The sequence below is a fragment of the Uloborus diversus genome, chromosome 1, assembly GCF_026930045.1.
Source record: "Uloborus diversus isolate 005 chromosome 1, Udiv.v.3.1, whole genome shotgun sequence".
Classification (NCBI taxonomy): Eukaryota; Metazoa; Arthropoda; class Arachnida; order Araneae; family Uloboridae; genus Uloborus; species Uloborus diversus.
Genome location: NC_072731.1, coordinates 22382456 through 22454544, shown reverse-complemented (window position 1 = coordinate 22454544; position 72089 = coordinate 22382456). Strand labels below are relative to the sequence as shown.

Here is a 72089-nt window from a genome sequence, read left to right as displayed (position 1 = left end):
ACCACACACAAACACTCATACACACAACTACCCACACACTCATACCTGCACACAGACACACATGCCTACACACACATACACATACCCCTGCACACAAACACACATACCCCCACACACATAAACACACATGCCTACATACACACACACACTCGTGATTGCGAAAAACATAACTTCAATTCAAGAGGTCAAAATTCAAACTAACTTTTTTTTTCTAGTTAAAATAAAGAGTACGAAAGAACAATGGTAAAGCGGAAGCTGAACCGGTCTTTTGCTGCAAGCCAACCACGCCGGAGTGCTCAACGACGTCACATCAGAGGGCCATATTGTTTTGTTGTGTTTTCTCGCTAAATTTTTAGAGTTTAAACATTAGACTTTAAACATTAATAACCTTTCTCATAGAACTCGTGTTTCACTGAGAACATGTATTGTTGTTCTTCGTGTGTTTTACTGCTCTACATTATGGAACTAAAAAACAAAAAATTTACAAACAGCTTATTCTCTATTTATTTCTTTGTTCTAAGTTTTTTTTTTTTTTGCAATTTAAGTTATTGTGATACCTTTCCTTTAATATTTTAAATATTTATTCGATTAGTTTGACTGTCATGTATTTGTTTACGATGAACTTTTAGGGAATTATATTAAGAATGTAAAAACATATTTAATTTTTTCGTAGCTCGGGTCCACTCTTTTGTCACAGTAGAACTAGACAAAACAGTGAAAGTCAGTTTCTTTTTTAGGTAGAGATTCATCCCAGTCTACTTGTAATTTCCATAAGCGCTGAAGAATAATTTTAGATTTTGTTACTATGGGGCTAAGCAACCCCAATGGATCAAATATCCGCGCAATTTTAGATAAGACAGTTTTTTTTTTTTTTTTGTAAATTTAGGTTGATCTCCACAGAATAAATTAAAAGCAAAAACATCATTCTGTGATTTCCATAACAGTCCTAAAGTTTTCTTGTCACTCAGCTTATCAAAATCGTAGCAATCTGTATCTGATGATGTATCAGTCAACTCTGGATGATTGCCGCACCACTTGTGAAGATGCATTCCACAACTTCCTAACAGTTCCATAATTTCCCCTTTAAGATCCATCGCAGTCTCTAAATCCGCCGCTCCGGTCAGAACATCGTCCGTATAGAAGTTTGACTTCACAATGGTTGAAGCTTTTGGATACTGCTTTTCCCCATGTACACTTAACTGCTTGAGACATCTCATAGCGAGGTATGGTGCACTAGTTATACCATATGTTACGGTACATAATCTATAAGTCTTGACATCCTTATTTTTAGAATTTTTCCATATAATTCTTTGCAAATCACGCTGATTTTTATCCACATTAATCATTCCGTACATCATTCGAACATCTGCACCTGCAGTTAATGCATAACGATAAGTACGGAACCTTAAATTATAAAAAACAAATCTTCTTGCTTAACTCCGCCATTCATTTGTAAGGAATTTAACGATTCACCTGTACAAGTTATCTGCGAGTCATTAAACATTATTCTAAGCTTTGTAGAGTTTTTCTCTGACCTATAGAAACCGTGATGAGATAAATAATAATAAAAGTAGGGTCTTTACTTTTCATTTTAGTACTCTTTCCATGTGACCCAAACGTTCGTACTCAGTCATAAATTTACAATACAACTCTGCGAGCATTGGATTTTTGTTTAATCGATTCCATAAAGAATTTAACCTTTTTATGGCGATTTGTTTCGAATCTCCTAATAACAGCGGGTTCTGTTTAAAGCCTTGGTTTCCTAGAAGCGAATCGCCGATCTTCGACGTCGCTCATCGACGTAACGCTGAAATCAAAGTCAAGTGGATTCCGACGTGACCACTCAGAACGCTGAATTGGCTCGGGCGCGCATGAGCAGAAGAATCAAGTTTTCGCCTCGGCGAGGAACGACGCCGACGCTAAGCGTGTTCGCTTCTAGGAAACCAATGCTTTACCCGTTCGCACTCAGCGTCACGCGGACGCTACGCAACGATTACTCTCTTATCAGCTCAGCGGCACTTCCCTGCTACGCGCTCTGATCGACGCTGACGTCCCAGCGTCACATATATACTTTCTCGAAATGGAACGATTCAATAGAATATTTAAACGATAATAGATGGCGCTAAATGGCTATAACTTTGATCATATTCGAGTCACATGGTATTTGACCTTCATTTACAGGCTTTAGTTTCTTATTTGGGTCTCTCAATGGGATAGATTTTTTAATGTAAACAACAGTGAATCACTGCTCTGCGCGTATGATTTATGAGGTCTCAATTGCTCTTGTTTATATCTTTGCTTCTCTTTTTTTTGTTACGAGTAATTGAAAGAGATATACATCTAACTGAATAAATTATGGGGGAGGGGAGGAAGGTTAAAATATTTTTGAGTATGTGTTCCAGACTTTTGGGATTCCCCGTTCAATGAGAGTACAGGAATGATTTCAAGCGGCACTGAAGTTAATGATTATTTTTGAATCCTTTCTGATATTGTTCTTTTTTATTTATTCTTTTTCATTTGGAGACTGGAAAAGTGCAATAAAAATGGTTAGCGAAGTGAGTGAAAGGGGATATTTTCGACTGAATTATGAAGCAATTTTGAGACTTGTGGCGTGGGAGTTTAACTAGTTTAAACGTTGACCTAAGTTGTTTTAATTAAAATTACTTAAGGAACATATTTTTTTGCTACATTTCTTTTTCTTTGATGGCACACTCACGATGTCTTACTCTAACTTTGTTTTTCTGCACATATCATTTAACTTTGTGCACATAGTTAAAGTTTTAGTATTCTACTTATTTCACTCCCTTCGAATAATGTAATAATCTTTAGATTAATAATTAGTAATCATTAGTACATTGTTTAAGCAAATTTAAAATTTCAAGTCATTATTTTTAGATGCTGATTTTATATGAATATTTTTGTTCACTTAGGCTTAACTGCTGTAAATGCTCGGGCCGATGGCGGCGTTCCATATCGGAACGTTCGGTCCCGTAGCTGCGCTTCGTTTTCCGTGCGTTGGTCTTCAAGGGGTTTTAAAAGGCATTTGAACTACAAATCTCCCAGATTGATCTCCCCCCGTTTGTGAGTTTAAGAAATGCTCATTGCACTCAATTTCTTCGGAACTTTTAAATTGATCTGTTTCGTCAATATTTTCAATTTCCCAGAATTTTTAATTTCCCTAGTTAATTTTGCCTCATTAATGAACCCGCAATGCAAGCCCTTAGGCTGGGAATAATCTTTAGTACTACCACCCACTATAAAGCCGAACACGGTATTTTGTAGTACTAAATTAGAATTAGCTATATGCAATTGACCAAATCGTAATAATTCTAAGAACACTTCTGCTCCTAGTAGTAATTCAATTTTCCCTGGCTTGTTAAACTCAGAATTAGCTAAGTTAACATTCTCAAATACTCCCATCTCCGAGATAGTTACATGACTAACAGGAGTAATTTGAGTTATTTTCGGAACAATTCAAAAATCCAATACCCGAAAATAACCTCCACCCTTGTTAAGAATCACAGCTGACGTTTTAAATTTAACATTCATTGACATTCTAGTCAATCAAGATACGGAAACATTTGCTTTTACTTTCCTCAGTTCTAATTTATCCGCTGATTCGCAACTCATAAATTTGCTCTGTGAGCCACAATCTAACAAACACTTAGTAGGAAAGAAATTTCCAACCCTACTTTTGATATAAACAATAGCTGTACTTAATAAAACTCTCTTCGATTGAAAAGATTTGTTGGAATACCCAGCAAGACTCTGCTTGTCACTAATCGGTTCAAACGGACTCGCATCTACGTTCAAATGATTTATGTTTGATTCTAATACGACCCCCTGGGAAATCGCGTAAGTATTTACTTCCACTGCGTTCAACTGACCTAGCGAACCAGTAAGCAAATTAAATTTTTTCCCGGAATCAAAACATAAAAGAGTATTATGCTTTTTATTGCAAGTATTACACATAGATTTTGAAACGCAATTTCTTGACGCATGATTTCTATCAAAACACAGAAAACATAAATTGTGCTTCTTAATAACTTTTACTCTATCTCTTACGCTTAATTTAAGAAATTAATAGCAAGAGAAAATTTTATGATTTCCTTTACCACAAATCATGCACTTTTGCAAAACTTTATCTACTACACCGGAAACCATTGCGGCCATTTTTATCTGGTTTTGCGTAACATTTTCATTTGTTTTTGAAGCATTTAACGTAGGCACATGATCTTTCAAAAAGTCAAATAGTTCCGATACCTCCGGTAAATTATCTTTTTTTTTAGATTCCTTTCCCACCATAGCTTAGTGTTTGCATCTAACTACTGACTTAAAATAAAAGTTAGAATTACAGACGAAAAACCCTCTACCTTTTGATCTAACATTTCTAAAGACCTCACACACACTGGGTGCTTATATCTGTCAAATTTAATATTGCTGCGGCAGATTCATTTTGAATTGCAGGAATCTTAAAAAAGCTTTTTAAATGAACATAAACTTGTTCCCGAGAATTTGAATAATGTTCCTCTAGCAGAGACCAAGCTACGGCAAAGTTACTATCTTTAATTGAAATCTTTTGAACAGTCCGAAAAGCATCGCCTTTTAACGATGATTTTAAATACTGTAATTTCATCGCATCAGAGAAATTCTTGTGCTGATGAATGCTTGCAAGAAATATATCTTTAAAGGAATGCCATTCGTGAAAATTTCCTGAAAACGACGGTAAGTTCATTTTAGGCAACTAAACATTTGTCTCGGCATTAGAGTTCGATTCAACCTTCGAATTTACCTTCAAGTCACTTTTCGCTTTTGAATGCTTTCGATGTAATTTATGTGCCAATTCATCTAAAACATCGTTAATTTCTTCTTGTTCCTTTTCAAAAGATTCAGTAGCCTCCTCATTACATACAACATATATATATTTAAAACACGCTTTTAATTCCAATTCTAAATCTTTATGCTTAGGTTCTATAGTTCAAAGTAACTAATTTCAAACTGTGTTACAGAGACCTCTTGTTTAAATTTTGTAAGTTGTATTTTGAGAACTCCCTTTCTCGATAATAGTTCTTTGAGAGTTACAGATATGGTACAATCGTATATACGTCCACTTACCTTATAACGATGTAAGCTTAATGCTTTCTCAACTAAGTGGACTGTATAACACTGAAATTTCACTAATTCTTAGGAGCGTATATCCACAACTCCTGTGAGCCGGACCATATTATGTTGGCCAAAATCACCAACTTCGATAGCTCTAAGGCGCAAAAAGCACTTAAACACCTTGTGGAAAAAAACGCCTTTATTAGCGACACTCTGGCGCTGCAAAACAAACACATACTACACACTCAATAAACAGAACGCTTTCAGTTATAAACTTAGGCCGCGTTGCGACGGTTACAGCACTATATGATAATTTGCATAAACAACCATTTTTGGAAAATGTCTGTTTGTCTGTGTGTGTGTCCGTATGTCTGTGACCAGTTTTTGTAGCCGCTCTACAGAAAAAACTACCGCATGAAATCGAACGAAATTTTGTACACATATGTGCCCCTGTGTTAACTTGTGCCCATTGTTTTTTGGCGCGAATTCATCGAGGGGGGATGGAACAATGGGGCGCTTCTTGAGTTATGCGTGCCTGCTATTTCCCAGGAAGCAACAAGCGGAATCAAACAAAATTTGGTAAATTTGTTGTCCCTAACAAGTACAGCTGCTGATTAAATTTTGGTGTCAATACCTCAAACGGGGGTTGAGCTATAGAACGTTTTTGTCGTCAATTGTGACTGCAAGAAATAATGAACGGAATCAAACAAAAAATTATCGGCCAGTAGACCTTAGAGGGTATAAGAGCTGATTTTATTTTGGTCTTAATAGCTAAAAAGGGGGGGGGCGCAATCGAACGTTTTTTTTTCCATTGTGAAGACCACACTGTAAAAAATATCCGTGAAACATCGAACCAAAATCAGGAGAACATTTGCTGGCTCCTCTGTTTGGGGAAAGAATGAACCATAAAGCGGCGTCGTTTTCTTCCCGCACGAATGGTGAAAGCTGAAACCTAGAATGAGTCTCGCTCGCGCAAAAGACTAGTGCGAGGTTGAACCATAATATTGATCGGTTGAGCGCGGGTGGATAGCATATGGTAAAACAATGAAATGGTTTTATTTAATGCGAAGGTTTAGAGCGTGATCGAACTGTACTTTGGCCCAACTTTAATAGTAGAAGCAGTGCGTAGTTTAACATACTACGCACTGCTTTATTTTTTATTAAATACATATTATTTTTTTTTAAAGTATTTCTAAGAAATCGAAAAAAAAAATCAATGTTATTAAAATCTAAATGAGTTAAAAAATAAAAAATCTGGTTCTATTGCATTCTTTCATTTAATCAACTACGCCGATTTTCGATTTCATTATTAATTTTATTACTATTGAATCCAGTAATAGTTATAATGTAAAACAAGAACTTATTTTTTCTTTTTACTTTTTAGGCATAAAGATAGTTTTTCAACTCATATAATATTTCGTTTAACTAATACAGATTTTCAGAGATTTTTTATTTTTGTTATTATTATTATTATTATTATTTTTTTTTTTTTTTTTTTTTTTGAGGAAAAATATGAGCAGATTTAAAAAAGCTAAATTTGTGCTTTTGCCTTTGTGATGAAAAGTAAAACAAAACGTAAATAATTCAACGTTAATGTACAAATTTGCAGGACACTGCACACGTGTTTTGGGGGTTAACCTCTTTCAAATGGGGAAGAATTAAGCTCATGATATAAATATTATATATGTTACGGCCAAAGCCCGAAGTTCGGCCAGTTCGCGAATTGGCTGGCCAATTCGCGAACTGGCCAAGAGGTTTGGCCAAAGCCCGAAATGCTTGCAATTAATATTGCGTTTTCTACTTTGGCTGGCCATTTCGCGAAGTGGCCAGGAATCCTTGGCCAAAGCCCGAAATGATTACGGTAAATTTTAGGTTGACAGGTAGATGACATATCTGTCGCTTACAAAGGTACGGCGGGACATGCAAGTGATAGAAACTAGGAAAGAGGTTGATCCAGGGCCGCCGAGAGCCAAATCGAGCCCCTTGTCATTATCGTCACCTGCCCCCCCCCCCTCTCCTCACAATACCAGGAAAATTTATACTACTTTGATTCCGAGTTGGGCCCCTAGTTTTGGATTAGGCTGACATGATGGCATCTCGTCGGGCTCGGAGGATGCTACCACGTCCCTGAGAAGATCCTGCCAATGGTTATTAAAAACTTCGATCGCGTTTTACTTGCCGTTAGTTCTTCGACGGAGCTATGAGTGTGTATTTCTCGCATTTGCACTTCTAAATGTGAATACTTTCAGTTGAAATCATATTCGATAGCTAATAAGGGGTCATTCAAGTATTGTCTAAGCAACTTTTGGTCATTTTGCACCCCCTTCCCCCCTCCCACTTTGTGAGAAAAAATAAATATACGCTATACTCCCTTCCCTTTTTGCTTACATGAGATTTTATGACATTTTGTACGTCACAGGATGCTCTTTCCCTACGTTTTTTGTTGTTGCACTGTAACTGCTTCGTTATTTAATGCTTACCTTAGAATTTTTGTGGCCCCTCACCTCTTGTCAGAGAAAATAAGTAGCCCTCGGGATCCTCTCTTTCTGCTTACATAATACTTGACCGACACAGCTAAAATTAAACATAAGGCCGTGTTTCTCAACCTTTCAGTGTTTACGACACAAATTTTAAATAGTATAATTTTCATTCCGAAACCAAACCTAATGACAGGTAAGGAATTTGTTGCGTGCTCCCCTCCTCAGAATTCTATTTGAAATCAATTTTATTAAAGATCCCTCTACCACCCTTACTCCTAATAAGGGTAGATGTCTGATCATTAGCTTCTTTTACTCTAGAAACTTCAAAAAATCTTTGCAAAACCATATCTCAGAGAAAATCTCCAAGTCAAAATCAATCATGACTAAAACAAAATAGCCATAAAATAGTGATAAGAAGCCAAATATTCGGGTAATTGTCGGCAGCACAAGTTTTGTAAGTGACTTATTGCATGAATAATATAGACTTGTTTCCATTTAGAAATTAATTAAATATCCATGTCTGATTTTTTTTTTTCTTGAAATATATTCTTTGTTGGAAATAAAAAGTTTGAGACATGGAAAGCTACAATTTTTTTTTCTGCTTTCAATAGCGTAGAATTGACAATTTAAAAACGAGATAGTGAAGAGGAGAAATTTAGCCTGTTTTGCGCCCAGTCCGTGCAATTAGTCTGTACCCACGGGCTATTCACAGCGTTGCGTTGGTGCGATAAGCCATTTCGAAAATTATGAGAGTACTTTTAATTATTACAGGCAATATCCGCATGACGACTCCCATGCTAAGAATTTAAAGGAAGTTACTTGAATAAATGAAAATCTACCCCACCATATCTCTCTGATGCAAAATAATTATTTCCTTATATGAAAATGCATACACTTTTAAGAGAATCTAAAAAAAAATAATAATATATATCTGCAATTTAAAATATTTCACTAAATAAAAAGCAATTAAATTATATAAACAGTTGCTTTGAAATGTAAAATAATGAAAAAATTCCGTTGTTTTTTTCTCCAAACTCGCCAAATAACAACGCAACCGTAACCCTGTCGATTAGCGAGCGAACCAAACTCGCATGGATTAATGATACCTTTCGTACGAAAACGTTTAAACGATAATCCCGCTCTTCCACCTTCCTCGCAGGAAAAAAGAAGGTAACTAAAAACACGTTGTATCTAGAACAAAAGGAAAATCTTGCTCCTTCATCCCAGTTAGGAAAAAAGAATTTTGCTCAAATACGCAACACAATTTCTGTAAATGATCATTCCGCATCCTCTAGAAGAAAAAGTTTTAAATTAAAATCCGCATTGCAAGTACAGCAAGACGAAAAGAAATTCAGTTAAAATACGCACAATCAGATTAACATAAAATAAATGCAGTAAAACGTGAGTAAAAACGTTTGAAAAAAAAAAAAGGAAGAATTAAAATAAATACTATGACAGTAAGAACAACCTTTCCTTAATGTAAAAAGAAAAAAATAAGAAAAATATGCTAAGTTTTCCAGATTGCATTCCCATCTGAAATATTGGTTCATAAAAATACGAACTGTTTTAAAAAGGGAAAAAAACAATACTAAGTGTAAATTAAAATGAACATAATGACATTTATGTATAAAATATTAATAAGGACATGTAGGGGAATTTCAACAAAACGCGGCATTAAAGTAATGTCTTTAAAATAATATTAACAAGAAAGCTATTTTTTCTTTATGTTTGTCTTATTGAACCCTTAGTATTGAGGCTTTGCAAAATACTTTAAAATCTTTTGAAACAATATTTCTTGGTACAATATGATCTAGAATCTTTAAAATTAGGTCTATGGAGCATAAAAAGACTGTCGATCGTCCTTAATTCAATAGAGGCAGTGAGAAGCAAACGGATGTATGTGACAAAATTAAAAATTTGGAGATAACGCATACAAATGGTAGGTGAGCCCCTCCTTTGTCTTGGGGCAAGAGATAGTAATAGCAGCCCTGGTAGATACTGCTGTACAGCATTATTTAGAAAAAAAAATAAATGAAAGCCTACCTAGGACGTTATCTTTATAGTCGTTTTGCTCAAAACTTGAAAATGTCCACTTTCATCCCTTGCTTCTCACTCACTGCCTCAATTTACCTTTGTATTCGCACACTTAACACAACTCATTTATTTAAGATGTAATTCGTTCATATGAAGGGCGCAAATCCAATCATCTTTACGCAATCACGTTGTTACATCATTTACTGTCACTGAATAATATCTATTATGGCTTTAATATAGAAACAGAATGACACGAGATCATATTTTTATGTGTTATAAGTTCATTTTTAACACAGAGGTATCCCTTATATTTGAACTCGTTTGTGAAACAAATGAACTTCAAGGAAAAAAAAACTGTGCACAAAAGTACTTATTTTAAAATGCTACATTTTTAACAGTGAAGCACAATCTGGTCTTGGTTTATCTCTTCGTACTTTGGCCGATCGTCCATAGCCACTTCGCGAATTGGCCGGCCAAAGCCCGAAATGAAGAAAATTTCGGGCTTTGGCCGGTACGTTTTTGATAATGTTGGCCAGTTCGCGAAATGGCCAGCCAATTCGCGAACTGGCCGATTTCGGGCTTTGGCCGTAACATATATATTGTTTCAAATGTGCTTGAACTTTTATTTCGTTTCTGTGTGAAGAAAAATGTATTCCAAGTAATTAAACGGATAAACAATAAAATTCGTTTTTTTTTTCGTTTATGCATCGAATTTCTCTTCAACTATTTTTGCACACAAGTAAACATTTCATTTTTTAAATAATGTATGATTGATTCAAAAATTAATGTAGAAGGGGGAGGGGTGAAAAAAGGACATCACCCTCCCCCCCCTAGGACAGGCAGGGCAATCTTTTTCGTTGAATTAAAACTAAAATCAATAACTCGAACTAAAATTAATTTACTCGAATTAATTGCATAAACTAATTGACAATCAAAATTAATAAAATTGACAGGTAAGAGTATTTCTGCAAAAGAAAAAGCAAATTACAATTCTATACAACTTGAGTAAAAAACATAATTCAAAGATTGTTAGGAAGTAATCAAGCTGACTTTGTAATCAATAGGTGTTCTTTTAGAAAGAAAACTAAATAAATAAATGCAGGTAGTGTTTTAATATAAAGTATGTTTAAAAAAACACAACAGATAGTAAGTTTTGGTTTGGATTTGTTTAGCATTTAAATTGTGTATTGTTACTATACATAAAAAAGTGGATTTTGAGATCTTTAATAAAAATCATGTTTTTTGCAATCACAAATTGCGATAGGACTTGACACGTTGGGTTTCCTGTTTCTACTAATGGCTTTTATTGCAACTTTTTTTGAATTCAAGACGTCAAAATTCAAATGAATGCCATGGGCTGGGTGTTAGATGTTATGTGCTGTATACCGATTTTGCGTAAAAATGATTGTGTCAACTCAAGGTGGTTGTTTGTAAATTCAGTAGACACCACCTAATGTGATAACATTTGAGCGAAAGTGATTTGATATCTAACCGGCTGATTATAAAAACAGAGAAAAGTTGAATGTACATATGCACAACCAAACAAGGCTCAGCTGATCGACAATTGTGTTACACAAACATTAAATGTGATCACATAAAGCGGCGTCCACTGTAATTTGATTATAAGGCCCAGAACGCCACATTATGAGTATAGAAAAATAAAATCAAAAGACAAATCAACTGCTGTCAAGTGAAAACAGTAAGCAATCGTGATTGCTCAACACAACCCTCCCTCTATTTAATAATCTATACATAACACAGGGATGATTATACCCCCCAAAATCAGGGGAGCACCTCTCTAAATGCCACAAACTCTCCCCCCTCCAAAAGAGAAAAATACCCCTCAAAGCAGCCCCTTCCATTAAATTTCAATGCCGCAATGTGCGCCACGATCCCCCGCCCCAGGTGGCACCCCTACATAACACCATGAAAAATTAGGTTATAGTGGAGATTAGTTCAAGAACATTGAACTCTTATTTTTCTATTTGATATAAATAAAACATTTAAAAAAAATACAAAAAATTCACCAAATTTTGTAGCATGTGCAAGTTTCAAGTGGCAAACAAACCTAATGCACATTATTTTTATGGGTTATCCAGTGGACACCTCTTACATGAATCCCCTTTGTTCTACACAGTTTTGATTCTGTAAAGTGGCTGATTCAATAAAGTGACAAATTCATAAAACCTGGATTTTGTTCTGTTTTTGAAGATTTGATTCAATAACACATTTGATTGAATTTACTTCGGATTCAATTAACCAGCGTCCACTGTATTTTTAAACATCCAAGTTTTTTCTAAGCAACACATTCATTTATTTCGACATAGCAACACATTAATAATAGTCAATTAAAGTAAGAAAAAGTGTTGTTTGCGTGTTATGGATATGTTATATAAACAGAGCAGTGGCAGCAGTTGGGGGTACGGGGCATGCTGTCTCCAAAAATTGTTTTTTTGTTGTAAAAATATTGCAAATACTGTGTTAACTGATTTCACACCATCTTTTCTTTTTTGAGTTCCCCAAAATATTTTTTCCAACAACATACTTGAAAATTATGGAAAAATCAGTAAATGAACACAAAATATAAATTAAATAATATCTTTATTCACAAATGTACATAAAAAGTTTTAAAATATTCAATTTTAAATATGTTTATGTTATTTCTCATAACCAAAAGGAGATACAATATAAAAATTCTATAAATGTAAAAAATACTTACATGGGTGATTTTTCGAGTACATTAACTTTTTCAGTAAATTACCGCCCATTAGCCAGGGCTAAAGCAGAAATACACCGCCAGCTCAGTCATTTCCAGCCGAGGACTGCAGTTTCGTGCTTATTAGCACTCATCAGCCCGGCATAGGAAAGTGACTGAGATGGAGATGGAAAACCTCGTAAGGAAGCCAAGAGTGCGAAACAAACTGGTAGCAAATATAAAATTAGCAGACCAGACGAGTGACCGAAACAATGGTTCGGTTCAACTCGAAGATTGAACGCGAGGGCAGTCCTCGGCTGGAAATGACTGAGCTGGAGGTGTATTTCACATTAACTTTTGCCTATGGTAAGTTGAAACATTCATCTCATACATTAACCCATTGGGTTTTATTTCTTATATGAAAACCATGCAATGGTCGAAAAAATATCTAAATGTAGTAACTAATATGTGATCCAAGTCGTTTGAATTAATGAAAGTGGATTAAACAAATTAACCTACAAATTCAGCCAAGGTGCATAAACAAACTACTGTACACAGTAAAATGTTGAACTCAAGACAATGAAATATAAAACTGCGCAAGAGAAAAATATAAAAATACGAAATACAGCCAACAAAAAAACATTATTGCTCTAAATGGCCTTTCATTTATACAGCATGTACACATAAATGACTGTTCAGATTAAGCAAAGACAGGTTTAATTGGGTCTGGATTAATGAGGGTTTACTGTCCAAAATTAGCAATGATTTTAAATTCAACTTTCATGCAAAAAATTAACTACTATCCTAACTTGAATGCTTCACAAACTCAGGAAAAGATTAATTTTTTTTTTCAAGTAATTAAAATTGAAAAATTAGACAAAAGACTATTTAAGGAATGTTGATTCAAATTTCAATAGTATGTTCACGATGGCACATTTCTTATGTTGCTACACATAATCTCGCTTTCAGGAATGTTTCCTTAATTTTATGCTTTTGGCCTCACAAATACATTTTTTTTACACTAGTATATTCCCCCCTTGACTTTCTCTCATTTATGTAGCATATCTTGAGTTAAGAAACTGAAATAAGTAGACAACTGGATCAGACTACATAAAAAATGCTTTTTTGCAATTCGTATCCAAATTTCTATTTATTAGAAGTTAAAACAAAAAATGTGTAAGTGTATACTGAAAATATTTGAAAACAAAAACTAATTAGAAAACAGTTTATTGTATTAATGTAATATGAAAGCACTACTCAGTTAATAAACAATTATGCAAATGCGTGATAGTATTCAAATTTTACGAAGGATAAAAGGAGAATAGCAAACTTCAATTAAATTGCTAAGAGGGACCAAAAAAAAAATTTTTACTTTTAAAAAACATTTTTTTAACGTCTGTTTTATTCTACATATTCTAAAAATTAAAACTATTTTAATAAGACAAAATATTCTGAACTAATTAAACAAGATTTAAACAGGACATTTAAAATTTAATTAACAATAGGAATTACAAGGGATCTCACTAGAACTAATTAACCGCTAAATGTTTATTTTTATTAAAATTTAACTATAGTTCACATTCAAAATTTACATTTTGAATTACATTCAAAACAATATTATGAATGGCTTACTTAAGATTGAAAAAAGGGGGAGGGGGGAATTCAAGTGGCTAACTAACACCGTTATATGTATATTAAGATCTATTATTCTTTTCTTTTGTACTAATAGCAGTATCTATGGACACATATACAAAATGTGGAATGATTTTAGGAGTATCGATTTGACACATTTAATAAGATTTATGCTATTTTACGTATAATACTTGTATGTATACATTTTTAACACAGCATCATTGTACAGTAAACTTGCTGGAAAATCGATAGAATGCATGTTGTGGACAAGGTACAGAAATGACATTTTACCTGCATTTTATTTTTTAACACAAATTTTAAAAACGAAATGAGAGTGATAAATATTTTTATTACTCGTTGTGAGTATTTTAAGTAAAATATACCAGTATGTATTTTTTTTTGAATGCTTAAGAAAACTGATCTAAAAAAAAAAAAGAAAACTAGATTCTATTCATTCCTTAGATTAGTGGGCAGATAGGTGATGTTTAATGTCAAAAAAAAAAAAAGAATTTCAGTCTTTTTACATTATCTGCTTTAAGTGGACCCTTTGTGTAAATATTAGAAGTCTGAACAGAATATAAATGGTGGTACTACACTCATCATTCATGGTTTAATAGATATTTTATCTTCATTAAGCCATGAAAATAGTAACAATAATGACTTAGTAAATAAAGATGAGTTAAAAAAGAAAACAAAACGAAAATGAATGTACAATAAATAAACAAATGAATAAAGCAATATAAAATAAATAAACATTAAATAAGGGCAATTCCATGGTGTTGGACGTAAAAAATGAAAAAAAATTTCTGTTTTAATTCCACTTACCAAATATAAACTGTTCTAAAATGATCAAATTTATTTACAAGATACTTACTACATTCCACGGAATAAAAAATCATGTTAGTTTTTCACAATCGATCCCTAAAGTATAACTTAAAAAAATGTAAAGAGTTGGTGTCGGACGTAAACACACAAATAGTAAAATTGATGGTTCACTTAAAAATTATTAAAAGTCTGTGAATTGGCTTACATTTTATTTTTAAAAACAGCATATTTATAAAGAAAACTTATTATTGAAGCATATTTCAGTTTTCAAATATTATAAGGAATAAAATTATTTTAAAAATATTTTTAGCTTGGTGTCGGACGTAAATTTTCGGTGTCGGACATAAATTGTTCATATTGGACGTAAACTATTGCTCTAAAATGTAAATACATAACAATGATTACAGTTAAAAATATATAATATAGGTTACATATACTGAAACAAAATTTATGAAGTAAATTCAAAAATAGGGTTGATTGGGGAAGTGGGACACTGGGGTAAGTGGGTCACCCCCCTAAAACTGAAATATGCATACAGTTTTTATATTTTTTTACATTGATCATGTCATGGTTCATCACAGTGATTAGTTTTGAATATAATTGGGTTACGTGGAATTTTTTTTCTAGGTCAGTTGACTTAGTCAAAAAAAAAAATTTGAAAATTTTTTTTTGGCGAGTTTAAGCAGAATTTTTCAAAGTGTTTCCCGGTTAGCATATATTTTTTATGATCATTAAACATCATGCACAGTTTAACTTAGAGTGCATACTGCAATCAGAATTTTTGAATAAAATATTGTTCAAAACTGTTTTAGAGGAGGAGCCCCACTTACCCCGTAAAATTTCACTAGAAGAGGTCCCAACACTATGGGGTAAGTGGTTCCCCCCATAACAGTGAGGATATGAAAATCAAAAGCAACTCTCTGACGTAATATTTGTATTAGTGAAATACAAGACAACTATGATGACTTAGTAGGAATTGATAGTTCAGCTACAAAAGCTGGTGATTAGTTATTTGTGAAACTTAACTGATAGAAAACCATCAAGATTTATATGGATTGAATGTTGATAATGGTTCTTCCTTAGCCAACTTTACATAGACGTAGTCATTTAGTGTTTCCAATTGCTATTTCCAATCATAACTTAGGCAAATTTGCCAAAATTGAACTTAATCAACTGTATTACATTCATCCAACACACCTTTTCTCAAAAGGGGTCCTACTTACCCCTAGCAACCCTAAATGTTATACAGTAAGTTCACTAAGTTGTTTCTAATGCATGTTTCACTTTAACTTTGAAATCAAAGGCAAAAAAAGGAGAAACACAGTTGAAAACATATGGTGTTTAAAGGATTGTAACAGTGTCGGACGTAAAAAAATTTTTATGTCCGACGCTTAGATTTTAGTAAAAAATATTCACTTGTTACAAAATAAAAATAGGTTACGTCAATGAGATTGAAAATCTTACTTTGTACCCAAAAATACATGTATGTAGCTTTAAAATTATTGGCTCAGCATAATTAACTGCACATTTTGGTTTTGGACGTAAAACACTTAACGTACCCCACAGGAATTCTTTTACAAATCAAAATGAATTACATTTTTGCCACATTACCAGCAACACATTGTATCTTTAAATGGTTATTCATCTCAATTTATAATATTAGTATGTATTTTTTGGGAAAAACAGAATTTCTTTGAGAGTCACCAAATATGGTTTAAAAATACTTTAACCTCCTGTAACTTATTTATAACTGAAGTGATCAGATTTTAGACAGGCATTTCAAAATATACAACTCTTTACCTTCAAAATGACACTCTATTTGTTTAGAAATCTGAATTTTAAAATTTGATCATCTGGTTGACCTTATCAACTGGTTGACCTTGCCCATAAGTACATCTCCTGCACAGGATGCTATCTTTTTGAGACAGCAGACCACAAAGTCGGGATCCTGTCGAGGGCCACTTTGAGTAAGGTTCTGTGAAAAGCATAAAAGTGTACAACATATTTAGAGCAGCATTTGGACATAAAATGTATCTTAAAATGGAGTAGCTAATTAAATCACTTAACTCAGATAAAGATAATGAAAAAAAAAAGAAATATTAATGCAAAAAAGGGCTAGGTTGGAAAGCAACAGGTATGACTAAGGTGACCATATGTTCCACTTAAACATGACTCCCATGGTCCCTGGACATGCTCAAATGCATCGTTCTTCAAAGTGACGATACGGAAATCTGAATGCTTCAACTGAAGGTCATTCATACAGCAATTTAAGCCTTTTCAAGGCGATAATTTAATCATGAATAATAATTGAATTTATTTTAAGGTTCCTCGGCCCTCATACACTTGTGCACGCAGGTTGAAATTTAGCTTTGTGGAAAAGGGTATCTATACGATTTTTTCTTTTTTTTCTTGAACATAACTATTATTTTAGACATCAAATTGTTTTAACCCATTTCTTAACTTCCTATTATCGAATTTAAACATAGAGAACTGAAATTTTACTGTATTTAAATTAATGCTCTGTTATTGAATAAAAATACGGTTAGAATGCACAAAATCAATGGGAGAGACGGGCATAAAATTAGACAATACATATAGTATGTAGCAATAATAAAATGCAGTACTACAATAGTACTGTACAGTAGACACAGTAATTATATTCGACGCACTTTTTAGTTGTTCAAGCATATCGACATTTTTTTAATTTCTTCAGTTGTCGGAAACTTTCTATTTTTACTTCCATTTTAAAAATTTAAATAAACAGCCTGCTTATGTGGAATTATGTTCCATTAACTTCATATTTAAAATGAAAAAGATTCTCAGTGACGATTTGTAAATCAACAAAGCGATGTTTCGACTAGTAAAGTGCGGGGTACTTTTGCTTTCAGTGATGGTCAAGGGAAAGTCCATTTATGTAACTGATATTTAGTACCCAATAAAGAAGGTGATACCTAAGCCTTGCGATTCCCTTCCGAAAACTTTCGTGCTGCGGGATGAGGAATTCGCATGAGCTCCAAAATTCGTTATTCGAGAAAAGTTCGTTATTTATCCATTTTGCGTAAGTCAAATCACATTGGAGCGAGAGTCCACTGCAGTTTGAAATTGCACATTGAAGTAAAATAAGCATTCTTAGTTATGTTTCATATTTCATATATTTATTGATACAGTGAAACCTGTGTAAGTTGACCACTTGCGGTGCAGTACTTTCATGGTCAACTTAGACAGGTGGTCAACTTATAAAGGGGGTAATGATTTTTTTTGTGTCATTTCTTGCACCATGTATTCATTTTTTGACTAATTGACTCTTACTCTTTCCGTTCAGCTCACTTTCATTGTTTAACGTTACTTTGAAACAATAATTTAAACTGTTATTCAACTATTTTTTGAGGTTATTTTCTCAGAATGACGTATAATGTGTCATGTAAATTTAAAATTCAGTAAATTGATCAAAAAAAATATCAGTTTATAAAAAGTTATTTGATATTAATAGTTCCTAAAAATTCATAGCTAATCAAAAATAACAAAATTTTCGCTTTTTTTTTTTCTCATATACATTTAATACATTTATAACCTTTTCAACAAAATAACTCCTTATTGAAGTTTGGCGCGCTTAGTAGACACTAGTTTTGGAAATTCCATATGTGTTAGCTAATTTAATCTGGATCTCTCCCTTTTCAATTAATTTTAATACTTCATACTTTTTATCAATCTCAAGTTCAACTAACTTTCTTTTGAAGCCATTTTATTTAAAATTATAACACAAAGAACAACAAGCTGGACTCTCATAGTTCTAAAAGGCAGTTGAAAATGAAAATGTCCTATTTCTTAATCCCTTGCAGCAGAAATACTGCAATGCAAGTAACTTTTACTCTATCACAAATCCAGTGTTGCCACAAAATATTGCAACTGGAAAAAAATACTTTGTACTTTTCTACTGACACATATTTTCATTGAACAGAGAATACAAAAGATAATCTCAAATAGAACAACAAAAGAAAAACAAGTTTGGAGAATAAAAGGGTTCTTAGTAGTTTTCCAATGTAGTTAAACTTACAAGGATGTTTAGTTATGCTGCTGTTTTATTTTCAGTTTTTAAAACGGTGGTCTGGCATCAAAAATATTCTTGGAAAGCTATAAAAAAATAATGATAAAATAAAATAATTTGCTAAATTAAGTTTCAAAAAATAAACCAAGTGGTCAACTTACAAAGGGTTTTTTACAATACGCCAAACCAAATTTGGGGTACATTAGTGGTCAAGAGGCAGGTGGTCAAGATAGAAAGGTGGTCAAGTTACTCAGGTTTTCCTTCATTATATGAGATAGGACTAATTCCGTTCCTGCAAAAACGGTCAACATAGACAGGTGGTCAACTTACAAAGGTGGTCAACTTTACAGGTTTTACTGTATTTGATTATAAACACTGGTACCGTTCGGGATATTTTTCCTATTTCTTTATTTTCTCTTTTTTACTGATGGAGTGTTGATATATCAGCTAAATAAAAGTGAATTATCAAAAAAATATTGTTAGTTTTTGAGGTCATTCGGTAAAATTGAAAACTGCTCTTACTTCATTTCATCAGCAGCGTAAGAAAGGAGATGGTGTCCAGGTCCGGATCCCTAGCTTGAAGCTCAAAATCAATTAACCTGTTCCTGCAAAATATAAGCTCCTATAAAATTAACTCCTAAAATGAAAATTAAAGTTTTTTTCTTTTAAAAGATGTTTTTCATCATCTAAATCAATTTAATGTAAATATAGTATGTATGCCTGTATAACATTGTAATCAAATATGACTGCATTTATTTACATTTTCTTTGCACTTCTTGAATGAAATATTCACTGTCGGGAAGGGATTAAAAACTTGAAGGTTGAATTACTTCAACCTTTTCAATCCTTTCTTGCAGCGAATATTTGTAAAAATCGTAAAAAATGCTTGGAATGGCAAATTGGCTCAATAAAGGAATGAAAGAATAAATAATTCTTCGTTATACTCCATGTTCAAGTGAGCCACTTTATTAATCTAAACCACTTTTTGAATTTTTTTTGTTCAATCCGCAAACGGTGTGTATGTGTATGCTTTTATTTATTTATTTTTAAAAAAATAGCGAATTAGCGACTACTTTTCAAAAGTAGTTGTAGTTAACTATATTTGTAATAAAGTAGTTGTAGTTCGCTACGAAAAAAAAGTAGTTTTTCCAACCACTGTTCAAACCATGAGTCTACAAACAGACACACACTAAATGGAAACACAAAGTAATCATAGTAACATCAAGTACATCAAAATAGTACAAACCTTTGGGTTGCAGCTTTAAATTCTGTGCTGCGCCGCGGGAAGTAAATAAAGGTGGCGGCCGGTGAGTAACTTCACTTCACTTCGTTAGTTGAACTGAAATACGGTGAAGTTCGTAATTTCGAGTGGTTGCACCGTGATTTCGAGCCATCATCGCTTCTGAAAAATTTTAGTTGAACCTCTTTTTCGTGATATTTGTACAAGTGGACCATAAATTGGTTCAAAATAGTACCGAAATTTTTTACAGTGCATATCTCAAGAAGTAATGCTACGTTCTGGATGAAATTTGGAATAAATGTGAATCCATATGTAAACAGGCGTTGGTTCAATTTTGGCGCCAATCGCTGTATGGGGGGGGGGGGCTTTTTTTCTTTTTGTGTGTGAATAGAAATAGCTTTATAATTGCAAAAATAAGAAATATAAATCGTAATAGACTGTCAGCTGCGTATTTCGCGTGATTTTACTTCTTGGAAAATGACCAGAAAATCACGATGGTTTAAACTTTTTAACTGTTGCCATCTTGTGTTTGTTAACAAATACTAAATGTTTGTAATTATTTTAAACAAAGCTTTTAAAATAACTTTCAATTTTCATTCTTTGCTTTGCTTTTGAGATAAATCAAGAATTGGGATGGTTGTCAAGTTTTCGCGTGTGTAATTTTGTTTTTGTTTATATATTACTTCGTCATCAAGCATGGGGAGGGATCAGAATTATAAGAAAGATATAGAAGAAAGTTTCGCGAGATGGCCACAACATACTAGTTGACATATGTGCGTAAGTGTGCCATATAAGACTACCAGAAAATTCAAAATCTAATATCTCGCTCCTTTATGATTCAGTTGCCCCAGCTTGTGCATATTCATTGGATGACTCATAAAAATAAAGAAAAAAAATGAAACCAAATGAAAATAAAAGGATCAGTTATGTTTTTTAACAGTTTTAGCAAAGAAAAGCGATTTGGCCTTATTAGGCACTTGGGCCCGAAAAAAGAAAATCTTGGGCAAAGATTACTTCCCGCAGACTCAAAGACAAAGACGTCAAATAGTACTCGGAAACTAAAACAAATTGAAAGAGTCCTTAATTCAATGCAGATTAAACCACGAAGCAGATCACGATTGCTTATTTTTCTCACTTAACCGTCCTTGGCGTTGTGGTTCCTTTTTCAGCTTGGACCAGGGGCCTCTGCAGGCGCGTCGGAATACGCTTTTCCTGGTCGGAATCGTCCATGTCCTGCACACACACATGCTCACACACATACACACTCACACATACACACTCACATATACACACGCCTACGTGCATACACACAGGTCTACGCACACACACAAGCCTATACATGCATGCACGCACGTCTACACACACGCATACACCTACACACGTAACCGCCCAGGAGGAGGGGCAAGCTTGATGGGACACGAGTCTGTTTCTAGAACAATAACTCCAATGAGTAGAGCCCTGTCGCAACTCGTGATTGCGAAATACATAATTTGAATTCCAAATGTCAGAATTCAAGTTAATTGAATTTCCTTTTTATTTTATTTTATTTATTTATTTATTTTTTTTTTGTCACTTATGGGCACAATTCGTGCATATATACAGTGGCTCCCAAAAGTGTTCGTACACCTTGAAATTTTGTAGTAAAACCAAAATAACGCAAAGCTGAGTTCGAATATGAAGTCCAATTTTTTTTCACACCATTCCTATGCCATTCTGAAAAAAACCTAGTAGTTTTTTTCAAAATATTGCCAGATTTTATTTTTGAAATTTGTCAAAAAACGAAGAGACAAAGAAAAAATACGCCACAAAAGTCATCGTACACTGAAATATTTTTGAATAAATTGATGATTAAAATTATCATATGTGGTTTTTTTGTTATTTTTGTATTGTAATGACACTGTAAAGTCATTTGCTTTTAATTTTTTGTTTATTTATTCCCTAATATTCTGTTTTTTATTTTTTAATGGCAGCTATAAGTAGAAAATAACAAACACGATTCGAAATTTGATTTTTTCCCCTCACAGTAGACATAAATTGGTTTAAAATGTCTCTAAATTAGTTAATTTATACCATTCTATAGTGAAGTGCTTAAAAAAATGATTTAAAGACAAGAATCGGATCGAAAACAAGGTAAGAAAAGGTCAACTGGCAAAGTTAACAAAGTCTGATCGGAGGTTTACAGTTAAAAAAATTATGAAAAATACACATTTGTGTGCTGAAAAAGTTTCTGCAGAATTGAATGAAACATTTTATGTTTAATTTTCACCTAAAATTGTTCGTCAAGTTCTCTGATTAGCGGGATGTCTTCATGCAGAAATTTTCTTGTTCGTGAGAAAAACAGTAAGCTTACGCTTTCCGTCGTAAAATCAATGATAAATAAGCTCAAAAAGTTTTGGAACAACTTCTTACTTATAGAGGAAAATAAATTCAATATTTTAGGTTAAATTGTTGTATATCTGTCAATAGAAGAAAAAATTAGGAATTTAATCTTAAGAACCTAGTTGGATCACTTAATCAGGACGGTGAAAGTGTTCTTGTGTGAGGGTGCATAAGTGCATCAGGACTTGGAAATCTAGAATTTTTAAAAGAAATAATGAATCATGCTGTTCATTTAAATATTTTAAAACACAATTTTAAACTATTAGCCCAAAATTTGGTAATCGGAAACAACTTTGTTTTTTATCGATATAACGATAAGAAGTTCACGTTTGCGTTTGATGTCTCAAAAATTGTCCTTAAAATTAGAAATAACTCCTAAATTGCCAGAGTTCAACTTAATGTAACATATTTAGAGATATTTGGAGGCTAGATTACAAATATACAGCTCTGAAACGAAAATAGATCTAGAAACAGTAAAACTCGAAGTGTGGTTGAACACTTACTCAGAAATTGCATAAAAAAGAAAAAAATAAACAATGAAATCTATTCCCACACGTTAAAAAGCTGTTATTGATACTGTGTGATATTCTACTAAATAATAATTTTGTAAAAAGTTAGATTATTTGCTAATATTTTGACATTTTATCAAAGTGTACAAAGACTTTTGTAAGATAAAATTTCCGGCACTTTTTAGTTTTTGATTTTTAAAAAATTAAGTTTTAATGTTTTATTAAAAATTTTCATGTAGTTTTGTTAAAAATAGATCATAGATCTTGTAATAATATACCTATTCCGAAATATTAATTTTAACCAATGCATGGGGCCTTTTTCATTGAAAGTCGTAGGTGTTCGAACACTTTTGGGAGCCACTGTATGTATGTGCAGCACATGATTATATTCTTAACCCGATGATTCAATGTCATTTTATGACACTAGAGTGCAAAGAAGGCACACCACGACCTTAAAGGCCAACAATTTACTTTTCTTGGGTATCAAATCACAGGGAAAAAATGACGATGCACAGCGACATTAATCTTTGTGAGTTCTTCAACTACATAAATTAGGTTAGCAGAACCATAAATAACTTTTTTACACTAGCGACCTACAGTGAATCATGTAGAAGTAAAGCATTCAACCAAATAAGATCAGGATATTTTTACATCAATCTTTTGTAATAACTTTTGCTACTCTTTTGTTTGTTTAAAGACTAAAAACGCTTTATCATCAGTTAGGCTTTTCGATGACGATGAAGTCACGATTTAGCGATTTTTTTCTATTCTACATCAAAAAGTGGAGGGATGGTCTTATTGATCTTTCTGACCTTAGTTGGCAAATCCACAACATAATTATACCTCGGACACTTCGCGGCACCCCTCGCCTTTCCCTAGGTCATCCCAGGATGCCGCGGCACCCAGTTCGAGAACTCCTGCCTTTATATCACTTTCTAGTTGTCATTAAAGAAGGTAAACCTCTATAGTTTTGGGAAAGCTTAAACTGGATGCATTGTAAAATCTACGTAGATTTAAATCACTCCATCACGACGTTGCCCAGTCAGGTTTGCAACAACTAAAGTAACATTTCAGCAACTGATAACAGGTGGAACATTAGATTGGATATCATTTCCACATCAGGACTGTTACAGATTACTACAAGTATCAGATAAAGAAGTCAGTTATGTCATAACTAAAAAATATCCTCATATATATATATATATATATATATATATATATATATATATATATATATATATATATATATATATATATATATATATATATATATATATATATAATTGCCAAAATCACAGATCGAGTAACGCTCTGACAGCACCAGCAATGAAGTTATTTTTAAAACAAATTACTTTACAAATGAGAATTTTTATTGCATATTGTACATATTTTTAGAGAAAATAGCTGAGATTCTTCATATGGATGTATATTTTTTTACACTGTTGCCAATTTTTCGGCACCAAAAATAGTTAATGTACTTCGACCTCGCTTATTTTGCCAGAAAAGAACAATTGCCCAAAACTATGCGACCCGAAATTTCAACGATCAAAATATCCCCAAACAAGCAGTTGCTTCACTCAAATGGAGAAGCAATTTTCACCTCTCATACCTTGATATGTGATTTTCTAGTCATTATATATTTTTTGCTATAGAGGGTAGGTGTTTGTACTCTGCTTAGGGTAACCCGGAGCTGAACGGGTTATTAAGTTTAACACTAGAATTACTGGAGGAGTCATTTTGACCCCAATCAAACTTTTTTTTGCTAACTACTCCTCTGTATTTTCGTAAAAAGCTTCATTCTTTCTTGACTTTTCCTAAAAAATCGTGCTGTGTAATAATAAAAAAATTTCAAGAAAATTATAATTACTTTAAACCCAAACTAAAGGGTTACAACTAAAATTCCGGGTAGGTGTCATATAGACCCTTTTGAGAAAAAAAGAACTGCAAATACATTTACTGATGCTGAAACAGAGCAGAAACTCAAAAATGTCTTTTAGAATGTATCATTTTAAGAACCTGAAGCATTTATAATGTTTTTGTACATAAAATGAACCATTAGCCGCTAGCTTCTGAAATGCAACTGAAGCAGCGCTGGTTTTTTGAAGAGCAATTTGAACTTTTTTTTAAAAATATTTTATTATGTACCCTGAAAATCTCTGTATTATTTAAATAAGCTGCATTTATTATAAATATGTTTATTTTAAACTAACTTTTAAAAATATTTAACATTATGTAGGAAACTATGCAGATTTCTTCTCAGGGGTCAAAATGACCCCCACCGTATTTCGAGGCATAAAAAGATCGCCGTAATTCTAGTGTTAAATCTAAATTTACTTCATCATACAAGATCATTTAATACACGAATCAAACTCCAATAGATTTTTTATTAAGTTTATTTATATATCTTACGAAAATAGTTGCAATTTATCAGAAAAATATTTTTTAAAATGTATTTAAAACAAAGTTAAATTACCCGTTCTAAAATAAGATTTCCTAACATATTTTATTATTATTTTTTAATGTTTAAGTTGTAAAACCGTTAAAGTTACCTTTTTATGCAGCTGGATAAGCTTTTTTTTTTTTTTTTTGCTTTTGCTCTAAAATTAATCAGTTCTTTCTGAAAACAGTTTTTAGAATGATTTTTTTTTTTTTTAAGTTTAAGCTCAGAGTATTGCTGTAGCATCTGTGGCGTATCATGTTTTTGCCGTAAGTGGCTGTATACACATTTCGAAAACCAGACCTTTTAGGAGAAAACATTTTAACTCAAAAGTTGCGCAAACGGTGTTCTAGAAAACGCCATATACAGTGTACACTCCTCTTTCTGATACTAATTTGCTGGATTTATGCATATAACAAAATGGAAACTGCTGAAAACACAAGTGAAGTAAAAATAAATTGGTAGCTCAGCTGATGCATATTTCCAAAATATGACTCAGTATTTCACACCTGTTAACACATGAAATGTTGGTGGTCTCTATAAAAGTGAAATGAAGCATTTGAAAGATCATATCTCTTTCGATAATTATTAGAAGATGTCCTACTACTACGTGGTGTGTGTAGTTGTTGCATTCTTGCTGCTCAGTCAGTTGGAATTTGGTAAGTAACAAATTCTTACAACATGACATTGAAAATAATTTTACTTATTCTCTATTCCTCTCGAAATTAGCATTTCATTTTGTAAAACAGTTATAAATGAAAAATTATCATTTTCTTACTATCATAAGGAAAACTTACAGTTATAACAATAAATTTATTGCGATTGACTGTGGGTAGCTATAAAACAATTCTGAGTCATTTTCGTTTCACGGACATGCCATAACATCCCCATACGAATTCGAGTCATTCCATTTTGCTATAAACTGGATTAAGATGATTAAGAACCTTGTTTACAAATGCTGTTATTGGAATAGGCCTTAGTAGGCGTTTATTAAAATCATTTTATTAATCATGCTGCATGGTAGCACCTACTTGCCTCAAAATAGAGGAGAGGTTATCTTACTTTTTACACTGGATGCGTCCAAATTTGTAATTTTATCACCGACATCCCTTCGTTTCTAATTGTTTCAAATGCAGCTACATAAAATTGTAACGGATTACCCATTTTTTCCCATATACTTTCTTCTATTCTATTCATTCCTAACTAGCCTAAATTTTCGTAGGGTGTGGTGAAATGAGTGTTCTAATTAAAGTGTTACAGAAAACAACAGAACAAGATATGGTAAAAATATTTCTCACAGAGAAGTACATTTTATCCCATCATGCTTCATTAAATTACTATAACTAAAGTCTTCACTTTGATGCATTTTTGTGGTCTTTTTCGGAAGTGTTCAGAGTCTGAACGTTCTACAGTGGTCATATCTTGGGGCTTTACGGCGCTCATGAGGAAGCCACAATAGCAAGCTTGTTTGTCTCAAATTCGAAATCCGAAGATGATGTCAGATCATAGCGTTCGATTTCGAATTCGCTGTTATAAGTGGTCGCAAAATACTCTACAAACAGGAAAAAAACAATGCTCTTCATTCTACTTTGCAGCGTTAAGTACAGTCAGAAGTCCTCAATTTAATTAAAAGGCAAATCCCTCTATTATTTTTTCAGTACAATTGACATTTTCATAAAATCACAGCATTTTTCCTGAGCCGGTATAACATGAACAGCCGGTTTGATTGCAAAAATTCTGGACTCCAGGCCAACTAACGCAACTAACACTTTATTGCATGGAGGAGAGGTTATAAATGTCGCACGAAAAAAGAGCAGTTAGTCGAGACATGGGGTGGGGGGAGGTCAGAGGGTCCATGCCTCCGCTGCTTTGAAAAATGAATGGTTTTAAATACAGGGTTAGCTTAAGAGAATATCCTGAATTTAAAAAAAAATATATTTCATAAACTACTACACTTACCACTATAAATGATACATTTAAAAAAAAAAAACAGATAAACTGCGAAAGATTTTTTTTTTCATTCACAAATGTTTGATGTGTTTGCCTGTCGTAACTCCACATTTGGGATCTGGCTTGCCAACGCCTAAATGGTAAATCATTATCACCTGCACGGTCAATCCAGCTATGCGGAACGTCAGTTGCGCAGCGAAGTGGAAGAAAAGGCATTTTCACCCCCAAATCCCCCCTCCCTGTTTTGGGGTAACTCCCCCAGCTGAGGTCTTGGTTTTAACATTGTTGCCAATCATAATATAGTAATGATTACACGTGTAACGAATTTTGAGACCAAGAAACCCCTTCCGGAAGGAATTTCTGGCTGCGCTAGCGCGGAACATGCTCGTTTAAGTAGTTGGTTGCGTTCAAAAAACTTTGACAGTTTATCTTTATTTTTATGTATCATTTATAGTAATAAGTGTAATAGTTTATGCAATATAACTTTTTTAAACCAAGATATTATTTTGAGCTAGCCCTGTATTAAATGCGATTTGTTTTTGTTGTTTTTCTACTGTTGTTTTTCTATTATTGAATATACTACACACCCTTTTCTCCTCCCCCTAGAAAAGTCAAAATGTTGGCCTCAATGTGTTGTTACGTCATTTTTAAAAAATAATTTCGTCATTTTTTATTCTTTAGGAGGGAAAAAACTCCCCTGAAATAAGCAGTCATAAAACTTAACACCGTCAATTTAACTAAAATGTTAAAAAAAGAGAGATTGCGGAATATTATATGGCAGAAATTTGGAATGTTTTACGGAGAAGAGGGCTTGCTCCCCCCCCCCCCTCTTTCGGAAACGGCTTTTATACCAAAAAAAACCTGGCCGTCTTTGCATAAACTGGCTCAACAACTCCACAATACTTGTTAAATGACTTCATTGCAATACTTTGAAAAATATTTTTGCTACACATGCTGCATTTTTATTTTTTATTTTCTTTATTTCAGCTGAAATGCTTCCAGCACCATTTTTTTGTAAGTTATGTTTTTTCTTTACTTATTTATTTTTAACAATGAGGATAAACAGCTACTGCAATACGACTAAGAAAACATTGAAAAATCCTAAACATACTAAAATAGTAATTACAACACCGGTATAAAGGTATCTCATAAAAAAAATACCCTGTTGTAAAATTTTTCCCGCCAAGAAAACCTTTAACTTTTCCGCACAAAAAAGAAATCCTACATCTTAAACCCAAAAACCCTCAGCCTTAAAAAGTTATGATATCTAATTTGCCCGCCAAGTATCTGCCAAACCAGCATCCTCCCTCTTCTCCTTTCTCATCACACCTACTTCCATTAGAACCTCCCCCCACCTTAAACTCCTCAGAAATATGGATAGATCCTTTAAATTGTTTGTCTTGTTTGGCGGGAAGCTTTTTGCTCACCAAGCAACCACTTCACTTTGAAAAGCTTCCCGCCAAACAGTATAATCAATTTAAAGGATCTATCCATATTTCTGAGGAGTTTAAGTTGGGATTAAGTTCTAATGGAAGTAGGTGTGATGAAAAAGGAGAAGATGGAGGATGATGGTTTGGCAGATACTTGGCGGGCAAATTAGATATCATAACTTTTTAAGGCTGAGGGTTTTGGGGTTTAGGCCTTCTTTTGAATTTAAATGTGTCAGAAGATCTATACAAGTCTACTCGACGTCAAATAGCGGATATCCCAAATTTGCCACAGCGATTGCGCATGAGCGAATTCCGCCTCCCTCTATGGTCCAGGGGATTTTCTTCTGGTTCACGTCGTCAGGGGCCACTAGAGATTGAGTATACCAAAACTTCACTCCGAGGGGTCTTCATGGGGCTGAGATACAGAGAGCTGAAAACCCCAGAAAACCCCAACTTGTTCTGTCGTGTAAACTGTTCTCTCATTTATTTTCTTCCGTCTTTCTTGACGGTGGATTTGTTTTTGTTGACTGCTGACGTTTGGTTTCCTTGGCGGCCGGGATCCCGCGTCCCGTGATACCGAATACCGGCATTTAAAGCTATTTTGAAATTTTATAATACGGGTATTAGTTGAGGTAAAATACTGGTAGTTTTGGTATTAACCGAAAATAATAAATAGCTTTTTAATTGAAGTGTTTTCATTTTAACTTATTAGGTATAGTAGAGGAATGTGGGGTGAAGTGAAATCTTTAAGATTACTGAGATTTTTCAAAATGAACAAATTGGAAATTTGTTTTGAAAATTACAGTATAAAACGAAAGAACTTTGTACTTTTTAATAAAACTTGCATTAAAACATTATTTATTATATTTTTGGCAGAAAAGATGTGCCTAAAATATTTTTTAATACAATAATGAGCAAATAAAAGGATAATTTAATAAATAAAAAGATAAATCAACAATAAAGTAACAAATATATTTATTTATTAATTCATGCACGAGGAAAAATTAATGAGTCAATAAAATAGTGAATAAATTAAAAAATGAGTGAAATAATTATATCGTAAATGGAGGAATGTAAATAAATTCGTTAATAAATGAATGCGTAAGTGATTTCATAAATGATTGAATGAGAAAACGAAATAAACTATTTCACTTTGCCCCGCATGCACTTGACTAATTGGGAAAAATATTAAAACTATAAATAAACAAAATATTAACTAAATAAATACTGCACCGAATACTAAAAGGTCCCAATTAATGTTTAAAATGTTAATAACAAGAACTTTATCATTTGATAGTAACAAACTAATTTTTAATTTTCAATTAAATATTACAATTTGAGTACTGATTTTTGAAAATAGTTTGTATTTAGCTTTGCTTTTCAGAGCTAATTCAGAGTTTTTTCTATTATATGCTTCGATTTTCACAGGTAATTTTTTCTTGACAGGAATACACTACATGTGCTACTTCATAGTTAAAATATCACTAGATAGGTGGCGTTAAAACCAGAGTTAATATTTCACCATTTCACTTTACCCCGCTATTTCACTTTGCCCCATGTTCCCCTAGATTGTTATGAAAAATGAGCATTTTCTTTTTAAAAGGAGATAGCACCAAAATCAATCTATTGATGTAAAAATTTGGCTTTAAGAACACGAATTAGTAGAATTTCATTAAATAAAAGCAGTGAAAAGAAAAAAAAAAACTGATACTTTGATCAACGATGGCTTGATTGATTGCATTTTCGTACATTTATGCGCTTCATGATTTTTTTCTCTTCCACCTATTTGGTCTCTCTCTTCACCTTTTGTAAAACTTACACAAACACAATGTAATGATGCTTTTTTGCTTGCATTCTGCTTCTTTTTTCCTACAAAATGTGCTGAGTTCATACTCTTTGCCCCCTCCCCTCTCTTCTTCTGGAAAACTTTACAAATACGGATCTACCTAGAAAATGTATCCTGCCCCAGATCATTCTCGCTAAAGTATCTTTGTTTCTAATGATCAATTTCTTTAGATGGGATTTTGCTTGCGAATCTTTTTAGTGTTTTTCGAAAAAAATTTATTTCTATTGCTTTTAGAGAATTTAATTTCAAAACTATAATTTTAATTTTACATTCCGTATCTTGAAGTTTCGTTCCACTGAATATGGACCAACGAGTCACGTGTCAATCATATCGATTTGCAAGTGCAATGCTGTGCTGTAAGTTTCGCATTAAATTTTGTCTACATTTACTCATTCATACACAATAACAGTAATGAAAATGAAACGGCCGATTAATGGGCTCATACACGGTCGAGCACAGCATTTCTATAGCCGATTATTGGTGCATTTTCTCGTATTAACAATAGGTTAGTTTTTAAAGTGAAAAAGTTTTTATTTCTGAAACAAAGTAGTGAATCATTATCAATAAAGTATAGCCTAAAGTTTTACAATGTTTTTTGTTGTATTGATTGCTTAAATTTATAACTTAACAAAAATCAACAATCGATCATATAAATGGCTGATTACTGGTGCTTTTATCCTAGTTGCTCTAATTGTGAAAACGCTATTTTCGAAATAGTTTCAGTTTAAGTCAATTTCGGGAAAACTTAAGATACATTGAAATTCAAAATTGTACGTACCTACTCGCATTAATGATAACATTCATCCAATGGTAGATCATTATTTTTTGGTTTTGAATTGGTCATGATAATTCTATATTTATTCTTAACTTGAAAAGTTTTCAGCAATTTAAATTAAAGCGTTATCTTTCAGTTGGTGTTTCGAATATTTTTTTAAATTATTTTGATTACCATGTATTTGTTTGACTTTTAAGTTCAACGCAAAGTTTTAAAAATATTTAAAATTTGTGCCATTTAGTTTCAGTCTATTTTGTTTAAGTTTGAAAGCTTAGATACGCTAAATATGAATGAGGCTATTTTACTGTAACATGGTCTTTTGCTGAAATTAGCAATAAGTAATAGAGTGGAAGGATTGTTTTACATTTCAACCACTTTACTTTGATTAAATGACTTGTTTATTTATTTATTTATGTGACGCGTTATGTTCAAATTTAATGACCTTCTTAGCGGTTTATTCTATCCTTAATAACTTTTAGCGGAATTTTATAACTTTTTTCGAACTTTTAGAGTAGAAGATTCACTAAGATTTTTTTTAACTCGCCAAGACAACCTTGCAATAACTGTCACTTTAAAAACTCATTATTTTTCTTTTAATATAATATTAAGTGGGAATAAAATATCCGAAAACATGAACTGAAATGCGTACCATTTTATAGTTTTTACTCACATAAAGTAGCTACCAAAAAAAATTCTTAATTTCAGAAAATTAACTTATTCGAAATAAATTCAAATTTGTATAATTAATTTATTTTCTCTTCCTCCCTGCAGTTAAGCCCAGCGGATTTGATTCCAATCTTTCACTCGGTAAGTTACGTTTCTTTCCTAATTCATCTTTAATAACATGATGTTTTATCGGACGAACAGGAAGAACTTTTGACACAAATATGTCTTTACCCTTTCTATTACTTCATTGTATAAAGTTTATATATATATATATATATATATATATATATATATATATATATATATATATATATATATATATATATATATATATATATATATATATATATATATATATATATACTGCTCGACATTGAAAATGCAACACCAAGAAGGAGTGTTCAGAAATTTATGCAAATTTTAGAGTAGACGTACATCACTGAATTACGTAAATGATGTGAAATGCGCAACTCTCCGACGCAAGTGAAGTAAGATATAAGGGAAGGAGCTTGTAGAATGGGCAATATTCGTGTCGTAATTTCTGACTGGAAAATTATCGAAGAAATTTTGTTTTTGTCTTTGAGGATACGTGTAACACGAGAGAATGTCAGGGCGACGTCAACGAAGGCACTTCCAGCAGAGAGACGATTTTACGAGGGGTATGGTGATCTAACTGAAAAGGGGAGGTTGGTCCGTACGTCAAATCGCAGCTGATACCCACATGGATGCGAGCACGGTGCATCGACTGTGTCGAAGATGGTTGGAAACACGAAATGTGGTAAGATTGAGCGGTGCAGGGGCAGCCAGAGTGACATCAGAACGCGTGGATCGACGCTTCCACCGACAAGCTAGAACAGATCACAAGTCACTTGTTCCTCGATTCTGCAGCAGGTGCAAGATACTCTAAACGTTCCCGTGTCAACCAGAACCATTTCCCGTTGCTTGGTCGCACGTGGTCTGCAATCACGGCGTCCGCTAAAAAGAGTGCCATTGACCCCACAACATAGACAACAACGTTTAGTATGGTGCCGGACTAGAGCGACGTGGATGACAGAATGGCGAAATGTCGTGTTCTCAGATGAATCCCGCTTCTGTTTATCCAGTGATAGTCGCCACATACATGTGTGGTGTCGACGTGGAGACAGATCTAATCCGGCAGCAACGTCCCACCGCACGACAACGTGGCATAATGGTTTGGGGCGCATTGCGATAATTCCATATCACTTCTAGTTAGTATTCAGGGCACTATGACGGCCCAACGATGCTTCGATAATGTGCTGCGGTCGGTAGCAATCCCTTACCTTCAAGGGCTACCTAATGCAATTTGTCAGCAGGATAACGCCCGGCCACACAGTGCTCGCATGTGCCGACATGCTCTCCAAGGCACAGATGCTTCCCTGGCCACCATACTCTCCTCACCTGTCACAAATCGAACATGTGTGGGATGTGATTGGACGCCGTTTGCGGACTCTTTCCCTGCCTCGTTCAGAAGACGAACTGTGGCAATTGGTTGAAAGGGAATGGAGAGCCATCCCTCTGGACACCATCCGCACCGTTATTTGCTCTATGCCTAGAGTGTTTCTTCATGTATCGCTGTCCGCGTTGTTCCTACATACTACTGAGCCGACGCCGTTCTCGCTCTGTATTCTGCCTATCATTTTGAAATTAAGATCAATTATTATTCCTTGCTGTCTCTGTCTTTTTTCCAAATTTCATCACTTTCTGACCACTCCTTCTTGGTGTTGCATTTTCAATGTCGAGCACTATATATATATATATATATATATATATCTCCTTAAGACCGAGGCCGGCCCTATACGGCTTTGTAACTTAGATCCGAGCCCGCCCGTACCCGGCCGAGTTATGCGAATTCAGGGGTGGTGGGTAGAAGAAGACACCCTACTGCGAGACCTCCCCGAAGAAGACCCTTTCTTCTAGCCGATAGCTATTTAGCAAGTGATAGCGACAACTGCATGAATGGGGAGCTGCTAATGACTTGATGTCGCTTGGCTTCCTCAAAAAATGAGAAAAGATGAATGCGTTGTACGATTTCGTTTCAATTTCCTCCACTTCTAATCCTCACTTTTTTGTACCACTTTTTTAAAAATAAATTCTATTCTAGGATTTATAAATTAATGTTTTGTATAATTTTCATGATAATTCGTACAACATTAAAGCACAAACTTTGCAAATAACTGCATATACATGCTTCAGGTTTACAAGGAACCTCGAAACACGGGTGTGCAATTACTACTTGCAATATTTCGCCATCTATTAACCTTTTCTATTTTCATTATTTTTATTTTCAACCCAAATGTAATTATTTCTTTCCAGTTTTAGAAACTTGAAAGTATTACTCGGCAAATCAGAGCTTGGAAGGCATCTAAACAAAACAAATCTGCCCAGAGCTTTAACTTGCTCGTGAAAATATACTGCACACTGCACCCCACCACACAACTGTTACCCAAACAGTAGCGCCCCACAAAAAGTGAGATAGGAGGGCATAATTCCATAAGGACTTAAAACACACATAACATGGGTCAACCAACTCCAGTATTCAGGTCGCACGGGTGACTAAAGAAGATGCCTTAGATACTAGTTCTCTCAGAATGGTCAAAAGAAAAGAATTTTGTTACGATATTATACAATTTACAAACTACCGTATTATCCACTTTACCTTTACAGTTCAAAATTTTGAGTAAAGTGATACTTGCTAGCAATATAATATATATTTGCACTTATAAAAATTTAATCACAAAATAGCATTTTCTAGTTTTCTTCTGAGCAACATGTTATTCATTAATTTGGGAAATTCAGTCAGTTTGTCAACATGTAAATTCAGAACCATGATTTACAAAAAAAAAAAAAAAGGTAAAAAATGACAATCTGCTTAAATCTTCAAAAACAATTGTCTCTGAAGTGGGATTAACAGAAATTTCTAATGCCGCTAAGTCACATTGTAATATCCCTTTAACGATTGTAGTGTAACAAACACCAAAAATTCGGATTTAATTCTTTCCTAAATTCATTTAATCAATTTAAAAAGACATTATCTCTTGCTTTCAGTAGCATATCCCACAACTTTGTTTCCTTGAAAATATAAATTAATTGTTAAATTCTTCAAACAAACTCAAGTACATATTTACTTCTGTATGAATCTCATTATTCAGGAAAACATCATCAGAATAAATTTTAGGGAATATTTTTTTAAAATCATGTCATACAGCATTTTACTTACTAATAAATGTAAAGAAAATCTAAATCTGTGCTTCTATTACATCTGATGCATTTACACTTTTAGCACTAATTTAGAATTAATTGATTTTTTAAGAGAAAACAAATGTCACCTCCTTCCCCCAATATGAAATTGTTGTCAATAATAATTAAGCGATTTCAGAGTTGCATCAAAACAAGAAAACTTTCGTTCACTACAGATATATCTATCTTGCATTTCTATGTTAAAAAGTTGTATGCTCTCATCTTTATCATATTCGATTAGCTAGTTATATACGATAACCATGGCAACTTGTGTGTTTGTGGGTTGGAGGGGCGGGGGGCAATTTTACCTTACTTTCAAAAGTAAAGGGGCCTTGCCCTCTCACTTTTCAGAGTTAAAATTTAACAATCGACTGAAAAATTATTTCTACTCGGATTGATTTTACGTATTAATTTATTTTGCGGGAATAAAACCAAAAAACTCCAAAAAAAAAAAAAAAAAAAACTGAATTTTTCTTATGTTATTTCATTGGAATGAAGATTATAATTGGAAGAGTTCATGGCCGGATTTGGAAGTGTGGAGGCCCCGGGGCAAACGAAGGAGTGGATGCCCCTAATCCTTTCGAAAAGATCATCATATTTTCGATAATATCCGATACTTTGATATAACGTAGAAGACCATTATAACGCCGACCTATATAACGCAATTCTCTATAAACCGTACAACTTTCCAGAAGTAAACAATAGGTTTTGAAGTTAAAAAAATACCTCTGTTTTGTTATGCAAACATAAAAATTGTTATTTTGAAACAGTTTTTCATCTTTCCATCTTAATCCAAAGCTTTTAAATGGAAATTAGTACCCTCCTTACAGTAAACAGAAAATACCAGATGGCTCTTGCAAATGCAGCTGTTATGCAAACCAAGAAGCTAGCAGAAGTGCAGGATAATGCACTTTCGTTTGATTGTGAAACATATTTATTTGTGAGTAACTAATTGTAATGTTGGTGCTTTAATACTCATTGCAGATAAAACTCATTCTGAAGTGCTAATATAGAGACATATTCTGAACTTTAGTGTCAAAATTTGTGAAATGACCTATATAACGCAAAAACCTGTATAACGCAAAAGCTCTGGTCTCAAGGTGTGCGTTACAATGGTCTTCTACTGTATATCCGCATATTTTGATATATATGTACATATCCGATATTTTTGACCCGTGAAAGCTAGGATATTTTGTAAAAATTTTATTGTGGAGGCCCCGGGGCAGTAGCCCCGCCTGCCCTCCACTAAATCCGGCTCTGGAAGAGTTAGTCTACGGTGGCTATTCATCCCAAATTTTGACGCCAAACTCCATTTCTATCTGTCATTTAATAAGTAATGTCAAAATCGAATTACATAGACTAGTTTTATTTTAAAAAAGAAAAAAAAAAGGGGGAAATAAATAAGATTTCGTGGCTTCCCCACTAAGCATTCTCTTAACCCCCATTTTTTGAGGAAAAGATTTTTTTTTTTTTTTTCATTATTACTCTTGAAAAATTATCTTTCTATTATTTTCTTTTAACTTTCCTTTTTTTTTTCCTGGCTGGGATAGCTTTTATTACTTGTCCGTAGTATACTCAGAAATGGAAAAGAGATAGGGGTGCAATTTCTTCCAAATGTTTGAAAATAGTTTCAAAAACATTCTTTCAGTAATTATTCTCATCAGTTTGTGCAAATGGAATTGATTGAAATTGGAAAATTTAAATTATTGCATAATAAATCTTAAGCTTGTGCTTGAACTGTAATGTTCTTATTTATGATTAATATCATCTACGCGTTGAAGGCGGCTAATATATGTGTATAAGATATATTAAGATTTACAATCAATATGAGAAAGTTAAGGGATTTGGGAATCAACCCGGCAAACCTTCTCTCGCCATGCCCCTGTTACATATATTTTTTCTGATTTTCTGTAATTCTAAAATATGTCTCTTAAAAATCTAAAAAATATTTATATTTCTGAAAAAAGAATGTTTTATAATTTTATTGTAGCCTTTTTCAATAACTTTATAAAAAAAGGAAAACATGTATTAAAAAGAACTATATGTTTTATAATTTATTATTCTGCAGAAGAATAAAGTTATTGGCTGTGCTCAAACTTTTTTAATCAATCGAAATTGGGAGAAATGTTTCCAAAAACAAAAGCTGCTAGAAAGGTTAGGCATTTTGCGCTGTAGGCTGAACATAATATCCAAAAAAAAAACCGAACTTATTAGCAATATGGTTATAGGAACTGATGGAAAGTCACGCTGTGAGACCACCTCAAAGATCCTTTCTTCCGACCGAAGTATTTTCAACTGATGGGACAAGTGACAGTGATGTACTATTCCCAATGGCAATACAACTACAAGGATTGATAGCTAATAACTTGTGCCCGCATTTCGGGAGGAAGGGGGAAATGAAGAAACTTTTATATTCATTCTTTTTCATTCACGCGACTTGTTCTATTTTTCCCTTTGAAATTCTTCATTCCGAAGCTGCTTTTGACTTTTGAATATTTTTTTTTTTTGCAATTCAGATGTTTTATTCCTAATTTTAAAACATCCCATGTGTCTGATCGCAGACAGCTGAACCAACATACGCGATAAACACTAATCTAGGGAAATAGCGAAAAAGGCTGCACGCCTGAAGCGCGACAGCGATTAAGGTGACAGCTTACCACGCCTCCTGTAATTAGTGCACACAAGAACTGACGAGATGCTGCCGAAGGGGGGTCTCAGAGTGGACGATTCCATTTCCAAAATAGCTTGATCGAAAAAGTCAGGACCTAACTGTAGTAAAAAATTCCCCCCTTCCCGGTCTTAAAGAGATATATATATATATATAAAGGGGCGGACTGGCCGGGTCGGCTAGTCGGGGATCCCCGACCAGACGTGGCTCCAAGGGAGGGGCAGGGGGGGCAATTGCCCCCTCGTCGGAAGCGTCTTGCCCCCCCGTCGGGGAAAATTTAGTATTTCGTCGGGGAATCTGTTTGCTTTGGCGTTTATCGTAAATGATAAAATTTTCTCATATATGAACTAGAAAAAAAAATTAGTAGAAAAAAGTAGAAGTATCTTATATATATATAAAAGGAAACAAAAATCAATCCCCTTTGAGGCAAGTTTAGCCCGAGTCCGTATAACGTCGTCCAGATGGTGACAAAATATAGCTATTACTTCGGGGGAAATGGTGTGTTTTGATCCTTGAAATTTCTGTTTGTCGATGCAGGGTGTCGATGAGCTGGTTTTGACCTCAGGGTGTCCACTTAGACTAAAAGAGTACCATCCCCGTCCCTGCAGAATGCAGTGGTGATTAACGGTCAGACCTAAGGCGTCGTCATCGGGTTACAAGAGAAATACGTACTGAATGACAATAGCCAGGACGAGACGAGAGGGGATGGGGGTGGGGGGGGGGGTTGTCATCGGGGAAGAAAAAACATGCTTCGGAGATTTTTGCTTTCCTATTACATTCGCTAAACAGCTCTTCATCAGCACGTCAAGTGTGCAGGATCCCGCAGACGCAGACCGCACTTATTGATGCATTTTAAAGTACTTTATTTTCACTCAGAAGTTACAAGTAAGTTATTACTATAGTTATTTACAACTTTTCTGATTATTGTTGATTATTCTGCAACAAAACATATCGATGAGTAAACGATTTTTTTACCTCATATACAAGGAAGTGTACTAAAGTAGATTTAATGTTTTAATTTTTTAGTGCAATGATGTCTTGTCTTCAAATGCTAAATGCAGGAAAAAAATTCTTTGGACTAATATAATAAAAGCAAATAGATGTTTAACATTTTAAATACATTTTTCTCAAAAACTTATGTTGATCTTGTTTGTAGGCTGCATAATAGTTTTGTTGGGAATGAAGAATGATTTACTAAACATTCAGGCTTGGCACAACTAAACAATCATTAGATTATTAAACGTCGGGTTGATAATGCATCGGGTTTGGGTTCTTTTTGAGAAAAATGTTTGGGGGAGGGGCGAACCTTTTGGAAAAGGCAAAATTAAATAAATAAATAAATCATGTGTTAAAAGCAATTGAAAACATACATTTTGCTTCCTTTTTTTTTTTTTTTTCAGATGTTATCATGTAGTCGAAACTCATGTTTCTAACTTAAAGTAAAAGCTGCGCTTAGCCCAGACCGCTGTAATCATTTGATTGGACCAAGTCCAATTCAAAAGTCAACATTGCTCCTTCGAGATCGATCAAACCAACTTACAGACTGATACCAGACTCAATCTTGTTTATTTTATTTTTTTTTTCTTTTGCAAGCTATATTCTTTTTTTTTTAATATGCTTTTTTTTCAAGTACTAAAATAATGTAAAAAAGCAGTGCTGCGCAGTCGGAGTCGGACAGATTTTGGAGACAAGGAGTCTGAGTCGGCATTTGTAGGTTAAAAATTCCAAGAGTCGGAGTCATTTTCCCTCAATGCCTGTAACACTGCCAGTGATTGCGGGGTCGGAGTGAGAGTTGGAGTCGAACTGATTTTAAGGTAAAGGAGTCGGAGTTGAATTGTTTGTCGGTGAGTTAGAGGGGTGATTAAAAATTAATTGTATCGAAAGCCAATGTGAGCATGAGCACGAAGCAATGCGTTGTCTTTTCGTTTCCCGCGCTGTTTCTCTCTGTCGACTGCTGTCATTGGTTTTTCGAATCAAAAACAATTTTTACTGTGTATTATCTTAATTTTTGAAAGAGTTTATAACTCAAAAAAAGTTTTGTTTGCCTATTTCTGTCCTGATATTTTTGTAGTTGCAACTACATCTTATAAGGCTTCAAAATGCAGAATTTTATATCTATTTTTCAAAATTTCCTCCGGGGAAGAAATCCCCGGGCCCCCTACAATTGGGAATATTTTGTACTCCACTTAAAGGGGAGTCATGTGTGACTTTCTTGATAACATTTCCCCTCTTAAGGTCAATCCAACACAGGACATCAGGGAAAACGATCGTAACACGATAAACAAAAACGATTAAAACACGATCATCAAAAATTAAAGTATTGCTGTATGTATCAGATGAAAGAGACCGACATTGTCAAGGAGAAAAAAAATTATAAAAAAAAAGTGCCTCTCTTACACCACCGAGAGAAACGTTGTTAAAACTGCAAAAGGGGCCCCACACCTAAAATGGCTTAGGGCCCCGTTAAGTCTAAATCCGGCCCTGAGTTGGAGTCGGTCATTTTCCCTCCGACTCCGTAGATCTGCAAAAATGATCTATGTAGATAAATTTTGGGGTAAGACTTTGAATTTACATTTTCCCCCTTTAGTCTGGAAAGAGAATTAAAACTTGAAATTTGAAATTATGACCTATTTCAACTGGCATGTTCAATAAAAAGTTTGAAACTAATGGTTATGCATTTTCGAATTATGAATGCTTCAAAAAACTTGAAAAAAGTTAGGTATATAGTTAATTTTTAAAAAAAAGAGAAAAACCTTACACAAAAGAAACTGGTGCAATTAATGTTAATCACTTTGATACTTAATAAGTTTGTTTATGTCGTAATATCGTCGGCACTATGCTGAACTACCGAATGTGAAAATTGGCTCTTTTCAGGAGAGCCGAAACAATATTTTTGTCCACCAGACGCTTTAGTTATTTTCAATTTTTTGATTTTTATAAATAACATTAAGTGTAAATCTTATTGTTTGAAGTACAGTAAACTCTCGATTATCCACGAGTGGATTTATCTGCGAAAGTCTCGGAAAAAGAAAAAAAAAATAGTTGAAAAATTTTGTTCTTCAAAAACGCGGATCTGAAATCAATTCGTTCCAGATTTTTTTTCCCTTTCCCACGACAAGTGCTCCTTCTCAAAAAACGTGAAAGTCGGTATGCATTGTCATCAACTTCTCTTTGACACGTGCCTCAAGGGAAAGCGTTCAGCTGATTTCGGTAAAACACATGTGTTTACTGAAGACCCCTAGTTTAAAAGAGCATAAGACATTATCTTTATCATCTGTTCCGATTGAGAAAGGTTAGGAAAACGCCTACAGGTCTTCTGGGAATTCTCTGATGGGGTCTTTTTTGTTGTGGTCACACACTGTTTTCACTTCTGGGCAGTTGAATGTTTTAGGTTGACGGAAAGTTCCTGATTTAAATTTTAGTTTATTTTAATTCTGTAGAACTTGAAATACACATATTTTTTAATGAAGCATCTCTTTTAAACGTTTCACGTTTTATTTACAATACAATCATTCTCAAGCAAAAGGTAATTTCTGTCTTCTTTACCTCTGGTTTTAAACCTTTTTCGGATTATCCGCGGTACCTGAGCCACTCAATTCGGCGGATAATCGGGAGTGTACAGTAGTAATAGCCCTTTTTGAGTACTACGGCAAACCATTGAATTTGAAAAACGAGATTCGCGATTTTTCACCTTCGTTTGTTACCGAGTTTAGCATAGTGCCGATCATATTATCAAGTTTCGTTTTTTTTTTTTTTGGATTACACAAAACACACACATTACTTTCGTTTAGTACATTCAAAAACTTAGAACCAACGGGTGAGAAGTTGAAGTCGAACTGATTTTGAGGTAAAGAAGTCGGAGTCAGGAGTCGAAGGTTTAAAAATTCAGCAGTCGGAGTCGATCATTTTCCCTTAAAATCCCCTGCCAGTTCTTGTGGAATCAGAGTCGAATGCTCTAAAATTCCCGAAGTCGGAGTCTGTCATTTTTCTTGCTTAGAACTGCTGGTGTGACTATTCATTTCAATAATTTAAATCTCGCTCACTACATTTTAACTTTTATTTTCTATTTCAAACATGCTTCGGCGGCCCACACATTTTCCTCCAAATAGCTGTGATTTGTACGATGATATTTGTAAAAATCTAGGAATGAAATATGTGTGCAGCTCCTATGAAACTATCATGATTATTTATCTGATTAGCCCGGTTGCCCGTCAGCTCCATCCACCACCAGCTAGGCCTAATCGATGTAGACCTTTTATTACCATACAAATTAATTAAAAATCGTAAAAATTTGCACCTTTTCTAATTTTTTTAGCGCAAAATTTTTACCCGTTCCCAGTTTCTATTTGTTATCAAATAAAATACTTGTAATGGGTTTTAGCAAACTAGGCTCTTCAAAAGATTTTCAATTTTTTGTCTTGATTCTGCTTTGCGCTAGCAAAACTTAGTAGTTGTAATCGTCTTCCCTTTTCCATGCTTTCCCAAGTTATCCCGGAAAAATAATATAATGAAAGAAAATATAAATAAGTTTAATTTTATACGTGTTCTGACTCGCGAAGTTCATCTTAATATAAAGCTAGGCATCGGGCTCAAGTTTCTTTTGAATTTTTTAACTTAATATTAGTTGCTCTTTTTTTTTTTGTTTACTTAAGATGTGGGTTTCTCTGCTCCCCAATAAATATTTTGAGCTAGTGGATGAGCACTGCTATAACCTTGAGCCATGGGAATTTCCCTCCGTAAATTTGTGTGTTTATAAGGTTTGATTACGGAAGGGGGGGGGAGGGACCCTCAGTATCTTAATCGGTCACTAACCCCATCACTCTAACGTTACCAAACATGACCTACAATTGCGTTTTCGATACTTTAATTTTAAAACTTTTTCGGGGGTGCACCTCGACTCTCACTCCCTATAAAATACCATTACAGATCGACTAAAAATTCGTTTATTGGACTTCAATTTCTTAAAATTCTTTGGGGGTGAGCACCCAAATCCTTCTCTCCATGAAATTACCGAAGATCATCTAAAATTGCGTTTTCAGAGCTACAATTTCGAAAAATTTCCGGGGGGAAACCCCCGGACCCCCCTAATTTCTACAAGCACAACTAAATTCCTGTTGTTAAGTTTCTTTCTCTGCATAAAATTCTGTTGGGCACACATTTATAATGATTTTACATCATAGTCAGACTTTTCGTCAATATCTAATTCTCATACATTTCTAGTTTATTGATCTCGCATGACCTCACAAAAGCCTAGTTTCATGTTTTTCATTTAAAATTTGATTTTTTCCCCTACATATTTCATTTTATCTATTTTAAATTTTTTATTTTTTGCTTTTAATTTTTATAGGGAATTCGTGTTCTTAGAAGCAAAAAATGATTAGTTTCTTTATCACTTGAATTGGAGGGGGGGGGAATCTTGCAAAGTAAAATTTGGCTATGCCCCCTTGTCGGGCAAGTTTGCCACCCTGTCGGGGATTTCCTAGCGCCACCACTGTCCCCGACTGTGCCAACCGCCGAGTAGGCCACTTCGAGCAATTTGTTTTTAAATTGAACTTAAAGAAAAATGTTAGGTGTGAATTTAAATAAGTGTCATAACAAAAAAAAAGCACGTAATTTGTTTTCTCTACGTGAAAAAAGCGTTTGGAAACAGGTTTATTCTTTTTCTATCCTGAGCCAGGGACCAAAGTAAATAACCGAAGCCCACACGTGCCAATGCTTTCCTCTCTTACCAACTTCCTCTCCAGTTTTTAGAGCTCTGGGGGGCCATGGCTCCCACATTGAGGAAACGGGAGGGGACCAGAAAAACTGGGGTCCGACGCAGCCTGAAAAAGTGCCCGAGACGAAAAAAGAGAGTTAAAAAACTTGTATTTGTACATCTATTAACAAAAATTGAAGCGGCCCCGGTCCTTCCATAAATGCGTGGGTCATGCTTTGGGGTGTTGATACAAATGAGCAGGGGTATGCACAAGGGGAGGGGGTGAGACAAGGGACACTTGTTGGCTCTGTTTGGAGCCTGAAGGGGGCCCGAGGTTTTTAAGTGAGGGGTGAAACATATGTAGGTACCTTGATGAAAGCAAGACGCTGGGGGCAAGGGCGCTCATATGGGGGTTCAAGTGCGGGGGCTCAAGGCCCCACTTTGAAATTAGAACTTCCTTGCTTTTAGTACTTTTTCCTTTGCAAAAATGTAAAAACATTTCTTCTCCAGAAGTTAATGAATGAGTTATTAAAAATGTCCAATTTTAATAACTCTAATCTGTACTGAAATCGGTTTCCATGGGGAAAGTATCTGAGCCCCCCCTTAAAATTTTGCATATGGGCGCCCTAGGCGGGGGGTGCTCGTAAAAGTCATTTGTGACGGGCCCCAAAATTTCTGTACACTGATTCTCAATTGTGTAATGAATACTTTTTAAACTTTGCATATATTGGCACAAAAAATTTCTACCGTGGACACTTTACTGCACGGGTTGACTTAGCAGTTTCTTATTGATAAGGAAGCAAATAAATGAATATCCGACAAGTCGATCCAACGGAAGGAAAGCTCTGTTTTTTGTCACGCATACTTGAATGTTTGCTACAATTGAAGGAATTCCTGCAAAATTCAGGGACTTCACTGATAATTTATACGAGAAGTTCCTTTCTTAAACAACAAACAAGTCGGTATCCCCAACTGTATCTAATTACAGCGACATTAGTAGATTTGACAGTTAGCTTCAGCTACCTCCTGTCGTTGCGAAAATCTGAAAAATTCAGAGGCCTACTCTAACTACACTTTTGGGCGTCAATGGTATTTTATTTCTAAACAATTCAACTTGCTTTTAGAAAAACTACTTTTTTTTCATCACATTTGAAATTTTTGACATTGTTTTTTGTAACAATGGTGAAATAAACGGTAAAAAAATAAATTTTTGACGGTATAAGCCCTTTGAAAGTGCAAAGACATTACCTTTCAGATTCTAACCCAAACCAATTCAATAAATCAGTTTAAAACATCATAATATTTTAAAAATACTTTACAAACTAGCATTCACTATTTCTGTTAGTTAATTTGTTTTAAAAAATACGGAACTTTTTTTTTCAAAGGTAATAAATTGCATATGAAAAAACTGCTAGGTACAGAAATTTACAAACTTAAACAGCACAAATGACAACTTTTTCGTTAGTAGGGTAGACGGGGGCAAATTTACGCAGTGCCCTATCCCAAAAACGAGTTATAACTGGAGAGCCAACAATCATAACAGATTGATGCTGCTCCCTATCAAATATTCTCACTACTTTTTGAGCATCAGTCGAGCTTCATTTGGCATGCAGAAAAGATGCACTGCAAATAATCAAACACTTTTTGAACACTACTTGCACACGTACACTTGTCTCCTTTTTTAAGAACACTATTTTTGTAATAGTTATTAGAACCGTTTTGTGAACACATGTCATAATACTTTTTGAACACGTACACTTGTCCCCTTTTTAGAACACTTTTTCCGGTCAGTTTTCAAAACACTTCTAGAAACACTGTTCGGAAAATGTATATCCTTTTTGCGCACATTTTAGACATTTCATGAGTAGTGTAAAAGAATGGTTTTTTAACACTTGGGCTAAACATTTTGTGGCACACGTTTTAGTACAGTTTTTAGGATATGTTTCGGAACAATTACCGATCACTAATACTCTCGCGGAATGTGTGCTACCCAAGTATAAAAGAAGCTTATAAAAAGAAAAAATACTCACTAAATTCATTTTTGTTGAGACTGCAGGCTTGATGATGTCTTTAGGCTTTGAGTGAATATGATTATTAATCTGTATTATTAGTATGAAAATTTAAAATCTAATGGCATCTCAAAACCAATTTGAATAGTTTACAGCAAAATGACAAACGAGCAAAAAAAGTAGCAAGAAATTGTTGTACAAAATCGTATTTACTACAGAAATGACAACTAAATTTGAAATAAAAATTTTCATAAATAAGTTTTCAAAGCCAATCAATTGTGAAAAAGTAAACAAAAATGTGTCAAAAACAAATGATTACATAAATTAATTTTAAAAAAAAATAATTCGTTAAGAACAAAAACTTTTTTATTACTGTCTATAAATCTAATTTGCTTACGTTCCTACTATTTAGCTACTTAGTAGTCTACTGCTCGGTTTATGATTAATGACCATTAAAGAAGGTAGTGTTCTTTTATACCAATAAAATGCAATGAAATTCTTTAATAACTAATCATTGCTGTGAAACTTCACTGCAAAGATGGAATTACCAATTAGTTAGCATTTAGTTTTTCTTTCTTGTGCAAACCAATTTCATTTGAATTAGGCCAAAAAAATTCCATTTTACTCATTCCCGGATGTATGTTTAGTGTTTTCGACCCGTCTTCAAGAGCGTATGAATGTACCGGCAATGAAAATGCCCATTTTTTATAACTACTGAATTCATTATCACGAGTTTTCTCGTGACGTCAGTAAGTACATATGTATCAGAGGTGAATTCGTAAATGTTCCAGTATCAGAGACTCTAATGATAAATGATTGAATAACGATTTTTGGCCAGTTTTGTGTGGAAGCGGAATTATATTTCTTGAAAAGTAACGGCGTTCCAGTAAGACCAAGCACGAATTCACCCCTGGTTTTAACGTATCTCGCATAATTGAAAAACTGTATGCCGTAATAAGTTAAAATTTTGTATGTAGACTGAGTGGAGTCTGGTTAAGCATCTCCGTTTTTGGTGTGCACAGAGGTTCCAAAAGTAGGTTTACACTTTTTCTTTTTTTGAGCCAAATCGGTGTAGTTTTCAATGACGACTAAGAAGCATATTTTTCTCGATTATGTTCGATTCGATCGAATTCCATCTACCAGTCACGTAGCGAGATATTTTCTTCTGGGTGGAGTGAAGGAAATTTCTGGTTTCACTTTTGGTTGATAGAATTCGTTCGAATTGAATCATCAATTATGTTAGATTGAATGTGCCCCTGAAATGATGTTATGAATGGACGCCAACTTGGTGAAAAATTGAGCGACAAATATTTCACTAGGTACTGTTTCTAAATTGTTATTTCAGTATGATTTTTTGGAAAAATTACTTCTGGAATAAAATTTTGTGAAAATCCGATTATTAGGTTGATCGAAAGTTATTAAACGTAACTTGCTTTTTATTAATGGCACATTCAACTCGATTGTGTTCAATGCGATGGGATGCTATCTACCAGTAGCGCAGTGAGAAATTTCAACCGGATGAGGCAATGCAAGTTTTGACTGTTATTGGCAGATACAATCTTATTCGAAACGAATTACGTTGGAGTTGAATGGGTCACTGCAGCTTAAAAAGTTTCAGTTGTACTTGAATTTTTTCAATAGTGCGATTTTCTTTAAATAAAAACACGAGTTGCCAGAAATTCCTGGTCAAACTCGTTTAATTATACTTTGAAGTACAGAGTGCTGTTTAAAAAGTTAAATTGTCTCAAGGAAGAAATAAGTTCCCTAATGCAGCTAAAAATTAAAACACGTATTTAATTTACATTTTAAACTGATGCACCTAGAACCTCTTAACTCCTATTTTGCAGTTTACTAAACACATCTTGTCGTAAAAAAAAATTTTTTAAATTAACCTAATTGACATAAATACACATTTCAAAATTTACATCACATTGATGAAAGTAGTATTGCGGAATCCTCATCGTCTTTGGGCAAAAGTTTAATTAATTGAGTGCTGATCAATTTTGACTTATTTTGTTTCAGTCGAACGTTTAAGTAAATTTAGTGTGGTAGGTTCATTGTTTCAAAGCTTTTCAAAATACGAAAAATATGAATTTCAGTTTCAAATATCTGGAAACTTAAATACAAATGACGTCAGAAAAAACGTCTTTCATAACTCGAGCTTGAACAGAAGTATGTTCATTTCTTTTCAATGAAAGGAAATCTTGAAACGCATCTGCAGAAATCATTTGCAGTTTTACTACTCAATAGTCATTTAACTCAATATTTTTTAAATTAATTTATTTGACACATGTGCAGATTTTAAAATTTACATCGCATTGCTGGACAGTTGTATTTCAGAATCCTCGTTTTTACATGCAAGACGATTCTATTGTAAAAACTTAATTTATAAAAAGCTATTTTTTACATTTATAAACTTTATCAGTTGAACACAAATAATATATATCAACTTTAACGCTAAATTCTCTTGGATAATTGGATAATATTTTTCTAGGATTAGACCCCCCCCCCCATCCTCCCTGCCCTTTTACCGTGAAATATAGCTGAAATGTTTTTAAGATATCTTTTTTTTTTTATTTACGGCGAAATTCTCCGAGTCTCCTTCTTCTAATGTCTTCAAGTTCAGCTTAAAACTATAATTTCAAAATTAAATTTTGAAACATTGAGGTTGGATATCTCCATAAGTCCCCTAAAAATTTTCTTAATTCTTCACCTCTGAATCGTTTTCGGAGGGGATCATTCATAGAAACTCTTACCCTTATAGTTTACTAAAGACCAATCTAAAATTGCAATTTTAAAACTCCAGTTTAATTCATTTTTCTAGACCCCGCCCGCCTCGTTTTCTCACCTTTACATCACCCAAAAGCAGTTTAAACGTTATTTTTAAAACATCAGCTTCAACAAATATCTCGGGAAGGTGTCCCTACACCTTTTTTCTGAACATTAAAAATATGGCCTAAAATTGCGTTATTAAAGCTAAAATTAGAACTTTTTTTAATTAAAGCCCTGAAAATTCCAAGTATTATAGTCTGTGGCTCTCTGAGCCTCTCTTTTATAGTATTAAATAGTTTGCATGAAATATATGTATAATATTGAAATATTTCTTTAATGTCTGCAACAGAATGAACTTTTTACTTATCCAATAATTACACGTTTTTCATCAAAATTTTTATCATATGTTATTTAATTTTAGTTCATCAGGTTGTATATTTTTCTTAAATAGAACATGGTCATTTTTCAAAACATAAAATTTTTTATTAACGTGTCGAACAGCAAATTGTAAAATTGATTTAAATAAGGCAAAAAAAAGGTAAATTTCTCAGAATTATCTTCTAAACCAGTGGTTTTAAACCTTTTGTTTTCCAGTCCTATTTTTGAACAATTCCAGGCCCGATATATGTACTGAGACACACATACATTTATACAAGTCGATATAAGCTTTAATAGTTTCAGAAATCAGATTAAGATAGCTGATAGAACTTTTTGCATATATTTCGAGCTCAGAGTAGAAATTCAAACATCCTTTTTTTTTGCTTTACTATGCATTTGTGTTAAATTTAAATTGTGAGACTCAAATTTCATAAATTTATGAAGTGTAACAAATAACAATAAAGGTTATTGATCTTTGTTCCAAGCATAATCGATGGTCAAACATCTGGATTACAATTGTATAATTTTGAAATTTAGTTATTCTTCTACAACTTAAACAGTATGATGAATAAAAGTTTATTGAAAACAAAATGTGAATGATCAGAGATGTACAAGTCCTTAATGTACAAATGCTAACGCATAATGTACACAAAATATGAAGCTCAACAATCTGCGAGTGCTAAGTCAATTTTCAAATGTTTAAGCATAATGTAATGAATAGTAATGGAAATAAGTAACTTGCATTAAATTATTCCAAAGCAAACCAAAACAGCTACAGATGAAATGTGTTGACAAACCATCTGCTGCCTGGACTCGTGTGTTGGCACTCGAGGTTCAGTATCTAGAACATATTCGGAATACTTTCCCTTATTCAGAACACTTCATAGCGCACATTCACATATTAGGATCACTTTTTCTGAAGCAAAGTGTTCCAAACTGTGCAGGTTTATTTGCAGTGTGCTTTCTACCAAGTTGAGTAAATTTTGTGTTGAACGTTTTGAACCTTATCGTGAATAAATAATATTCACGAGGAGACTTCACGGTCTCGGAAATTTAGATCAAGATGAAATTTCAGCAGATTAGTAGTACCCCTTGAGAGTATCCACACAATAAACACTGTAAAACCCGCGTTAGATGTCAAAATAATGAAAAAGGTTATCCTTTGAAACTTGGTTAAATCACTATTCTTCAACGCGACTCTGACTATGCAATATGCGATGCTTCCAAAATTTTTCAGAAACAATTTTTACAAAAAAATTTTTTTAGACATGGGGCTCATACTCCGGTGTTACGACGAAAAATATGGGGCAATGTTGCAAACAACATGCTCCAAATGTTGACTTTGAATTTGGCACCTCTCTATCCCCTTAGGAGAATGTTAATGGTTAATAAAAAGCTCCCTTCCCCTCCAAATAAAAATAATAGCTATGAAACTCCAAAAAGAAAAAAAGAAAAAAAAAAAAAAACAAGAAGTTCCGTCCAGGACTAAACGAGCCTATTTTCCAGTATCCCAATAGATTTTCTAGTATATGATCAATATTCTCAAAATTAGCTAAAATCGCAAATTATTTCAAACATAACTTTTAAACATTTTAAGATTTTTTAAATTAAAATATGCCTCGCTGATCTGAAGAAATAGATGCGTAAAAAATAAATAAGCGAACAACTAAAGTAGCAGCAAATTTAAACAAAGCAGCTAATATAGTTATTTCCATTTGAAAAATCTTTAATAGCTTTAAAAAGAATAAAATGAATGCATTATATAAAAAAAAAATCTCTTGTTTCTTCCCTGTGGCAAAAAATAATTTAAAAAAAAAGATGAATGTACTTTCAAAATAAATAAATGAATAAATAAATAAAAATCAGCAACAGTCAACTCAAAAAAATAATTTTAATCATCAAAAAAGAAAAAAATGTCTGCCTTATCTTTATGTCTTCGCATTGCTCCACCAAAAACTGAATACATAAATTAAAACTTTAGAGTGAATATAAAAATAAATCATATCAACCATAATTATTTTACAGTAAGACCTGCAGCAATGGGGTTGTTTCCTTCAGTCAAAAGTAGTACTTTTTGTCACTGAAATTGATATAATAAGCAAAAAAAAAAAAAAAAAATAACATGGACTCAGAAAATACTTTCATTTTCCCAACAGGTATTTTTTAATTAATTTTTTAAAATGTCTGATTTTGCAAACAAGGCGTGGTCTTCATGATGTCACAAATGATGCACTATGGCGCATCTTTCTACTGCATTTCCACATTTTGATAATCAAGAAGCGAATTACAATTGCGCTCTACGCTTGCTATCAATCATATCGTTGCCAATACACGTGAGTAAAGAGGCGAATTAAATATTTTGGACCGTGAATGGCAACACTGAATGGCATTTCATCATTTGTGATGTCATCCGCAGAAGCGTTAAACGATGAAAGAGAACCGATTTAAGTAATTTTTTAAAAATATTAAACTTAAAGAAATTATTTAAAAAGTAGTCAAATTCTATGTTTTTGAGCATGCTCTTTCAGAAAAAAATACTTTTAAAATTTTGGAAACGACTCCATTGCGGAATCGGAGTCAAACTCATTCCTGGGTTAAGCAGTCAGAGTCGAGAGTCGAAGGTTTTTATTCAAAGACTCGGATTCGGAGTTGGTCATTTTCCTTTAAAGTCCGCATTTCTGCCAATGTGTGCGGAGTCAGAGTCGGACTTATTTCGGTATTAAGGAGTCGGAATTAGAGTCGAAGATTTTAAATTTCCAAGAGGCGGAATCCGTCTTTTTTCTTCCGTGTCTAAATTTTCGTCAAAGCTGCGGAGCTAGAGTCGGGTTGGGGAGTCGGATTAATTTTCACCTACAGTAGTCGGAGTCGGAGTCGACCGCTTCAAAGTTCTAGGAGTCGGAGTGGGAAGTTGGTCTCATCAGAAGTTATTTCCAACAAAACATTTTTAAAGCAAATACGACTATAAGTTTGGAATCTATATTTACTTTTATTTTCTCCGTAGGCGATAATGTTACAGTATTTGAACTGCTCAAAATTGAAAGGAAAATTGTTCAAATCAAAATGTGAAATATGAGAATGAGGTATCCTCGCTGAGATCTTTCGAAGAAAAACAGAGTTTGTTCGAAACGGACAGTTCATTCAAAAGTTATTGGGGGGGGGGGGACCGAGAGACCGACATTTCCCCCATCTCAATACCCTACTTTAAAAATTTTAATTTTTCGATATTTATTTATTTACTAGTTGCGTCGCTCGGCTTTGCACGGTACCCCTCGAAAATAAAAGTTATATTAAGTGACTCATGTTCAACAATCAGGCTTGAACAAAGAGAGAGAAAAGAAGAAAAAAAAACAGTAAAATTTTGCTGCAGATTGCGAAAAAATAACCAAAAAGTAAACTTTTTAAATTCTCCACCTAAAGGAAAAGCCTTAAAAAAAAGGGTAGACTTTTATTTGTTCATTTTCGAGGAAAAGAAGGGCAAGAGATCTTTCTTCTCGATAATTTTCTTCACGCTACAAATTTTAATTCGCAACTCCAACAAATTATAGGGGGCGCTGCAGTCACTGTTTAATGGCGGATGAAAAAACTAAAACAAACGCACGCCGTAACATATAAATTGCTTCTAAACTTAGGAAATGACAGAAATTTTTGTTTGCATGTATGATTTTTTGTTCTTTATTCATTTGAAAAGATTTTTTAAAGTCTTTTGGTTATTCTGACCCATGTAGAAAGAGATTAGAAATCAAGAAGTATTACGAAAGTAAAAAATTAATGCAGAACACACAGTAAGTTATTCTGAAGCAGCCATTCTCACGATGTTGAGTTTGGTATTCATAGATTTTTGGTTCGCTTCGAACAGCATTTTCATTGTGTACAGTTTTTTCTATACATTAGTACATATTATGTCCAGTTTTGTGACATTTCCGGCATTTTTTGACATTTTTGTTACATTTCCGGCATTTGTCGACATTTTTGCCACATAGTGCACATATACGTGACAGACTATCAAGCGTAACATTTAACACTAGATAATTTATTTCTATGACTATATGATTGGATATCAAAAGAAATCATCATGCATTTAATTCATTCGTCATGGAAATGATTTAACTGATATGCGAAATCTTGTCAAGATACATTATTCTTTCACACAATAGTAAAACCATAACTCTAAAAACAGATTTTTGGCGAAACTCTTCAACCGATAATGACAGCTTTAGCAGAGCAATCAAGTAAAGTTGGCGCGATATTTTAGCGATTATAATTCCACGCTTTTATTTTTATTGTTCAAATTCTTAACGTTCTTTCTGGATTTTTCAATCTGTTCTGCGATAAATATTTTCAAGTAAATTTATTTGCATACTGTCCATTTCAGTTGGATGCTGTAGTAACAAAGGTTATTTAAATCATTTATGTGGAATTAGGTTAAGGAAAAGAGTAATTTTTCAGCACGGCCCTAGTGTCCAGTCAATGTTGTTAAGTCCGCTTTTTTTCATCGAATTGAAAAACTGATATTTATTCAAATTCACTCAGAACAAGATAAATAAAATGTGTACTCACAGTTTATATCAGATGTTTTTGATGTTACGCTGTTGCGAATGACGATTCCAAATGATGAATTACGCAAATAAAAAAAAAATACACATAACAAACTGTTTGTTTTGCCCAAAATGAACACGTGGAACGCAATGTTTTAGTTTTTTCGGAAGTTTTGTAAATCACCGCAAGGTAGCGTATTCGAGCTCTGGAGTTGCGAATAAAAGCATTGTTACGGAAAGTTGGGATGAAGTACTGAATAATAATTTGAATGGAGGAAAGCCTTCGAAAAATAGGGATTTTATGTCGAAATCTATGTGTTATAATTAATATATAAATATAGTTTTTAATTGAAATCTCCGCTAATTATTATCAGAGGATTATGTTAAATAGCCAAACATGAAGACGGGAAAATTACGAATCCATCGATACCTGGTTCGATGGTCAGTTCACTGGCGTTTGGGAGATGTAACTCGGACATACATACATAGATACATAGGTGCATTCGCTCAGTTTTTAATTATATAAGATTTTATTTATTTGACTTTTTTGTTTTTCGCGATATTTTTAAGATGCATTAAGCCTTTACTTCATGCTTTTTTTTTTCGTTTTATGGCTTTTACTGGGAAAGTAGGCTAAAAAGGGGAACGGGGAAGGATCTATTTAAGAAAAGGTGGGACGTGATGGAGAGGGGGGGGGAGGTCGAATAGTGGTCCTATTTAGATTTAGGTGACCATTTTACGTAAGAATCAGCCAGATTAGTGTCAGAAGTATTTTGACTTCTGTTTTGTTTTGTTTTTGTCTTTTTGCCGCTCAATGTGCTTTCTGAGGCTGATTTCATATCATCGTTTGTTACTACCAATCCAGAACCAACATCGTCCTCTACTAACAGATCTTGAACCGCCTCTGGGAGTGCAGCTGAAGTCTCTGAGACACCAATGTCTAACGATAACCCTAGGATTTTTTTCCAGCAGATCTTCCACTTTGTCACATATTGACTACTCCAATTGAGACAAATTGAAACATTAGGTCCAAAGCTTAAAATCAGGAAAGGAAAAAGAAAAAAAAAGAAAATTCCCGCAACCCTAAATGATATTCCAATTAAAGAAGCATTCAGACAAGAGCAGTTAGAAGCTAAAAAGAAAAAAAACATAATTGCATAACAAAACAAAAAGGAGTAATTACGTTAAAATTTACAAATCAAAACCTGCGACAGGGAAAAAGTTCGTGTACACTCTGTAAAAAGGAAATTCGTGAACGATTCTGATGACAAAGTAGAAAATCGTGTGTGCATCTATTGTTTAACAGCACACAACCAATCCAAAAAAATACAAGGCTGGATTCAATATCTTAACTGTCAAAACGTGGTTAAATGACAAGTATGCGAAAGGAAATACTTTTTTTTTTTTGCTGGTATAATCTAACAGTGATGATGAAGATGACTAAACAATTTATGTTTTTAATTAACAATAAACCCTGTGGTTTTATTTTAGCTCATAGAATGTTCTTTAAATAACTAATTGTAATTTTCTTATTTCTAAACTGTGTTTCATGAAAAATAAAACATTTAAATTTGGTTAATTATCTATTTTACCTACTTTTGGTATCACTTTTAATATGCGTAAACGTGCCCCACTCGACGCGTAAACTTGCCCCGTGTTCGGGGCAAAAACCACAATGTCTAAAATTTCTTAAGGAAGAACGTAAAAACTAGAAAAATCATTGAAAAAATCCGCGTAAACGTGCCCCGGTGTATCCTACTTAGCAAATTTTTATGCTGTCTTTAATCAACGACGAGCGCATCCAAAGGCCATGACTGGGGACTTAAAGATTTTGCACACTGTATTGTTAGCACAAAAATTTGCTGTTTGTCCATTGAACATTTGTAATGGCACTGAGATCTGAGCAGTGAGTATCCTCAGGCACGGTTTTATTTGCTAGGCCTTGAGATCAATTAAGAAAGTACAGCATAGGACTCCAAACCTGGAATGCTCAGGACCGTACCCTATCCAGATTTTTGATACTGACTAAAAACATTAGTGAAAACTCTCTTATCGTGTAGAATTTGATACGTTTTTCCTGGTTTCGCAAATGTCCGTGCTAAATTTATTCTATTTTTTGATCAATCTGAATGTAAGTATACTTCATTATGCTAACACAAACGTCGGAGATAATTTACACCTACGTACAATCCGTGAATGTTGCTTTTTATTGTTAATATGCCGATCAATGGAATAGATAAATCATTTTCACTAAAATTAATTTTTTACTTTTCTTTAGCGAGCTTTAAATTACGTACTTATGAGAAGAAAAAAAGAATCATGGTTAACTGAAAGTGGATGTTATAAGATTGCTGCACAACTACAGCAAACGCCTATGCGCGAACGCCTATACGTGGCATTGAAAAAACGTTTAAAAATAGCTGCACTGATAGTACTGTGTGTGTAATTCTCGAACGTTATCAATTTTGAACTCTTAAAACTTAAAAAAATTAATTAACGAGCTGATGTGTGCATCACATGACTTACATGTTGGCATACACCAACTTAATGTTATTTCCCCATTATTGGCAATTTTAATGTGATTCAATAGTTAACTCTCTAAATATCACCAACGGTGACCAAATTGAAACCTGATTTTTAAAAAATGCCAAATATGTCACCAAGTTGACGACAAAATTTGGCGACCAAAAGGCTCGCGATATATCGCCAAGTATCCGCCAAATTATAACACCACTTGAGTTTGCATCGAAATTATCAATTATTTCCCCCCCCCCCAAAAAAAAAGGTGAAATAGACCCCTTTAAAAACACCCGAATGCAACCAAAAGGGGAGGTGCACAACTAGACCCCACTAGGAGTCTACGTACCAAATTTCGGCTTTCTAGGACATACCGTTCATACATACGCACATACATACCTACATACAGACACGAGAAAACTCGTTGTAATTAACTCGGGAAACGTCAAAATGGATATTTCGGGTGTGTCTACGTTCTTAGGTATATATTTACGTGTGGTCGGGTGGAAAAAAAAACTCAACATTAATTTGGGGGCGAGTAAAATGGGAATTAAGGCCGATTTTTGAGTGAAATTTTTTTCGCGAATACAATACTTCCTTTTTTGTAAAAGTAAGTAAAAAAGAATGTTCTGTAAATTTTGTATAACAGCCACAAGATTTTTTGTGCAATGCTTTTTAGAAGCTTGCGTACATGAATACACACATCAATTTCTTTTATGTTACCAGAAACCAGACAAATACATATTACTTAATAGTCGCACAAAACACCTCGTATGAAGTAGACGTCTAGGGTTTTTTATTCCTAGTATAAAGTAAAAGAAGTTCAGTATTCACAAGAAAGTTTCCACGCAAATTTCAAATTAAATGTCGTTTTTACTGGTCATGAATATTTTTTGACTAGTTTTTTTAAAAGGCGCATATATATGTTACGGCCAAAGCCCGAAGTTCGGCCAGTTCGCGAATTGGCTGGCCAATTCGCGAACTGGCCAAGAGGTTTGGCCAAAGCCCGAAATACTTGCAATTAATATTGCATTTTCTACTTTGGCTGGCTATTTCGCGAAGTGGCCGGGAATCCTTGGCCAAAGCCCGAAATGATTACGGTAGATTTTAGGTTGACAGGTATATGACATATCTGTCGCTTCCAAAGGTACGGCGGGGAGTGCAAGTGATAGAAACTAGGAAGGAGGTTGGTCCAGGGCCGCCGAGAGCCAAATCGAGCCCCTTGTCATTATCGTCACCTGCCCCCCCCCCCTCCTCCTCACAACACCAGGAAAAGTTATTCTACTTTGATTCCGAGTTGGGCCCCTAGTTTTGGATTAGGCTGACATGATGGCATCGGAGGATGCTATCACGTCCCTGAGAAGGTCCTGCCAATGGTTATTAAAAATTTCGATCGCGCTTTACTTGCCGTTAGTTCTTTGACGGAGCTATGAGTGTGTATTTCTCGTATTTGCACTTCTATATGTGAATACTTTCAGTTGAAATCATATTCGATAGCTAATAAGGGGTCATTCAAGTATTGTCTAAGCAACTTTTGGTCATTTTGTACCCCCTCCCCCTCTCTCACCTTGTGAGAAAAAATAAACATACGCTATACTCCCTTCCCCTTTTGCTTACATAAGATTTTATGACATTTTGTACGTCACAGGATGCTCTTTCCCCACGTTTTTTGTTGTTGTACTGTAACTGCTTCGTTATTTAATGCTTGCCTTAGAATTTTTGTTGCCCCTCACCTCTTGTCAGAGAAAATAAGTAGCCCTCGGGATCTTTCCTTTCTGCTTACATAATACTTGACCGACCCAGCTAAAATTAAACATAAGGCCGTGTTTCTCAACCTTTCAGTGTTTGCGACACAAATTTTAAATAGTATAATTTTCATTTTGAAACCAAACCTAATGACAAGTAAGGGATTTGTTGTGTGCTCCTCTCCTTAGAATTCTACTTGAAATCAATTTTATTTAAGATCCCCCTACCACCCTTACTCCCAATAAGGGTAGATGTATGATCATTAGTTTCTATTACACTAGAAACTTCAAAAAATCTTTGCAAAACCATATCTCAGAGAAAATCTCCAAGTCAAAATTAATCATGACTAAAAAAAATAGCCATAAAATAGTGATAAGAATCCAAATATTCGAGTAATTGTGAATAAAATATGACAACGTATATAAAGTACAAATTCAAAATGAAAAAAGGTTAAAAAACCAGCAAACAGCTGTTTCGGCACTCTAAAATACAAGTGCCATCATCAGTGCAACTAAAAACGAAGACAGGTTCAACCCGACTAAAACACAGTCGAGGCGAACATTGGAATGAGAGACGAGTTGTAAAAGATATGAGAGCAGTACCTGGAAACGATGACGTCAAGGTTACGTCAGAACTACAGAGGACAGTTGCACTCAGGAGAAAACGTCACGGACAAAAAATAAATCAAATAACAGACTTCCAAACATTAGGAAAAGGGGGAGTGCTAGACAAATCATTGACGATTAAATTAGCATTTTTCCATATGTAATATGACTCCCAAAAATCTAAATCATGAATGGACGAACACTCGTGAATAACTTTGGCGGAAGAAAAAATAAAATTATGGCCACAAGACCAACAATGTTGAGCAATCGAGGAGCGTTTGAGATCCTGTTTTTTGACGTAGTTTTCGTGTTCTTTTATCCGGAATTTGAGGGATCGTCGAGTCTGCCCAATGTAGGCCAATTTGCACTGGCAGGAAACACTATAAATGCCCCATTTGTCAAGGTTCTGAACAGGGTGTTTAAGCTGTGAAAATTTTAATTTATTAACATGAGAAAAAGTGACGGAAAAATGAAACTTTTTTAAGATTTTGGCAATTTGTAGACTGATTTTAGGAAAAAAGGGTAAGACAACGGAACTCGAATAGTTCACAGGAGCAAGTGTTTGATTTTTGTTAGCTGAGCTACATAGCTTCTTATAAATGGTATCAATATTATCTGATGTGAATCCCCGATCAACCGCAATACCTCGTAGGTAATTCAGTTCTGATGAAAGTAAATTGGAATTTGAACAAATGGCTAAAGCACGGTAAATAAAAGATCTAAAAGTAGCCAATTTTTGTTTAGGAGGGTGAACGGATAACTTGTGGGGGGGGGGGAAGAGAAACAGCAAAGGGTTTACGGAAAACAGTAGTTGTAAACATATTATTATGACGAGTGATGGACACATCAACGTTTCGTTTTTAAGGATTCGTTTTTAATTGCACTGATGATGGCACTTGTATTTTAGAGTGCCGAAACAGCTGTTTGCTGGTTTTTTAACCTTTTTTCATTTTGAATTTGTACTTTATATACGTTGTCATATTTTATTCACTATGCAGTACAAAGTTTTCGACTACTTTTTATGTATTCGAGTAATTGTCGGAAGCACAAGTTTTGTAAGTGACTTATTGCATGAATAATATCAGGGGTGATTGTGAGTTCATCAAAAAATACCTGAAAGTTTTAAAGCGAGAACGGGGGGGGGGACTTTGGCTCCTATTACTTAAGTGCACCTTTGCCATAGTATTAAATGTATTAAATAGTTCTGAGTCAAAATATTGGGTGTAAGGGAAAAAAAAGGTAATTAAAAACACGTTGTATCTAGAACAAAAAGAAAATCTTGCTCCTTCATCCCCCTTAGGAAAAAAGAATTTAGCTCAAATACAGAACAATTTATATAAATGATCATTCCGTATCCTCTAGAAGAAAAAGTTTAAAATTAAAATACTCATTGCAAGTACAGCAAGACGAAAAGAAATTCAGTTAAAATACGCACAATCAGATTAACATAAAATAAATGTAGTAAAACGTGAGTAAAAACTATTTGAAAAAAAGGAAGAATTAACATAAATACTATGACAGTAAGAACAACCTTTCCTTAATGTAAAAAGAAAAAAATAAGAAAAATATGCTAAGTTTTCCAGATTGCATTCCCTTCCGAAATATTGATTCATAAAAATACGAACTGTTTTACAAGGGGAAAAAAACAATACTAAGTGTAAATTAAAATAAACATAATCACATTTATGTATAAAATATTAATAAGTACATGTAGAGGAATTTTCGACAAAACGCGGCATCAAAGTAATTTCTTTAAATAATATTAACAAGAAAGCTATTTTTTCTTTATGTTTGTCTTAATGAACCCTTAGTATTGAGGCTTTGCAAAATACTTTAAAATCTTTTGAAACAATATTTCTTGGTACAATATGATCTAGAATCTTTAAAATTAGGTCTATGGAGCAGAAAAAGACTGCCAATCGTCCTTAATTCAATAGAGGCAGTGAGAAGTAAACGGATGTATGTGACAAAATTAAAAATTTGGAGATAACGCGTACAAATGTTAGGTGAGCCCCTCCTTTGTCTTGGGCAAGAGATAGTAATAGTAGCCCTGGTAGGTACTGCTGTACAGCATGATTTAGAGAAAAACATTAAATGAAAGCCTACCTAGGACGTTATCTTTATAGTCGTTTTGCTCAAAACTTGAAAATGTCCACTTACATCCCTTGCTTCTCACTGCCTCAATTTATCTTTGTATTCGCACACTTAACACAACGCATTTATTTAAGATGTAATTCGCTCATATGAAGGGGGCAAATCCAATCTTATTACGCAATCACGTTGTTACATCATTTACTGTCTCTGAATAATATCTATTATGGCTTTAATATAGAAACAGAATGACACGAGATCATATTTTTATGTGTTATAAGTTCATTTTTGACACGAGATCATATTTTTATGTGTTATAAGTTCATTTTTAACACAGAGGTATCCCTTATATTTGAACTTCGTTTGTGAAACAAGTCAACTTCAAGAAAAAAAAAACTGTACACAAAAGTACTTATTTTAAAATGCTACATTTTTAACAGGGAAGCACAATCTGGTCTTGGTTTCTCTCTTCGTACTTTGGCCGATCGTCCATAGCCACTTCGCGAATTGGCCGGCCAAAGCCCGAAATGAAGAAAATTTCGGGCTTTGGCCGGTACGTTTTTGATAATGTTGGCCAGTTCGCGAATTGGCTGGCCAATTCGCGAACTGGCCGATTTCGGACTTTGGCCGTAACATATACATTATACAAGCAACCGAAAGATCCAGTTCGACCAGTCCCGAGTCAATTTTAATTCGATTTGTCCGGATGTCTGTCGGAATTTGCGTATGCATCTTGTATGACTCAAAACATTATTTGTGGAAGGTTTATGTGTAAAAGTGCACTTTTTTTTAAAAAAATATTATGTATAATTTTCGGATATTTCTTATGGAATAAATATATTTTAATAAATCTACCGAACGTTTTGAAAATTGTATAGTATTGTTTAATGCGTCTTAAAAGTAATTGTCGTAAAAACGTTTAGCAAATTCGGCAGATTTGTGGCAAAATGCGCTTAATTTTGAATTTCAATCCTGTCAGTATTTTTGATGCATCGTCATTTTGGCTGTTTTTAATCTGTCGCGACAGCCTCTCTCAGACTTTTGGACTTCCAGGACTTCGGTTGTCTAGCGATGTCCAGATACTATTTCGAATTTAATAGTCGTGCAAGAACGTCGTCGTGTGGTTTCACAACATACTTTTTTTATTAAGAAATATTGGTCTCTTAAATTGTAAGGAATTCACTTTTCATCTTCCTAGTTTCCTAACAGTAAAATATTCAACATCTACAGGTATATTTGTTTTAACATGTTTGAATGACTGCATAATTGTATATAAATACACTTTATCTCTTGCAGGCTAAAATGTCAAGCTTTAAGCAAGACAAAGACTTCGATAAAATTATGCAACAGGACGGAAGACACCATTCGGCAACAAAACACGCATAAGCATTGTCTGATGTTCTTTCGGCTCAAATAAAGTCTTCTGAAATGTTCTTGTTAGTTGAATGTGTCTTTAATGGGAGCCTGCGCCTAAAAACATGTATGGCACCAGAAGAAGTTCACGTCCAAAGTTTATTTTTTGGTGCAGTGCATTTTGCACGAAAGCAGTCTTTCTGGTGGAGTTGCCTGTACTTTATGTGGTTTCCCCGATCGGGAGAAAACTTTAAAATCTCTTATCTAAATATTGAAAAATAATCCTGATGATTAACACATTTATTAGCTAATTTTACTTCGAGGACTAATTAACTTAAGGTAGGAAATTAATTTAGTAATACATAAAATTGCTTTGTTTTCAGTGTGAATATGAGGGAAAATAAGAAATATATATAAGGAATCGCCCGACTCGCACTGTTGACGCGACACGACAAATAAATACACAGTATTTAAAACTTTCTATGTAAAATTCCAAACTAGGTATGATTAAAATTTTAAGTTAAAATGATATCTGAAAACCTGAGAAAAATGCATGATATAACTTAAATTTAAACAGTACAAAAAAGAAAAAAAAAAGTCACTTTTTTTGTTGAAGGAACAACTTTACTGCCGAAAAAAAAATATTCCAATGCAAGTTTTATAACGAAATGCAATACTATTTCTTTATGTTCTGTAATAACCAAAACGAATTTCCAATCTCTACATTTTGAAAAAAGCTCAGTCATCTAAACTAGCTCACATTGCCCCACATTCCCCTATTTGCTTGAAAAATGAAAACCTTAAGAAAGGACCTGAAAATGAACCTTAAAAATTTGATAAATGAACAAAATGTTTCAACAGAGTCTTTGAAAATTCGAGTAAGCACTTACCCGAACTCACCGACAATATATTCTTCAAACACCGAACTGCATATTACAGTATTAATATATCAGTACCTGGACGACCGAGCCTCGCTCGGTTTTAAAAGAATTATTTTTTGTCAAATTGTGTTTTTTTAAGGTACAATACTTCACGCTTTTATCCCAATCGAGATTTTCTTTTTGAATGAGTACTTTTAGTTTTTAAGCCAGAAAATGATGTATACAGCATGATATCCATCAAAACTGATGATCCTCAAACCATTCCAACAAATGATAACAACTGTCTTAACAAAACATAAACAATCTCAAGACATACACTTCTTTGAAATAAAATTTAGATGCGGGATTTAAAAAACATGTTAAACTATTTGAAGTGTAAAAAGAAAATAAATAAATAAAATAAAATAAAATAGGATGGTCAAGCAATAGTTTCACTTAAAAAAGAAAAAAAGCCTTACATCGACTTACATAATGCTTTTGAATTTGTTTTCAGCCAAGTGTGTTTAAAATTAGCCAAAGTGGTCAATATCAGACAAGCCTGGCAACCCTAAGTAAGTATAAAATTTTAAAGCGAGAAGAGACAAATTTTCATTGTTATGGTTGCAAATCGTCTGCCTGATGCGTCAACTCACAGTTTACTTCAAGGCTTAACTCAATTTGACTTTATATTAGAAAACTGTTTTTTTTTGTAAAAAATCGCGTTTTTACAGAAAAAAACACTGATGTAGATGAACTTAGAACGCAAAACTACAATTAAATCTAACATTTCATCCAAATCGTTAGATCCGTTTCCGAGATAAGAAATATATACAGTGGCTCCCAAAAGTGTTCGTACACCTACGACTTTAAATGAAATTGGCCCCTATGCATTGGTTAGAATTAATATTTCGAAATAGGTATTTAATTATAAGATCTATGATCTATTTAAAAAAAAAACTATATGAAAATTTTTAATAAAAGATTAAAACTTAATTTTTTAGAAATCAAAAACCAAAAAGTGCCGGAAATTTTATCTCACAAAAGTCTTCGTAAAAAATCCCCTTTGAAAAAATGACAAAAAATGAGTAAATTATCTAACTTTTTACACAATTATTATTTATTACAATATCATGCAGTATCAACAACAGCTTTTAAACGTCTGGGAATAGATTTCATTGTTTTTTCTTTCTTTTTTTAATGCAATTTCTGAATAAGTGTTCAGCCGCACTTCGAGTCTTACTGTTTCTACTTCGCTTTTCCTTTCAATGGTGTATTTTCGCAATCTAGCCACCAGATATCTCCAAATGAATTCCATAAAGTTTAAATCTGGTGATTGAGGAGGTATTTCTAAGTTTAAGGACAATTTTTGTGGCACCAAACGCAAACGTGTACTTTTTATCGTTATTTTTGTTAAAAATCAAAGTTGTTTCCGATTGCCAAAATTTGGGCTAATAGTTGTGGGAAGAGATCCCCTTTAATTCAGCTAATCAGAGAACTTGGCGAACAATTTTAGGTGACAATTAAACGTAAAATGTTTCATTCAATTCTGCCGAAACTTTTTTAGCGCTCAAATGTGTATTGTTCATAATTTGTTTAGCTGTAAGCCTCCGATCACGCTTTGTTAACTTTGCCAGTTGAAATTTTCTTACCTTGTTTTCGATCCAATTCTCGTCTTTAAAGCATTTTATCAAGCACTTCACTATATATAGTGAAGTGCTTGATAAAACGTATTAATTAACTAATTTAGAGACATTCCAAACCAATTTATGGCTACTGTGAAAGGAAAACATCAAATTTCGAATCGTGTTTGTTGTTTTCTACGCATACCTGCCATTTAAAAATAATAAGCAAAATATTAGGAAATAAATAAACAAAAAAAAATGAAGGCAAATGACTTCACAGTGTCATTACAATGCAAAAATAATAAAAAAACACATATTATAATTTTAATCATGAATTTATTCGAACATATTTCAGTGTACGATTACTTTTGTGGCGTATTTTTTCTCTGTCTCATCGTTTTTTGACAAATTTCAAAAATAAAATCTGGCAATATTTTGACAAAAACTACTGGGCTTTATTCAAAATGGCATAGGAATGGTGTAAAAAAAAAATTGGACTTCATATTCGAATTCAGTTTTGCGTTATTTTAGTTTAACTACAAAATTTCAAGGTGTACGAACACTTTTGGGAGTTACTGTATATGTTACGGCCAAAGCCCGAAATCGGCCAGTTCGCGAATTGGCCGGCCAATTCGCGAACTGGTCAACATTATCAAAAACGTACCGGCCAAAGCCCGAAATTTTCTTCATTTCGGGCTTTGGCCGGCCAATTCGCGAAGTGGCTATGGACGATCGGCCAACGTTCGAAGAGAGAATCCAAGACCAGATTGTGCTTCACTGTTAAAAATGTAGCGTTTTAAAATAGGTTCTTTTGTGTACAGTTTTTTTTTCTTGTTCACTTGTTTCATAAACGAGTTCAAATATAAAGGACACCTATGTGTTAAAAATGAACTTATAACACATAAATATATGATCTCGTGTCATTCTGTTTCTATATTAAAGCCATAATAGATATTATTCAGTGACAGTAAATGATGTAACAACGTGATTGCGTAAAGAAGATTGGATTTGCGCTCTTCATATAAGCGAATTATATCTTAAATAAATACGTTGTGTTAAGTGTGCGAATACAAAGGTAAATTGAGGCAGTGAGAAGCAAGGGATGTAAGTGGACATTTTTAAGTTTTGAGCAAAACGACTATAAAGATAACGGCCTAGGTAGGCTTTCATTTGATTTTTTTTTCTAAATCATGCTATACAGCAATACTTACCAGGACTACTATTACTATCTCTTGCCCCAAGACAAAGGAGGGGCTCACCTACCATTTGTACGCGTTATCTCCAAATTTTTAATTTTGTCACATACATTCGTTTGCTTCTCACTGCCTCTATTGAATTAAGGACGATCGACTGTCTTTTTCTGCTCCATAGACCTAATTTTAAAGATTCTAGATCATTTTGTACCAAGAAATATTGTTTCAAAAGATTTTAAAGTATTTTGCAAAGCCTCAATACTAAGGGTTAATTAATACAAACATAAAGAAAAAATAGCTTTCTTGTTAATATTATTTAAAGACATTACTTTAAAGCCGCGTTTTGTCGAAATTCCCCTATATGTCCTTATTAATATTTTATACATAAATGTCATTATGTTTATTTTAATTTACACTTAGTATTGTTTTTTTCCCTTTGTAAAACAGTTCGTATTTTTATGAATCAATATTTCAGAAAGGAATGCAATCTAGAAAACTTAGCATATTTTTCTTATTTTTTTCTTTTTACATTAAGGAAAGGTTGTTCTTACTGTCATAGTATTTATTTTAATTCTTACTTTTTTTTTCAAACGTTTTTACACACGTTTTACTGCATTTATTTTATGTTAATCTAATTGTGCGTATTTTAACTGAATTTCTTTTCGTCTTGCTGTACTTGCAATGCGGATTTTAATTTAAAACTTTTTCTTCTAGAGGATGCGGAATGATCATTTACATAAATTGTGGTGTGTATTTGAGCAAAATTCTTTTTTCCTAAGGGGGATGAAGGAGCAAGATTTTCCTTTTGTTCTAGATACAACGTGTTTTTAATTACCTTCTTTTTTCCTGCGAGGAAGGTGGGAGAGCGGGATTATCGTTTAAACGTTTTCGTACGAAAGGTATCATTAATCCATGCGAGTTTGGTTCGCTCGCTAATCGACATGGATTATCGCACCAACGCAACGGTGTGAATAGCCCGTGGGTACAGACTAATTGTACGGACTGGGCGCAAAACAGGCTAAATTTCTCATCTTCACTATCCCGTTTTTAAATTGTCAATTCTACGCAATTGAAAGCAGAAAAAAAAGTGTAGCTTTCCATATCTCAAACTTTTTACTTCCAACGAAGTATATATTTCAAGAAAAAAAAATCAGACATGAATATTTAATTAATTTCTAAATGGAAACAAGTCTATATTATTCACGCAATAAGTCACTTACAAAACTTGTGCTGCCGACAATTACCCGAATATTTGGATTCTTATCACTATTTTATGGCTATTTTTTTTAGTCATGTTTGATTTTGTCTTGGAGATTTTCTCTGAGATATGGTTTTGCAAAGATTTTTTGAAGTTTCTAGAGTAATAGAAACTAATGATTAGAGACGTACCGAGTATTCGGTAACTACTCGGTACTCAGCCTACTCGGCCAATTTGCCGAGTACTCGGTATTCTTCCAAATTCTGATCAGATACTCGGCCAATACCGAGTAGTTGCAAAAAATAGAATATTGTCCAAGACAGATACTAAAATTTATAAAAAAAAAAAAAAAGAGCAAGCATTATATTCTGCAATCATTTACAATTAAAATTTATAAGTCAAATTTAAATTTTGAGAATAATGAATTTTGTAATGCTTCAATGGAATAAATCTTTATTTTAATGTCCCCAAAGTTAATAAAACTTGTTTATTAAAAATTATGCAAAAAAGGTAAGTTTAGAAAATATGAAATTTTTACGTTAAAAATGGATTTTTGCTACAAACAAAAATTAGTTATAAAAAACATAAAAATACCTTTGCTTGAAAAAATAAAAGGAAATAAAACAACGTTAAAAGCACAGTGCAGGAACACTGCAGACATGTGTTTTGGCATTACAAGGAATTCCTTTTTCAATGCGCAACATGGGAGCTCGTGGATTTAAAGGCATCCGACAAAAGTCTGATTTTTTTGTCGAATGTCTTTACATTCTTTAGCTCACACGTTAAAAAGACGTTCCTTGTAACGAGGGGGGGGGGGCAGAAACACATGTCTGCAGTGTTCCTGCAGATTTGTTGTATTAAAATTATTTATGCTTGGCGGACTGAAACTATAATTGATTGGTATAAATTTGTTTTAATTCCAACTTGATTAATCATGCCTTTTATTTATTTATTTTTAATTTTAAAAATATTTTTTTTGTAAAATTTTTGACACAAACAAAATTGTTCATATAATGCGTAAATTGAATTTCAGCAGAAATTTAGTTTTAAAAACTATTATATGGACAAGGAGGTCTATACTTCTATTCCAATAAGTTCAAAATTCATCACATGTGTGTCGGTGGTTCTTCATAAAACATAATTGGTACTTGGTAACTCGGCCGAGTAGTGAAAGGCTGAGTACTCGGTAACTCGGCACTCGGCCGAGTAGTAAAAGGCCGAGTACTCGGTACTCGCTTACTCGGCCAAAGTGCTATTCGGTACGTCTCTACTAATGATCATACATCTACCCTTATTGGGAGTAGGGGTGGTAGAGGGATCTTAAATAAAATTGATTTCAAATAGAATTCTAAGGAGAGGAGCACACAACAAATTCCTTACTTGTTATTAGCTTTGGTTTCGAAATGAAAATTATACTATTGAAAATTTGTGTCGCAAACACTGAAAGGTTGATAAATACGGCCTTATGTTTAATTTTAGCTGGGTCGGTCAAGTATTATGTAAGCAGAAAGGAAAGATCCCGAGGGCTACTTATTTTCTCTGACAAGAGGTGAGGGGCCACAAAATTCTAAGGTAAGCATTAAATAACGAATCAGTTACAGTGCAACAACAAAAAATGTGGGGAAAGAGCATCCTGTGACGTACAAAATGTCATAAAATCTTATGTAACCAAAAGGGGAAGGGAGTATAGCGTATGTTTATTTTTTCTCACAAGGTGAGAGCGGGAGAGGGGGTACAAAATGACCAAAAGTTGCTTAGACAGTACTTGAATGACCCCTTATTAGCTATCGAATATGATTTCAACTGAAAGTATTCACATATAGAAGTGCAAATACGAGAAATACACACTCATAGCTCCGTCGAAGAACTAACGGCAAGTAAAACGTGATCGAAGTTTTTAATAACCATTGGCAGGACCTTCTCAGGGACGTGGTAGCATCCTCCGAGCCCGACGAGATGCCATCATGTCAGCCTAATCCAAAACTAGGAGCCCAAATTGGAATCAAAGTAGTATAAATTTTCCTGGTGTTGTGAGGAGGGGGGGGGGAGGTGACGGTAATGACAAGGGGCTCAATTTGGCTCTCGGCGGTCCTGGACCAACTTCCTTCCTAGTTTCTATCACTTGCACGCCCCGCCGTACCTTTGGAAGCGACAGATATGTCATCTACCTGTCAACCTAAAATCTACCGTAACGGGCTTTGGCCAAGGATTCCTGGCCACTTCGCGAAATGGCCAGCCAAAGTAAAAAATGCAATATTAATTGCAAGTATTTTGGGCTTTGGCCAAACCTCTTGGCCAGTTCGCGAATTGGCCAGCCAATTCGCGAACTGGCCGAACTTTGGGCTTTGGCCGTAACATATATACCCACAAGAATTGCTCGTTTAAAGATATAAGATTATGAACATTTCAGTTTTGTTCAATATCAGTTTTTGTTGCAAAATAGATTTCACAACGGATATTTTTTCAAAGGTTTTAACCTCAGAAACTTCCTTCTAATGGCGAATTACTTGGCCGCCGTAAATAGCTGTGTACGCTTTTCGAAAACTAAGCATTTTTTTGAAAACATGTCTCCTCAAACAGTGCACAAACTGTGCTCTAAGAAAAATCATATAAACTTGACCTACTTTTTAGAGCACTTTGAAGTATTTTTTGGAACAGCTTTCAAAGCATTTCTGAGATCGATTTTCAGAATATTTATTTAATTCAGTACACATTTTCACACATTTCGGAACATTTTGTGAATAACGACACCATGTTTCTTCTTTAGAACACTTTGCATCACAGTTTGTAGGACACTTTTTATTGCACTTATGGACCACCTCTTTGACTATACTAGTAGTTTTTGGTAATTTTGCAGCAATATCGTGGGGAAGCTGTCCATTGCAGCTGGCAATGGGCGGAATTCGACCAGGAAAGAACACCCTTTTCCCTGCCATTCTTCGAACCCATTAGTTGCAACAAAATTTCTAGTAGCATCATATAAAGATATTCTATTGATTGAAATTTTGGCCGTGGTAGCCCGATCGGTAGAGTGTCGGATTCGGGGCCGGAGGGTCCTGAGTTCAAACCTCGATGGTCGAAGACCCACCGTCGTCATTAAAGGGGACTGGGCGACGTTAAATATGCTCGTGGTCTCAATGTCCTCCAAGTGAAACGATACCTCTGGGGGTGCTAGCACCAGGTAGCTATTAGCTCCTGGACTCGTTCCGAATTCTCATTAACTGTTTGATCCGGTGATGGTGCTGCCATCTATCGGTATATAAAATAATGGAGGCAAGGCACTTAGCATGCAGTCCTCGACATAAATACAGTTGTAGTCAGTTGTGACTCTGAATAGGAATAGGAATAGGAATTAATTGAAATTATATTTGTACGAAAAAAAAAGCAATGATATCACATGTGTGCCCGAATTTTCTCTTATATGATCTCAAACGAGCTCCGAATCATCAAAAATCTCGAGTGGGACGTATTTGGAGAAAATGTCAGAACACTTTCTTTTTAACAGAGAAAAATTGGAACAAATTTTAGTTTACATTCATGCAACTGGAAAAAATTTTTCTCAATTAAGGTGTTCTAAACGAGTTTCCAACGCGCACTGGAAATTCGAGGTGTTGTGGCTCCATGATCTTACAGCATTGTATCTCGAGTGCGTGTTGGCAGGAAACAGTATTTAAAGGAAAACTTCATACTTCGAAGGTGCAAATTCTGATTTTAAAATACAAGAGCATTATTCAAATATGATTTAATGTGTTTAAAACATTTTTTCCCGAAGTTTCTGGTGGACCCCCTACTAAGACTCGGTGGTCCCCAAAGGGGTGCGCGGACTACACTTTGGAAAGCCCTGCACTAGAGATTTGTATTTCATTTTATAAAAGACTTACGGTTGCTTTTCCATCATTGCACTCCACATAATTATTCAATTTAAAAGCATTTCTAATTATGAACATATTGCAGTCACTACTTATTTTAAACATATAAAAGCATTCTTTACAACTGACTTTTCTTACAATTGACTCTTCATAAATAATATTTTATGAAAAACTGCTAAATTTTGAACCAGTTGTGAAGAAGTAGTATTTTCAGTCCACAACCAATCTTACAATGTTACTGATTTTGCAGACTAAACTCGCAAATACGAGAGCTCTTTCTGAGAGATTACAGTTCGAATAATACCGTAGTATACGTTTTCGCGTACCTAACATCCACCCCTAAAAAATTTAACAAATTGTTTCCTGCTGTGTTTCATAAAATATTTAACTTTTTTAAACAATAAAAGTATTTAATTTTTATTTATGTCCACAATGCAGTTTTTCTACTTAACGGAGGATTTTTTTAACTGCATGAGTAAGCCACAGGGTGCACTTACACGGAGAGGCTCTAAATGGTTATTGTGGCTACAGTGTTTCTTAGTAAACGGAAAGGGTACAGTGTCGAGCATGGCTACCAGGTCATCCAAACACTCAAAATGAAAAGCAAAATAGAAGAGCCTACAAGAAAAAATCTTGTAATTTAAAATTTTAAGATAACATGGCATGTGCAAAAAAAAATTAAAATTTTCTTAGTAAATACGAGAAACAAATAAACAAAAGGAACATTGTCTTGAAACAAACGCTTTATAGATGCATTGATAAAAAACAATGATGTTGAACACATGCTGCAGAGCAATTTGCTGTAGGGAAGCAGAAGGACTGCTCGAAAGATGTTGCTGTAAGCAAACAAGTCGCTTGCATAGGTCGCGACTTTTTTAAATTTCTGCTTCAAGTTCTTCTTTCTTCTCGGCGCTTAATGCTCTGGTTTTATTTGATGAGGACTACAATCTCATTAGATGTCTTCTCCTCCCTTACATACCGTCGCATCCAAGCAATAGTAAGATACCTTAGTGTTATTGTTCTTAGTGCGTAACAGACAACCCACCGAATCCTGAATTCAACACCTTTTTATCTAAACACAAAATTAGTATTTAAAACTAAATCTACTTAGTCACGTTAGGTAGTAGTTTATAAGAGGCCACGACTTCAAAAGGTTATTAAAAATAAAGAGATCGTATATAATTAGTTAGATAGTTAAAATAACTCATTGTATAGTAATTAAAATCAGTGTTTATTTTATAATTGGGAGTTTCGTTGATTTTTGTACTGGAATTGTGAAATAAATTTCATTTCTAGGTTTGGGTAGGAGATAATATGTAAGTGTAATCGGTTATATTTTGCTTTTTAGTTTCTAGGTGTATTTTGAAGGCGGGGTTTTTTTTTTTTTTTTCAATTTTTATTTAAAAGAAATTTATTTTTTGCTTTTTAGTGGTGTATTTATAAATTAAGCTCTTAGGACAGAGAATGTGGTACATGACGTTGAGCCCTTTCTTACGCGCATCTCGGGTAAGAAAGCGGCCAGCACATGAGTCTGAAATCAGCTAAGATGAACACAATAGAGAAGGAAATAGACAACAGCGTATTGGAGACTTCCAACTACTGTGAAGAAAGGCTTTTTGAAATGCGCAACTATGTACAAAAAAACTTTGTCTTCATCATTAGTTCGACTTTATG

At 34.0% G+C, this 72089-nt stretch overlaps 1 long non-coding RNA gene across 1 annotated transcript; it reads left to right on the top strand.

Moving 5' to 3' along the window:
• Nucleotides 1-25939: 25939 nt before the first annotated feature.
• On the top strand, nucleotides 25940-61753 carry LOC129228373 (uncharacterized). The gene is made up of 4 exons (XR_008580917.1): nucleotides 25940-26038; nucleotides 28317-28343; nucleotides 32152-32187; nucleotides 61617-61753. It is a non-coding gene; the product is annotated as an uncharacterized LOC129228373 (long non-coding RNA).
• Nucleotides 61754-72089: the final 10336 nt, after the last annotated feature.